The following is a 72089-nucleotide window of genomic DNA, read 5'->3' as shown; positions in this document are numbered from 1 at the left end:
CCAGCCAGCTCTTTTGCGATTCTTCTTCTTCTCCAGGTGCAGAGAGTAGCGTTGAAGAGGATGTGGAGCGCACCCGTGTCCCGCGCATTGCAACATATCACTCTTCTCCCCAACTATGGCCCCAGAGCTACAGGCAAAGCATCTCTCTCTCTCTCTCTCTCTCACACACACACACACACACACACACACACACACACACACACACACACACACACACACACACACACACACACAAGACATGCTGCAAGACAACACACACACACACACACCCCAATACACAAGACATGTAAGAGAGAGAGAGAGAGAGAGAGAGAGAGAGAGAGAGAGAGAGAGAGAGAGAGAGAGAGAGAGAGAGAGAGAGAGAGAGAGAGAGAGAGAGAGAGAGAGAGAGAGAGATGATGCTCGACATCCTACGCATAGACGTTCGCATCAGTGGTTGCAGGACAATGTCCCAAGTATGGATGGGTCGTGGTAGGTCTCCCGAACTTCATGTGAGCGACTGCTCTCCTATCAACCATATACTATAGAGAGCCCTGCTTGTCCATCACACGTGGCCCTCCCTTCTTACAGCCACTTGTTTCCTTGGCCCCCCTGGTTGATACTCCACTGCTCATCAAAGGGCATGTCTACTTAATCTATGAGGTGGATGCAATGCTTTGCTCCCTTGTATGTTTGGCCAAGTGTGTTGTGTGTGCCCCGGAGCTACAGGTAAAGCATCTCTCTCTCTCTCTCTCTCTCTCTCTCTCTCTCTCTCTCACACACACACACACACACACACACACACACACACACACACACACACACACACAAAGACACACTGGGAGACAACACACACACATACACCCCAATACAGCAGACATGTACGAGAGAGAGAGAGAGAGAGAGAGAGAGAGAGAGAGAGAGAGAGAGAGAGAGAGAGAGAGAGAGAGAGAGAGAGAGAGAGAGAGAGAGAGAGAGAGAGAGAGAGAGAGAGAGAGAGAGATGATGCTCGAAATCCTAGGAATAGACGGTTCGCGTCACTGGTTGTTGGACAACGTCCCAAGTATGGATGGGTGATGGCACGTCTCCGAGACTTCACGCAAGCGACTGCTCTGCTATCAACCATATACTGTAGAGAGCCGTGTTAATCCATCACACGTGGCCCTCCCTTCTTACAGCCACTTGTTTCCTTGTCCCCCCCGGGTGATACTCCACTGCTCATCAAAGGGCACGCCTGGGTCTATGTGTTGTTTATACAAGTGTATTTGTGTGTGTTTGCATGCTCGCTTGTGTGTGTTTAACCTAGTTGGCACAAAATCTCAGTGGTGCCAAGGTTCAAATCCACTAACTCTTCTCCTTTAACTAGCTTAGAGAACTTCCTTTTCCTCAAAAAGGATTTCTCTTCATCAAGTATCTCATCCCACTCTAGTATCTTTGCTACTAAGATACTCGAGAGATCTTCTTTTTCCTCTGCTATGACAGGCTCTGGTTTAGCTGCTGTCACCCACTTTCGGTTAGACTAACTTGGACTCAACCCAATTCTTAGGCGTTGAGTTCAACTCCCCTCGTTTGTGGATAGATCTTTAAGTCTCTTGGGATAGTTTCCTACGACGTTAAAATTCTCTTCTTCCTCTCTTCTTCTAGATTCTTCTCAAATTTGACAGCTTTGAATCGGCACTACTGTCATCTTCGGTTATGCCATCTTTGATGACCTCCCTTGGTGCCAACACATGATCCTTGGCACCTTGTGTTCTCTTATCCTTTTCTAATAATTAGGCGACTTCAATTTTAAACAAGGTCATCTACAGTAGACGAGGGCACTGCCTCCAATTAAGAATTGAAATTGTTGGTCTATTAACAGATGTGTACTAATGTAAAAACATCGGAACATACACAAGGAATGCTGGTGCAAAAGGAGCCATTGTCAAGGAGAAGGCATTTCAATGCCCTCAAAAGAAGTAGCTCTTCCATTCTTGGCCTACTATATTCCCTCATGTTATGTCAAATGGCTCTTTTTGATTTAAAAAAATGTGTAGTGTGGTATATTACACACAGATCCTGATATGGCATGCATTCTCATACCATGCTGCAAGTAGTGCACTTTACTCAAAGAGAGGACTAGCTTAGCTTAGCAACGTTGCTTGCTTCAAAGCTTTTCTGCAGTTTATACAATCAAGAGCTCAATAGCTTGTTGCTTATGTTTTCAAACAGTGTGGAATTCTTTCGTAGGAGATAAATCATTGATATTGTGCATTGCGAGTAGGGACCGCTATTGCCTCTTAATTGGAATTGTCCATCAAAGTCAATAGCTCATAATAGTCATAACATGTTCTCAGACTTTGACTAGGCTCTTTGGAGAGCTACGTTAAACCTAATTGTGGCTAGATAAACGGGTTTTGGGTCAAATACAAACAATGCCAAAGATTCAACCTTGAGCCTGCACCTCGTGGCTTAAGCTAATGTCCTTTGTTTGTTATTTGCTCCTTTCAAATGGCTTATACCATGAATTTCACTATCGTGGAACTCAAGACCTAAGAATTGGGCTGAGTCCAAGTTAGTCTAACCGAAAGTGGGTGACAGTAGCTAAATCACAGCCTGTCATAGTAGAGGAAAAAGAAGATCTCTAGAGTATCTTAGTAGCAAAGATACCATAGTGGGTGAGATACTTGATGAAGAGAAAACCTTTTTTAGGAAAAGGAAGTTCTCTAAGCTAGTCAAAGGAGAAGAGTTAGTGGATTTGAACCTTGGCAGCACAGAGATTCTATACCAGCTACTTAAAGGCGCATATGTACTGTCTCTCTCTCTCTCTATATATAAATATGAATATATTTATTTATATATAAAAAGTATATATTTATATAAAAAATAATAAAAATAATAAAATATATAAATATATTTAAATATATAATTTTTATAAATAAATAAAGATATAAATATAAACATTTATATGTATATAGATGCTTTTCTTTAAATTTGTAACTCAAATACGTCGAAGCACTCCGTATTACATGGTTTTTCTATTCCAAATTAAAAACCAGGTAGAGGAGATGGAGCTGCTCTCTTGCGATGCCAGCCAGCTCTTTTGCGATTCTTCTTCTTCTGGAGGTGTAGAGAGTAGCAATGAAGAGGATGTGGAGCGCACCCTTGTCCTGCGCATTGCAAAATATCACTCTTCTCCCCAACTATGGCCCCGGAGCTACAAGCAAAGCATCTCTCTCTCTCTCTCTCTCTCTCTCTCTCTCTCTCTCTCTCTCTCTCTCTCTTCACACACACACACACACACACACACACAAAAGACACGCTGGGAGACAACACACACACACACACACACACACCCCAATACACAAGACATGTACGAGAGAGAGAGAGAGAGAGAGAGAGAGAGAGAGAGAGAGAGAGAGAGAGAGAGAGAGAGAGAGAGAGAGAGAGAGAGAGAGAGAGAGAGAGAGAGAGAGAGAGAGAGAGAGAGAGAGATGATGCTTGACATCCTAGGCATAGACGGTTCGTGTCACTGGTTGCAGGACAACGTCCCACGTATGGATGGGTCGTGGCAAGTCTCCCAGACTTCAGGCGAGCGACTGCTCTGCTATCAACCATATACTGTAGAGAGCCCTCTTAGTCTATCACACGTGGCCCTCCCTTCTTACAGCCACTTGTTTCCTTGTCCCCCCCGGGTGATACTCCATCGCTCATCAAAGGGCATGTCTACTTAATCTATGAGGTGGATGCAATGCTTTGATCCCTTGTATGTTTGGCCAAGTGTGTTGTGTGTGTGGGTAGGCATGCCTGGGTCTATGTGTTGTTTATACAAGTGTATTTGTGTGTGTTTGCATGCTCGCTTGTGTGTGTTTAACCTAGTTGGCACAAAATCTCGGTGGTGCCAAGGTTCAAATCCACTAACTCTTCTCCTTTGACTAGCTTAGAGAACTTCCTTTTCCTGAAAAAGGTTTTCTCTTCATCAAGTATCTCATCCCACTCTGGTATCTTTGCTACTAAGATACTCGAGAGATCTTCTTTTTCCTATGCTATTACAGGCTGTGGTTTAGCTGCTGGCACCCACTTTCGGTTAGACTAAGTTGGACTCAGCCCAATTCTTAGTCTTGAGTTCAACTCCCCTCGTTTGCGGATAGATCTTTAAGTCTCTTGGGATAGTTTCCTACGACGTTAAAATTCTCTTCTTCGTCTCTTCTTCTAGATTCTTCTTAGCTTTGGACTACTTTGAACCGGCACTACTATCATCTTCGGTTATGCCATCTTTGATGACCACCCTTGGTGCCGACACATGATCCTTGGCACCTTGTGTTCTCTTATCCTTTTCTAATAATTAGGTGACTCAAATTTAAACAAGGTCGTCTAATATAGACGAGGGCACTGCCTCCAATTAAGAATTGATATTGCTGGTCAACAACTTGTTGCTCCTGAGTATGGCAATTTAATTTGCCTGTCTCATACACAAATATCAACAATACCCTCACTTTCCTCCCCACCTGCTCTATTAACAGATGTCTACTAATGTAAGAACCTCGGAACATACACAAGGGATGCTGGTGCAAAAGGAGCATACGTTCCCTTCTTGGCCTACTAGGGGATGACAAGGAAACAAGTGGTTTTAACAAGGGAGGGACACGTGTGATGGACTAACAGGGCTCTTACAGTATATGGTTGATACCCCACTGCTCATCAAAGGGCATTCCTACTTAATCTATGAGGTGGATGCAATGCTTTGCTCCCTTGTATGTTTGGCCAAGTGTGTTGTGTGTGTGGGTATGCATGCCTGGGTCTACGTGTTGTTTATACAAGTGTATTTGTGTGTGTTTGCATTCTTGCTTCTGTGTGTTTAACCTAGCTCGTATAGAATCTCGGTGGTGCCAAGGTTCAAATCCACTAACTCTTCTCCTTTGACTAGCTTAGAGAACTTCCTTTTCCTGAAAAAGGTTTTCCCTTCATTAAGTATCTTATCCCACTATGGTATCTTTGGTACTAAGATACTCGAGAGATCTTCTTTTTCCTCTGCTATGAAAGGCTGTGGTTTAGCTGCTGGCAACCACTTTCAGTTAGACTAAGTTGGACTCAGCCCAACTATTAGGTCTTGAGTTCAACTCCCCTCATTTGCCGATAGATCTTTAAGTCTCTTGGGATAGTTTCCTACGACGTTAAAATTCTCTTCTTCGTCTCTTCTTCTAGATTCTTCTTAACTTTGGACAGCTTTGAATCAGCACTACTGTCATCTTCGGTTATGGCATCTTTGATGACCTCCCTTGGTGCCAACACATGATCCTTGGCACCTTGTGTTCTCTTATCCTTTTCTAATAATTAGGCGAATCAATTTTAAACAAGGTCGTCTAAGGTTGATGAGGGCACTGCCTCCACTTAAGAATTGAAATTGCTGGTCAACAACTTGTTGCTCCTGAGTATGGCAATTTAATCTACCTGTCTCATACAAAAATATCAACATAACACTCACTTTCCTCCCCACCTGCTCTATTAACAGATGTCTACTAACGTAAGAACCTCGGAACATACACAAGGGATGCTGGTGCAAAAGGAGCCATTGTCAAGGAGAAGTCATTTCAATGCCCTCCAAAGAGGCAGATCTTCCCTTCTTGGCCTACTAGGGGGTGACAAGGAAACAAGTGGCTGTAAGTAGGGAGGGCCATGTGTGATGGACTAACAGGGCTCTCTACAGTATATGGTTGATACTCCACTGCTCATCAAACAGAATTTCTACTTAATCTATGAGGTGGATGCAATGCTTTGCTCCCTTGTATGTTTGGCCAAGTGGGTTGTGTGTGTGGGTAGGTCTATGTGTTGTTTATACAAGCGTATTTGTGTGTATTTGCATGCTCACTTGTGTTTGTTTAACCTAGATGGTATAGAATCTCGGTGGTGCCAAGGTTCAAATCCACTAACTCTTCTCCTTTGACTAGCTTAGAGAACTTCCTTTTCATGAAAAAGGTTATCTCTTCATCAAGTATCTCATCCCACTCTGGTATCTTTGCTAATAAGATACTCGAGAGATTTTCTTTTTCCTCTGCTATGGCAGGCTGTGGTTTAGCTGCTGTCACCCACTTTCGGTTAGACTAACTTGGACTCAGCCCAATTCTAATAATTAGGCGACTTCATTTTTAAACAAGGTCGTCTACAGTAGACGAGGGCACTGCCTCCAATTAAGAATTGAAATTGTTGGTCAACAACTTGTTGCTCCTGACTGTGGCAGTTTAATCTGCCTCTCTCATACACAAATATCAACATAACCCTCACTTCCCTCCCCACCTGCTCTATTAATAGATGTCTAATAACATAAAAACCTCGGAACATACACAAGGGATGGTGGTGCAAAAGGAGCCATTGTCAAGGAGAAGTCATTTCAATTCCCTGAAAAGAGGCAGATCTTCCCTTCTTGGCCTACTATATTCCCTCATGTTATGTGCAAATGGATCTTTTTTATTTAAAAAAATGTGTAGTGTCGTATATTACACACAGATCCTGATATGGCATACATTCTGATAGCGTGCTGCAAGTACTCTACTTTACTCAAAGAGATGACTAGCTTAGCTTAGCAACGTTGCTTGCTTCGAAGCTTTCCTGCAGTTTATACAATTAAGAGCTCAGTAGCTTGTTGCTTTTGTTTTCAAACAGTGTGGAATTCTTTCATAGCAGATAAATCATTGATATTGTGCATTGCGAGTAGGGACTGCTATTGCCTCTTAATTAGAATTGTCCATCAAAGTCAATAGCTCATAATAGTCATAACATGCTCTCAGACTTTGACTAGGCTCTCTGGAGAGCTACATTCAACCTAATTGTGGCTAGATAAATCGGTTTTGGATCAAATACAAACAATGCCAAAGATTCAACCTTGAGGTTACACCTCGTGGCTTAAGCTATTGTCCTTTGTTTGTTATTTGGTCCTTTCAAATGGCTTATACCATGAATTTCACTATCGTGGAACTCAAGACCTAAGAATTGGGATGAGTCCAAGTTAGTCCAACCGAAAGTGGGTGACAGTAGCTAAACCACAGCGTGTCATAACAGAGGAAAAACAAGATCTCTCGAGTATCTTAGTAGCAAAGATGCCAGAGTGGGATGAGATACTTAATGAAGAGAAAACATTTTTCAGGAAAAGGAAGTTCTCTAAGCTAGTCAAAGGAGAAGAGTTAGTGGATTTGAACCTTGGCACCACCGAGATTCTATACCAGCTAGTCAAAGGCGCATATGTACTCTCTCTCTCTCTCTCTCTCTCTCTCTCTATATATATATATATATATATATAATAATAAATATATCTATATCTATATATATATAAAGATATAATTTTTATAAATAAATATAAAAGTAAAAATATATATGTATAGATGCTTTTCTTTAAATTTGCCACTCAAATACGTCGAAGCACTCTGTATTACGTGGTTTTCCTATTCCAAATAAAAAACCATGTAGAGGAGATTGGGCTACTCTCTTGCGATGCCAGTCGGTTCTTTTGCGATTCTTCTTATTCTGCAGGTGCAGAGAGTAGTGATAAAGAGGATGTGGAGCACACCCCTGTCCAGCGCATTAAAAAATATCACTCTTCTCCCCAACTATGGCCCCGGAGCTACAAGCAAAGCATCTCTCTCTCTGTCTCTCTCTCTCTCTCTCTCTCTCACACACACACACACACACACACACACACACACACACACACACACAAGACATGTTGGGAGACAGCACACACACACACACCCCAATACACAAGACATGTATGAGAGAGACAGAGAGAGAGAGAGAGAGAGAGAGAGAGAGAGAGAGAGAGAGAGAGAGAGAGAGAGAGAGAGAGAGAGAGAGAGAGAGAGAGAGATGATGCTCGACATCCTAGGCATCAACGGTTCGCGTCACTGGTTGCAGGACAACGTCCCAAGTATGGATGGGTCATGGCAAGTCTCCCAGACTTCACGCAAGCGACTCCTCTGCTATCAACCATATATTGTAGAGAGCTCTGTTAGTCCATCACACGTGGCGCTCCCTTCTTACAGCCACTTGTTTCCTTGTCCCCCCCGGGTGATACTCCACTGCTCATCAAAGGGCATGTCTACTTAATCTATGAGGTGGATGCAATGCTTTGCTCCCTTGTATGTTTGGCCAAGTGTGTTGTGTGTGCCCCGGAGCTACAGGCAAAGCATCTCTCTCTCTCTCTCTCTGTCTCTCTCTCTCTCTCTCTCTCTCTCTCTCACACACACACACACACACACACACACCAATACACAAGACATGTACAAGAGAGAGAGAGAGAGAGAGAAAGAGAGAGAGAAAGAGAGAGAGAGAGAGATGATGCTCGACATCCTAGGCATAGACGGCTCGCGTCACTGGTTGCAGGACAACGTCCCAAGTATGGATGGGTCGTGGCAGGTCTCCCAGACTTCACGCGAGAGATTGCTTTGCTATTAACCATATACTATAGAGAGACCTGTTAGTCCATCACACATGGCTCCCTTCTTACAGCCACTTGTTTCCTTGTCCCCCCCGGGTGATACTCCACTGCTCATTAAAGGGCATGTCTACTTAATCTATGAGGTGGATGCAATGCTTTGCTCCCTTGTATGTTTGGCCAAGTGTGTTGTGTGTGTGGGTATGCATGCTTGGGTCTATGTGTTGTTTATACAAGCGTATTTGTGTGTGTTTGCATGCTCGCTTGTGTGTGTTTAACCTAGTTGGTATAGAATCTCGGTGGTGCCAAGGTTCAAATCCACTAAATCTTCTCCTTTCACTAGCTTAGAGAACTTCCTTTCTTGAAAAAGGTTTTCTCTTCATCAAGTATCTCATCTCACTCTGGTATCTTTGCTAGTAAGATACTCGAGAGATCTTCTTTTTCCTCTGCGATGATAGGCTGGGGTTTAGCTACTGTCACCCACTTTTGGTTAGACTAACTTGGACTCAGTCCAGTTCTTAGGTCTTGAGTTCAACTCCCCTCGTTTGCGGATAGATATTTAAGTCTCTTGGGATAGTTTCATAGGACGTTAAAATTCTCTTCTTCGTCTCTTCTTCTAGATTCTTCTTAACTTTGGACATCTTTGAATCGGCACTACTGTCATCTTCGGTTATGCCATCTTTGATGACCTCCCTTGGTGCCGGCACATGATCCTTGGCACCTTGTGTTCTCTTATCCTTTTCTGATAATTAGGTGACTTCAATTTTAAACAAGTTCATCTACAGTAAACGAGGACACTGCCTCCAATTAAGAATTGAAATTGCTGGTCAACAACTTGTTGCTCCTGACTGTGGCAATTTAATCTGCCTCTCTCATACACAAATATCAACATAACCCTCACTTTCCTCCCCACCTTCTCTATTAACAGATGTCTACTAACGTAAAAACCTCGGAACATACACAAGGGATGCTGGTGCAAAAGGAGCCATTGTCAAGGAGAAGTCATTTCAATGCCCTCAAAAGAGGCAGATCTTTCCTTTTGGGCCTACTAGGCGGTGACAAGGAAACAAGTGGCTGTAAGAAGGGAGGGCCACTTGTGATGAACTAAGAGGGCTCTCTACAGTATATGGTTGATACTCCACTGCTCATCAAAGGGCATGTCTACTTAATCTATGAGGTGGTTGGAATGCTTTGCTCCCTTGTATGTTTGGCCAAGTATGTTGTGTGTGTGGGTATGCATGCCTAGGTCTATGTGTTGTTTATACAAGCATATTTGTGTGTGTTTGCATGCTCTCTTGTGTGTGTTAACCTAGCTAGTATAGAATCTCGGTGGTGCCAAGGTTCAAATCCACTAACTCTTCTCCTTTGACTAGCTTAGAGAACCTCCTTTTCCTGAAAAAGGTTTTCTCTTTATCAAGTATCTCATCCCACTCTGGTATCTTTGCTATTAAGATACTCGAGAGATATTCTTTTTCCTTTGTTATGACAGGCTGTGTGTTAACCCTCACGGCTCACGGACACCATATCACCTACGACGGACGTTGTATTATTTACTTGGTAGAGTCAAGTACCGGGCTTGTCGGTCCAATAGGAAAAGGGTAAGAGTGATCGCCGATGAGAGGCACACTCTAACTGGAACATTCAAGGGATTAGTTGGCTAAGCATGTGCGCCCAAGTGTGAATGGGGAGAGCTCATATAAAAGTCAACTAAACCTAAAATTCACTCATTCTCTCATTTGTGCAATTGAAGAGTGCTCTTGCTCCATCTCCATCTTCTTCTTCTTCATCTCCTTGTGTGTGTGTGTGTATGAGAGAGAGAGAGAGAGAGAGAGAGAGAGAGTGCGATCGAGCATTGCAGTGTCACGACGACGGCGAGGCGGTTGAGCACGGCGTCTCCCTCTTCTTCACGGCGAGGAATCCTCCACGACAGGAAGCGTAGAGCGGTGAGTGACACACCAATGCCATCTTTGAGCTTACTAGTTTAGGCTTGTTGTGTGCTTGGAGCCATTTGTGGCTCGCACATGGTGTATTGGCAAGTTCCTTGCATTGACACGTGCGACATACGCGCACATTTTTGGCGCCGTTGTGCCGGGGAATGCCATACACTAAGCTTGAATCGCACTTTGTGCTTCTTTTGTGGTGCAATTTCAATTGTAGGAAAGGTAAGGAAGGAGGGTGTGTATGTTGAGAAGAAGGATTTTGTGTTACTACTGTGTATTTTTTTTGTTAATGGAGTTTTCAAAGGTACTGTGTTTTTTTTCTGTGTAAGGTGTTAGTATTTAAGTTGTTAGTTCTGTGTAATGTAATGTACAGTAAGTAGGAAGTAGATCTGTGAGAGCTAATAGATTGTATTAGTGTGTAATAATAGGTGTATTAGTTGAAAGTAGGTAGGTAGAGTGTGTGTGTGCTCTCGCACATGCCGCGGCGACCTTATCCTTTAAATTTAAAAAAATAAAAAATAAAAAATAAAAAATTTAAAGGTAGGACTAGGATCGGGAATATCTCCCAGACCCAAGTCCAAGCTCACGCTCATGCCTAGGCCTCACTCACCTTTTAAAATTACGAATTTTAGCTTCACACGTAGCTAAAAATCGATTTTTTGAGGACCAACGGAACTTCAGATGCTCGAAAATTGTGTTGTAAAGCACACAACGACTCTCTAAGAGATACACTCGTTTCGAGCTATCACACACTTTAATTAAAAAAATCGATTATTAAAAACTATTAAAAAAATTAAAAAAAACGAGTGAAAACGGACGCCTAAAAAAGGTAAGCGGTTAACCTTCGAGGTTATTCGCCGACGCTTGTAGGTTGTCAAAGGCACATGCATCTGCGCTTTGGTCGTGTGCTAGAGACGGAGCAACTAGAGAGAATTTTGACTTACGTGAGTTCTCAATATCCACCTACCTTAGGTTCCGGGTCCTCGGCGGGGACCCAAGGTAGTACAAACAAAGACCCGAACATAGCGGCTAGTGACTCTTCCTCTGACTACGATGTCATGGAGGGTTTCCCAATGGCTAATCATGATAGATCAATCCAAGACATGCATGCCATGAGCCCGCGGTCCGGGCCGAGCATGCTTAGCCGCCTGAAGGAAATCTTTAGTAGAGCCACTCGCTCCGAACATGGAGCTAATGATGTAAATGAGGGGGGTGGGGAAGTAAATTCTATACATGGACCAACGTAGACCCTATACCCTTAGAGAATGTGCACATGAATACTTCATTCACTGCACCTCCTGACTCTTCAGAGTTATTTCCCTCCGAGGTCATATTACCCGATGGTAGAAGCCTTGCCGAAGTGCAAGAGGTTGAGTGATATATCATTGCGGCTAGGGAAAAGGAAGTCGAGATCTTACGCAAGGCAGAGCAACGAAGAGAGTTAAAAGCAAAAGCCCCTATGTCAATATCCTTGCTAAGAGAGCAATCGAGTGCTCTTGACTTAGCAACTGCTAAGGGCCAACCCCTAGAAAGCAACATTGCATCTAGCTCAAAGGACACCGTTAGCACCTCAATCCTAGATGGAGTGTTCTTAAATGAGAACTGGGAGTACGAACTACAAACGAAAACTCTGACCGACCTATACACAGGTCACACCTATCACGTGGATTGGTTAGGTGTCCTACAATCCACAATGGGTGCTACTAGTGTGGAGGATCAACAACAAAGAGTTTGTGAGGTCATCCATAGGGTCATTGAGTTAGAGAGACAGAACAAGGGGATCAACATGCCTTCAATGGTTCTTATGAGATTCTTAGATACAAGAAATGCTAAACAACCAACCTTATTGCAAATGGAGACTCCCTTGGTAAGTCCGATGGATACTCCATATGTTGTTTCTCCAGGGGTCTCAGTGCAATCTGAGCCCACAAGTGATAACTTCACCTTTCCAAGTCTAGCTCATCTTTCCCTTGATGACACCATGGCTACCATGCCTACCCCAATGATGGGCATGCCGAGAAACACACCATGGACCTCATTTGTTAGTAAAGCACCGCTACATGGTAGCTCAATGCCTGCAACAATACCTACAAGTGTGTACCAAGTATACACCCTTGGTTCCTCGTACTCATGTAGTCCCTACCCCTCTCATTGTTTCAACTACCTATGCTCCACAAACACAACACCCAAGTTCTTATTTCCATGGGACTATATTGGCTAGCATTAGCATGTCACATCCGACGTCTACTATGCCTAGGGCCACACATATGAACTTTGGACCACCACATGGCACAACATCGTACCCAACGTGGAACCCAAGGGCTTCCTATGCGCCAAGCCCGATGCCAATACCTACTCCACATGTAGTCTCTGGAGCACCTCCACCCACGGTGCCTGCTCACTTAGGTGACTTGGCAACATTTGCTTAAGCTATCGGTCGATCTATTGCTGAGAATATGTGTAACGTGCCTGATAGAGAGCCTAGAAGTAAGGCAGTACAAATAGCCAAGCTCACACAAAAATTTAGTGGAGACGGGGATGTGAGAAAGCATATCAAAGTGTTTGAAAAAATATGCGATTCTCTAGGAGAACACAATGACCTACATAAGAGTAATACTTCAAGCCTAACCTTAAGTGGAAAGGCTGGGGATTGGTATACAACCCTAAGGGTGGAAGAAAAAACGATTTACCCTACTCTTAGGAGACTATTCTTGAAAGAATACATGCGAGAGGGAGTACTTTGGGGTGTAGCCTCTCAGCTTCAGAAAGCCCAACAAGAGGAAGGAGAGTCGATGAGAGACTTTATTGGTCGCTTGAAGCATTTGAATTCTCGTTGTAATCCAAATGAGCGCTTCAATAATAATCAATTGCTTGATAGATTCATTAGGGGATTACGACATGAGGATATCTACAATGGCCTAGTCATTAGAGGTATCATCACTTGGGAAGCAGTCACCACCAATGCGATCCAATTGGGAAGTATCTACAATGGCCTAGTCATTAGAGGTATCATCACTTGGGAAGCAGTCACCACCAATGTGATCCAATTGGAGGATAATTTAATGATTCAAGGAGAAAGAGTGTTTGTGGAGACTAAATCTATTAGCTCGCAAGGATCAGGACATCAGCCAATGACCTTAAAGCCTATTGCTAAGGAGCCAAAGATATCTGAGATGACTTTAGCAAATCTCACCAACGCTATTCAAGAGAGTCTTAGAGACAATCGTGCTCCGCAAAACAATCATATGTATCCAAGAAGGGAGCAACAATGGGGCTCAGTATGCTATGGACCGCATAGTACCAATGGATGCCCTACTTTTAGAGTAAAATTCAATGGGAATTGCAATGCCTGTGGGGAGGTATGGTCATCAAGCTAAGGATTGCATAGTATTTAAGCGTGCGATGGCCAATAACCAACCTTAGCATGGACAAACACACCTCGAGTGCCTGCATTGATGCCGGCCCCACCTCTTGAATAAATAGCACAACACATGGTCCCTAGGGCCTAAAATGTTGTTTAAACAACACCCTTACCACCTCTAGTGCTAAGAACGCAACCACCACATCTGAGAATCACTTCTGTGAATCAAGTGGGTTGTGAGTCATTTATTGCTTGTTTGGAAGGCTGAGAGGAAGATATAGACCCTAATATTGCCTATGGGATGGATGTGCTTGAAGAAAATCCACAATACTACATGGAGGACTATTAGGGACAAGTCAAACCTGTCTATGAAGTAGCTGCTCGTGCGGCAAGAGGCCAAAATATCAATTACACTGCTAAGAGACCACCTCTTCAATGCTATGAGTGTGGAGGTCCACATCGTGTAGCCGAGTGTCCTATTAGGCTACAAAAGAACGCCACACTAATGCAAACCAATCAAGTGAGCACGTCTACAATGCCAATACTCATGTGTAATAAATGTGGCATAGATCATTTGATTTCCCAATGTCCAAATAATCCAAATGCACCAAAGATCATGCCATTAAACTTGATTGAAGTTACCGAGGAGCCATCACAAAGTACACATGTGGTACCAGTAAACGTACTCACACGATCGATGCTCCAAAAACAAAACTATATTCTTGAGGAAAGAGACATGGCATCAATTGCCCAATCTCAGAAAAAGAAGAAAACATGAAGGAAGAGATCGCAAAAAGCAGTGAAGTCAGACCCCAGTTCAAAGACCAACATAGGGACTAGTGACGACCCCGTATATATGAACGATGCTGAAGAGGATTCTGATTCAGGTGAAACCATGGAGACCAGAACTTCCATTAAGATAGAAACCAATACGGAAGATCTTCATGAGCCACAATGGCAGGGATCCAAGAAGAAGATAGGAACTTATCCAAACCCTACAGAGAAGATTGAGCGAGTTAAGCAATTAAGGAGTTTGGTAGAAGATGCCCAAAGGGGTCTAGAACCAGCACCTAGGTAGATCCAGATTACAGACACCGTGTTCCCTACGCAACAAGAACCTCACCAATTCCGTAGACGCTTAGCCATACCTAGTGTCATCAAAGAAGAAAGTGACTTAAAGTCATGGGAAAGTGGGCGTACTCACTTATTGATGGAAAGAATGTTTACAGAGGGACTACTTGATCCTATCGAAGAAATGGATATCCCATCTTCCCCACGTCAAGGGACTCAAGGCCAAAAGGTGTCATTAAATATTGCCAAATTGATGGATTTCATGTCTTCAGAAGTTAGAACCACCATCATGTCCAAACTATATAAAGACTCTGAGCTAGTCTCAGCTCTTCGAGCCTTCCTCAATGGAGAACTAAAGTTTGGGCTACCACAATTTGCACAGATGGATGGAGCTGAGGAGATACCAACAGAGGAGGAACACTTATATCCACAACCCAACCTAGATGAGAACCTTGTTATAGAAATACCTGTTAACACTAGAATGGTAACAGGACACTTTTATGTCCTTGGACACTTTTATGTCCTGTTAAGTGACCATTTTTCTTGAATTATTTGAAGAGTATGAAGATGAATTTCTAGGTGCTATATATCCACAAAGTTGCCTTATGAGCTGAAAAAAACTTGACTTTTTTTTCTTAATATCGATCTCTTCATTAACCTTACTCTTACACAACATTTTTGAACCTAAACTGTGTGAAAAAACGAGCACTGTTTTTGGCTTTTTCTCAAATATTTGCAACTATACCACTCTAAACTTCATGTTTGTGAGGTTTAGATTTCTAGAGGACAAGCCTTCATAGTTATCAAAAAGTTTTGATGCTTCCTGGGAGGATTAAGTGTTAACATTGAAAGTTATGACCAACTTACAAGAATTGCAATATCCTGTTTTTTGGCCAAAATTAGCACTCTTATGATTTTTTGGTGGCTTTCTTGATATCCAAATGCAATTTTTATTGTTTAAGTGGCATGCATAACATAAAGACAATCTCCCTTGAGTTTTGGGGGACCTAATATGCTATATAGCATAGTATATGATGATGGTTGAGTTTTTTGACTGTTGAAGAATACAAGACATTTTAGTGTAGCAAGTATAGCTTTCTCAATATTTCTAGTTTCTTAGGCCCATTGCGTGTATTCTTAAGGTAGCAACCATATCTAATCATAGACTACAAATTTGGCTAGATACCTAGTAGTTTCTATGGGATTCTAGAGGTCATAATGCTAAACCCAGTTTTGTCATGTTTGTTGTACTTAACAGTTCATCATTGTCCCCAAGGTTCCACTTAGTAAGAGATCCATTATTCTTTTGAGATGCTCCATGTCTCCTTTTAAATCCAAAGTACCAAAGGGAACTAAGAAAACATGTATATAATATCAGTATTGAGCGTGACTATAGAAACTTTGATGATAGGTTTGCAGAATGGCAAAAAAGCAACTTTTTTTACCTATTTTTTTTGCCCCAAAAAAGATTGGTGAGGCAAAAGCAACCATATATTTTGATCACCAACCGTTTGAAGCTAACGGGGCATTTTATCTCATGTCCTATAAAAATCCCCACTCTTATTTATGTGCAATCAATTGCAAGAGCTGAGTGTTTTAGGCAAGATGCACCGGTCCATCAACTTTGGAGGCTTGTTGTGACCAAGAGATGAGAAATTTTACAAGTTCCTCATTTTTTCCATAGGTAATAGTCCTTGAACTATAAGCTCATGAAAGGATTTTTCAAAATGAGTGGATCTACTATGGTTTTGGAAAATATTTACAAAACCCTGAAAGGACACTTAAATATGTCCTGTTAGGTTACCAGACTAGTGTTAACAAGTTGGGACAATACTTTGAGGGTGATGAATCCCATGCGACCATACCAATCACTACTAAGGGATTAACTGTGAAGGGAATCCTTGATGGTGGCGTTGGGGTTAGCATTGTGACTTAAAATTGTTGGGAAACTATGGGAAGACCTCACCTTGCGACCACAACCATAGTAGTGAAGATGGCCAATGGGTCTATTGTGAAACCTATTGGGATGCTAGAAGATCTCAAGATCAAGGTCTTTGGACATAAAATAAGAGTTACCTTCATTGTTATGGATTTCTCCAAGCACACTATGGCATCGGAGATTATCTTAGGACGTCCTTTCATGAGGGAATAAAAAATGGTGCATAACTGGTCTAAAAACCATGTCTACTTGCAGTTCCAAGATTCTGTCATTAGAGTGGATCTTGTTACTGGTCGAGCACATCCTCTAGGAAACAGGTTTATAATTGATCATAGATCTGACACAACAGTTCACTCGGCCCCATTGCAGTATTGTTACACGTGTAAAGCGGACACTGATGTTGGGGAAGATTCTCCTTATATGGATGTACTACCTGGGATGACTGAGTCGGACAATGTGGATTGGGTCCACCTAGCAGCAACCATAGACACTTGGGGAAATAGGGGGACAACTTGAGTAACACCTGAGGGGGATGAAATGCCACCACTTGTACCCTTAAATATGCTAGAAGCAATGCATATAGCTTCTGATAACCTACAAGATGAAGGTTTGACTGGCATTGGAACCAGTAGCGCCTCACAAGACTATAGCCCACACGATTTGGGGTCAGAATCATCAATTGAAATTGCCTCTGAGGATGAAGAATCTGAGTTAAATCTTAGTGCAAATATGGGGACAAACCATTCAGGGCCCAATGGTAACCTAGATGACAAACTATCCAAGGGAGCAAAAGACACAAGTAGTGATTCATCTATTGACTCTTTACTAGAGATCGGCCGTAATCAAGAATTAAACAAGAAGATTAAGAGATATAAGAGGCGACGATATCGAGCAAATGTGCGTGCTAGAATAAATGAAAAGAAATCTACCGCAGAATGGCTTAATTATATAGGGGCATGTGATGCTCATCGGAAGTTGGTAGATAATTGGGGTGAATTATACAAAGGCTCAAAGAAAACCTATCGATGGGAGCAATGGAGTCTATGACGGTCCAGTGATAGTCCAGGAAATAGAGTTAGCAGACCCAGGAGAAGAGTCTTAACCTGTTTTCATTGCCCAAGATCTGACCGAGACTGAGGAGTGTGTACTTAAAGAACTTCTCAAGGAATTCAGGGATATATTTGCTTGGACATATCATGATATGAAAGGTGTTCCACCTTCCATGGTGCAACACACAATCCCCATGAATAGAATGGCTAAACCAGTTCAGCAACGACCCTACCCAATGAATCCTAAATATGCAAAAATTGTTCAAGAAGAGATTGAAAAGCTTATGGAATGCGGATTCATATACCCTATTGAGCACTCAAAATGGGTGTCTCCAATAGTGATTGTTCCAAAAAAGAATGGGAAACTCAGAGTGTGCGTGGATCTCAAGAAGGTCAATGCTGCCACTAGGAGGGACCATTACCCCTTGCCATATTCAGAACATGTGCTTGAAAGAGTTGCAGGGAAGGAAGCTTATAGCTTTTTAGATGGGTACTCTGGCTACAATCAAATCACAATTGCGCTGGAGGACCAAGCTAAAACAACCTTTATAACTGAATTTGGAGTGTTCACATTTCGTGTTATGGATTTTGACTTAACCAATGCCCCTGCTACCTTTCAAAGATTAATAAACACTGCTTTTAGAGAATATTTGAGGGAGTTTTGTGAAGCTTTCTTAGATGAACTTTGTGTTTATTCCTCTTGGAAAGAACATCTATCATGCTTACGAAAAGTGTAGATTGTATCGCATCTCTTTAAACCCTTTCAAATGCCAATTTTGGGTTAAACATGGAGTCATTTTAGGGCATATAGTGTCCAAAATGGGATTTCCACAGATGGGAGCAAAATTAAAGCCATTGCTGAATTGCCACCACCTACAAACTATAAAGGAGTTCAAAGGTTCATGGGCCATGTTGGTTATTACGGACGGTTTATTTTAAACTTTGCCGAGATAGCTCGTCCTTTATACAAGCTTCTTATTGAGTTCCAATGGACTGCGGAGTGTGACCATGCTTATGAGTCATTGAAAAAGACCTTGACTAGCGCTCCTATTCTACGAGTGCCCGATTGGAATGTAATTTTTCATGTGCATATTGATGCATCAAACTTTGCTATTGGGTGTGTTCTAGCTCAACCAGGAGAACATAAACTAGACTATCCCATTAGCTTTGCAAGTCGTCAATTGAATGATGCCGAGAGAAACTACACCACCACAGAGCGAGAAGGTTTAGGTATGATTTATGCAGTGAAAAAATTTCGCTACTACCTTCTGGCCAACAAGTTTGTGTTCTATGTTGATCATCAAGCCTTGTTGTATCTAGTAGATAAACCTTGTTCCACGGGAAGAATTACACGATGTTTGTTAATTCTCCTTGAGTTTTATTTTACCGTTGTGGTGAGACTTGGTAAAATACATGTCATGGCGGATCATTTGTCTCGCATACCCAACGGTGAAGCCCCTACTGGAGTCGATGATGAGTTGCCCGATACTTCTCTATTCCTAGTCGAAACCATACCTGAATGGAGTGAGAAAATTGTGAACTTTCTAGTTAATGGTTTTCCACCCAAAGAGCTTCGTAAAGACATAGCTCGAAAACTGTTAAAAGAATGTGAACCTTACTCTCTCATTGCACGAACTCTCTACAGGCTAGGGAAGGATGCTATTCTTAGACGTTGTGCCCGTGAGGATGAGTATTTATACATACTGCAAGAAGCCCACATGGGTATAGACGGAGGACATTTCTCAGGGGAACTAACAGCTAGAAAGGTGTTGCAATCAGGTTATTGGTGGCCAACCTTATTTAAGGATGCATCACTTTTTGTAAAAGGACGTGATGAATGCCAACGTTACAAGATCACACAACGAAAGGATAGGATGCCCTTACACCCTGTTAAAGTGACTCAACCATTTGAAAAATGGGGTTTGGACTTTGTAGGCCCAATTAGTCCGGCAGCTCGTACCACTCAATCTCGATATATTATTGTTGCCACTGACTATGTGACAAAGTGGGCGGAAGACAGGGCGACACGTAAAGCCAATGCGAGGTCAACTACCAAGTTTCTTTTTGAGAACATTATTACAAGATTTGGTTGTCCCTTTGAGATTGTGAGTGACAATGGTACTCATTTTATAAATGGAGTAATAAAAGAACTCACTACCAACTTTATGATATCTCACCATAAGTCCACTCCTTATTATCCACAAGCAAATGGCCAAGCTGAGAGCACCAACAGGACCATAATCTCTATCTTAACCAAAACGGTGGAAGATCATCGCACAGATTGGGATTTAAAGCTTACATCAGCTCTATGGGCTTATTGTACCGCGTACAAAGTTGCAATTAACTTCACACCATTCAAGATGGTGTATGGCCAAGAAGCAGTTATGCCATGGGAGTTTGTCGTTCCTAGTCTTCGAGTAGCTTCTCAAGAAGGTTGGGATGGTAACCCCTTAGTTGAGCGATTATATATCCTTGAAAGGCTAGATGAAGAGAGACAATTAGCTGTGCAAAATGCACTTGTGGAGAAAGATAGGAGGAAGAAATGGTTTGACCGTCATCTAAAGAACAAAGATATCAATGTTGGTGATAAAGTCCTTATGTATGGAGTGCCTAACGAAAAGAAAAAGTTGAAATATGCGGGAAAAGGACCATATAGAGTATGTGAGATCACCCCACAAGGAACCATTCGTGTGGAGAATCTTGATGGAGTTGAAACCATTGGATTCCTCAATGGGAGCAAATTTAAAAGATACTATGATCCTTTAAGCCAAGAGGAGCTACGTGCCATCCATACGAAAAGGCAGCCAAGGCACAAACAGAATTGAAGAAGATACAAGCTCAAGCTGAGGCTAAGGAGAGACAACAACGCATAAGACAAAAACGAGAGGCTAACCTTGGAGTCACACATGCATTCCACGTTGAAATCGATGAGGATTGGTTGGACTCTGACACACCTCTACGATACCCTATTGAGCTAAACAACACCTATGGGAAAGTGCTATATAATGCCTTATTGGACACGGGTGCTAAATATAATTTGCTATCATATGGGGTGTGGTGTCAGTTAGGGAAGCCACCTCTATCCAAGAGTATTATCCAAGTTAAGGGTGTCAACAAGAAAAAAACTTAGGGTTTTGGAATCTAACACACTTCTGTCAGTTATGACAATGGGGTTGTAGCTCAAGACTTTTTGGTCATGCCCGTTGGAACTATGGAGGGTAATATAAATCTAGGACGCACGTGGATGATAGCCACCAAATGCACTATTGATTGGGGGACAGGGGGTGTCACAACACAGAAACCAACTCTTGGCCTTGCCACTCAAGACATAGTACCTGAGATATTGCCTTTTAAGGAAATAAAACCCAAAACATTGCATGTCCAAGAAATTGAACCATATCTCCCTATAGGCCAACTCTCTAGAGTTTCAACTGATGTAGTTGAAATAAAGCTTGAGACACACAAGACCCATCCCAATATAACAAAGAAAACATACAAGTGGGTCCCTAAATATTCTTTAGCGACCATAGCCAGTGCTAAAAGACAGGAGCCTGGTAAGAGACGTCCCATTCACCCCAAGAAATGTAAAGAAACGTTGCATTGGATTCCTAAAAAACTATTGGAAGCCCAAGGCTACTATAAAGGAAATGATCAAATCTGGGTGTCAAAACGTAAATTGTGCTCTTACTTGTCACCGAGCCCATGTGAGCTCAATCCTGTGGCTCCGAAACAAATTGAAGCTCACGGAAAGGAAAAAATCATGGAATGCGACACATTTGCTCCAGAGCTAGTTTGGGTACCAAAGAAAGAACGAATTGTTCCACCTAGCTCAAGAACAACGAAATCAAATGAAGCTTCTTGCTCTTCGTGTAGTTCCTATACAGAAATAGGAGCTTCAACACAACCTCCACCTACCATTGTACATATCCATACAAGAAAGAAAGAGTTTGCACCTCCCGTTGTAAGTTCACCACCTACAACAATGTTGCAAATAAAATCATGGGAGAGTACCCTACCACCCTTGCAACTAGATGAAACGCATAGGGCGGTCAAAAAATATTGGTTAAAGAATTCACCCATAACAACTTGGAACAATTGGTTTCAAAAGGTGACGACATCATTCCAAAAGGTATGATCTACCCAAGGAAGGGGGGAGTGTTTCCTGACATCCATCATTCACTTGCTCTTCCCTCTCAACCTTCCTCCCTGGCCTCTTAATCTCCAATCTTAGGGAATGTATATATAAAGCCTTATACTCACAAAAACAAGATAAAAAAGTAAAAGAGCAAGAGCCATATATAACACAAAATCATAAAACCACATTATGCACAAGAACACGACCCTTGTGATATTTTCACTCTAACCATCACCTATTTGCATGTACAGATATGGCTAGTATGCTAGAGTCATCCACTCCTGCCTTGGGTGAGAGGTACCCTCGTTACTTTTCACAAATGTTTCACATGGTCTTTCCGGTGCTTACATGTGAATGGGATTTGGTAGGTACACTAGCATGTGAGAGGAATTTCGAGGAGTTAGAATGGCTGATACGTCTCTTAACCACGACTGACCCATACTTAGTAGAGAGCGTTTCTCCCATTGCACAAGCCTACCCTTTTGACCAAGATGACTATAGGCATCTAGTGACCTTCTTAGTAAACATGGGTTACTTACGATGAAGAAGAAGATTTACATGACTACACGGATGGCACATATGGTCTCATGGATGATGAATTTTTTTATCTCGACAATGAGGATAGGGGTTTATCCTTAGGGTTTCCCCCCCAATCCCTACAATATCCTATTCCCTTGACTCTCTATGGGGAGTGCAAATAATTAGGTTAGGGTTCCTTATGTTTTTTTGTTGTGTTCAATAAGTGTTGATACCTTTTCCCACTGATGTGCCTCCTAGAGGTATTCTTTGTGTTTCCTAGTGTATACAGGAGCGTGTTGCTATTATTAGGATGTGGACCTTCATGAAATTTTTATCTCGATTCACTCTTCAAATCAAGTGCAATTATCAACGCAACCAGGTGTTTCTTGTCCATTAGCATGTCCCCTTATCTTTTTTGCATCTATGTTTTTCTGCTTTAATTGTGATTGGTAGCATAATATTCAGCACATTTACTTAGTATCAAACATTTAATTCAATGTAATTTTTGTCATAATCACTTGTCTAGGCTTAAAAATCAAGCAGTCCGACTAAGCTAGTTTGACCAAGCTAGGCGTTAAAGATCTTCTCTTAATACCATGGGGAATGCCTTCCTAATAATCAATGGTTACTTAGGGCTTTCTAGTGGGCTTGACCCTATTGACCTTTAGCTTAAGTATTATAAAGGGAGTTTACTAGTGTGATGAGCATGGGGAGGTGTAACAGTGTTATATGACCCCCCAAAGTTACAAAATTAAAATGCTGAAAACGAACAAACAAAAAAAATCAAAGTGCCACAATGTAAAATCTTAAGCTGGAAGAGAAATCTCAGCTTGATTTGGTACTTCACTCACATGTATTGCCTATAGTACTAGAGCCCTAGAGGTACCCAGTGTGGGCGCTTTTCCTTGAAAAGCAAAAAACCCAAGGCATACAAAATAAGCACACACATCAAAATGGAATTAGTGTGAAAAGACTTTGGGGGGTCAAAGAAAAGGTAATCGGTCAGGCAATGATTTCATGAGAAATTCCTTTTATTGTAGCTTAACTACAAGGTCTTCTAGGTATAGCCTCTAGTCAGCCCTTGAACATGAAATACTTGGCCCTCGCAATTAAACAACTTAATTGACCAGAGAAAATTAAGAAGCTTACCCATGGTATTAATAGTCGATCTCTAGTGCCTTTCGACCGTTAAATTAGCGACCCTAGACTTGTTTAATTTTTTACCTTTACAGCTGTTTATGCGTTTGATTATATTGCAATTTAATGTTTATTGCTGACAAATGGTCTAAAATTTTTGTTACCAATCAAATTGTCTGTCTACAACTGCATATGCTTTTTAATTGCTTATGAGAATGCAATTATTGTGCCAATGTTGTTTGATTTTGCAGTGACTGAAGGAGGCTAAGGACATTCATCTCAAAAGCTCTTCCACATCAACGAACGCGTTTCAACTCAATAGCTTCCGAGGACGGAATCTACATTAGGAAAAGGGACATGTTAACCCTCATGGCTCACAGACACCATATCACCTACGACGGACATTGTATTATTTACATGGTAGAGTCACGTACCGGGCTTGTCGGTCCAATAGGAAAAGGGTAAGAGTGATCGCCGATGAGAGGCGCACTCTAACTCGAACATTCAAGGGATTAGTTGGCTAAGCATGGGCGCCCAAGTGTGAATGGGGTGAGCTCATATAAACGTCAACTAAACCTAAAATTCACTCATTCTCTCATTTGTGCAATTGAAGAGTGCTCTTGCTCCATCTCCATCTTCTTCTTCTTCATCTCCTTGTGTGTGTGTGTATGCGAGAGAGAGAGAGAGAGAGAGAGAGAGAGAGAGAGAGAGAGAGAGAGAGAGAGAGAGAGAGTGCGATCGAGCATTGCGGCGGCACGACGACGGCGAGGCGGTTGTGCGCGGCGTAGCGGCGTCTTCCTCTTCTTTGCGGCGAGGAATCCTCCACGATAGGAAGCGTAGAGCGGTGAGTGACACACCAACGCCATCTTTGAGCTTACTAGTTTAGGCTTGTTGTGTGCTTGGAGCCATTTGTGGCTTACACACGGTGTATCGGCAAGTTCCTTGCATTGACACGTGCGACATACGCGCACATTGTGGTTTAGCTGATGTCACCCACTTTCCGTAAGACTAACTTGGACTCAGCCCAATTCTTAGGTCTTGAGTTCAACTCCCCTCATTTGCGGATAGATCTTTAAGTCTCTTGGGATAGTTTCCTACGACGTTAAAATTCTCTTCTTCGTCTCTTCTTCTAGCTTCTTCTTAACTTTGGAAAGCTTTGAATCACCACTACTGTCATCTTCGGTTATGCCATCTTTGATGACCTCCCTTGGTGCCGGCACATGATCCTTGGCACCTTGTGTTCTCTTATCCTTTTCTAATAATTAGGCGACTTCAATTTTAAACAAGGTCGTCTACAGTAGACGAGGGTACTGCCTCCAATTAAGAATTGAAATTGCTGGTCAACAACTTGTTGCTCTTGACTGTGGCAATTTAATCTGCCTCTCTCATACACAAATATCAACATAGCCCTCACTTTCCTGCCCACTTTGTCTATTAACAGATGTCTACTAACGTAAAAGCCTCAGAACATACACAAGGGATGCTGGTGCAAAAGGAGCCATTGTCAAGAAGAAGTCATCAATACCCATAAAAGAGGCAGATCTTCCCTTCTTGGCCTACTATATTCCCTCATGTTATGTGAAAATGGATCTTTTCAATTTAAAAAAATGTGTAGTGTGGTATATTACACGCAGATCCTCATATGGCATGCATTCTCATAGCATGCTGCAAGTAGTGCACTTTACTCAAAGAGATGACTAGCTTAGCTTAGCAACGTTGCTTGCTTCGAAGCTTTTCTGCAGCTTATACAATTAAGAGCTCAATAGCTTGTTGCTTATGTTTTCAAACAGTGTGGAATTCTTTCATAGTAGATAAATCATTGATATTGTGCATTGCGAGTAGGGACCGCTATTGCCTCTTAATTAGAATTGTCCATCAAAGTCAACAGCTATTGCCTCTTAATTAGAATTGTCCATCAATAGCTCATAATAGTCATAACATGCTCTCAGACTTTGACTAGGCTCTCTCGAGAGCCTAGTCAACCTAATTGTGGCTAGATAAATCGGTTTTGGGTCAAATACAAACAATGCCAAAGATTCAACCTTGACTCTACACCTCGTGGCCTAAGCTACTTTCCTTTGGTTGTTATTTGCTCCTTTCAAATGGCTTATACCATGAATTTCACTATCGTGGATGGTTGTAAGGGTGGGGGTGGTCTTTGGTAGGTGAAAAGGTAGCTACATTCAACCTAATTGTGGCTAGATAAATCGGTTTTGGGTCAAATACAAACAATGCCAAAGATTCAACCTTGACTCTACACCTTGTGGCCTAAGCTACTTTCCTTTGTTTGTGATTTGCTCCTTTCAAATGGCTTATACCATGAATTTCACTATCATGGATGGTTGTAAGGGTGGGGGTGGTCTTTGGTAGGTGAAAAGATAGACTTAGTATTGCTACATGTGAGGAGGTTTTGGTGATCATTGGGTCAGTACTCAAAAGTACCAAAGCGAGAAAAACTTCTACTTCGATTTGAGTTGTAAATTACTGTTGTAATTATGTGTGTTTCATATCATGTAGTTTTACAACCTACATAATATCCTTTGGATTTCCTAGGCTAGTTTTACATGGGAGAAAAATATTTGAGATCTGTTATGAACTGTGACTATGTCAAATATTATGAGTTTGCGACTATCTTTGACGCAAACTTTCAACCACGGCTAGCCCTTATAGAGGGTACAATCATTCACTTTAAGGTGCCATCTCTTTGATTTCTTTTGGTGCTTATTATGTACTCTATCCAATACACTATGTACAACATTTAAAAAGACACGCATAGACATAGATGGGTACACATACACATATATAAAAGACTGTTATTTTAGTCATAAGTTTGTATGCCATATCTTTGACCATGTTTTGACACTGCTTGGGGTCCCATTTCATTTAATAGCTTATTTTAGGAATTAAGGAATTGTGCTTTTGTCTCTTGTCTTTATTGATGTCAGACTTTAAAGAATCAATTCGTTGCCCTCTCATTTCCTTATTTGAATAAATAAAATTATAGCAAGAAAAAACAAATCCTCTTACTGTTCCAAACATACAAACACAAATTTCGAGGAAATAAGTTGCAGTCGAAAGTTTATAAAACATGATTAAAAAGAAACACACAATGATACAAAGTTCTTGAGAACAAGACCCTAAGACATACCAGAATTTCAAGCCTACAACAATACGCACTACATCATATTCAATTATTTTTCATGGTCACAATTTATTGTTTTTCTATACCAAATTTTATGTGGTTCATTACTGCTTGTTTTTTGAGAAAATCATAAAAAATATTACATACTTATAATTCACAACCGCAAGCATTCTCTAATCCAATCACCTTGACTGGTTAAAGTTTAGTGTTTCTCCAAACTACAACTTACATCCTTTGTTATTGTCTGCTGTCAAGCATAGATTACATCTATATGATTTCTCGTGCCTCAAGTTTAATAACATTTTTAACCACCAATTCCAATTTTTAATTGGAATTGGAATTACATTCTTTGTTATTGTCTGCTGTCAAGCATAGATTACATCTATATGATTTCTCGCGCCTCAAGTTTAATAACATTTTTAACCACCAATTCCAATTTTTAATTGAAATTGGAATTTTAACAACTGCCTCCAATTTTTAATTGGAGGCAGTGCCCTTGTCTACTATAGATGACCTTGTTTTATTGACTCGGCAGTTGGTAGCTTTTGATGGCCTAGTTTTTTAAAGAGATTTTTATCATAGCCACGTGGGTTAATGAGAGCATAGGATTGAGATTTTGGCTCCTACGCTAATGAAGTAACTAGAGTGCATTGTTAGCTGCGTTCGTATCGAATTAAGATTAAGTAAAATATCGAAAACTATATATGCCATTTCAACACTTCTTAAATGAGAAAAAAAATTGTTTATTTGATGCTATTAATTTGTCTAAGATAATTATTAAATGGGAGGAGAGAATTCAAAATGGAGGAGAGAGAGAGAGAGAGAGAGAGAGAGAGAGAGAGAGAGAGAGAGAGAGAGAGAGAGAGAGAGAGAGAGAGAGTTCATCAAAGGTTGTTTGATTTTTTTATCCGAGAGGAAATGAAGCACGGAGAGAGATTTCATCAAAGCATGTTAGATTTTTTTACGTGAGAGTGTTTGGGATACCAATTTTCGTGGTTCAGAGGAGTTCTTTGCAAAAATGGGATACCGATCGTAGTGCTTCAAAGGGGTACCTTGCAAAAAACCACAAGGAGGGTTAGAATTTTGTCAAGCTCAGTGTTTGTGACCATACAAGATGTCAATGTTATTAATTGTTTGTTGTTCCATTTTCATGTTTCAAAAAAAAAAAACATGCAAGTCTCCTTACATGGGGGAGTTTGCACAATCCTCCCCAATTTTTATAATACGAGGGAACGTGCCATTCCCACGGCAGCATGCAATTTTCAGTGCATTCATTAACTGCGTTCTTAGTGTCAAAAATAAAAAATGATAATGCTTACTCGCCGTGGGATTGAATGTCTCTCGTTGATGCACTTCCTTGCATCAATGATGTTGGGCATCCTGCGAAGAGCCACGTGCCTTCAAGATGCATGCATAGGTGATTGCATCTGGAGAGAGGCCCTCGCTTCGCATCGTTGAAAACAAATTAGAGCTTTCTGGACTTACCCCGGTGGGACAAATCTGACAATTATTGCATTCCAAGAGTCCACACTCCAGATCACAGGAAGCATGATAATTTTTTGCAACAGCCCGTGACTAGTAATCTCATCATTAATTCTCTCACCCATGTCAACGTCTTTTATAAGACTACACACCTTGAATGTGCAAGCATAAGTGATTGCATTGGGACAATTGGAAAGAGGCCTTCTCATACTTTTGTGAGTCTGCTTGATGTCTTTCACGAGTATTGCTTCTTCCCTATAGTTGTAAGTGGATTTGTTGCCTTTCTGTGGACATTGTAAGTGCACCACATTTGCCATACATATAAAGAAAAGCCCTGCTAAGAACAACCTGTTTCTGAAAAGCTTGTGACTGACTAGCACTCTCATCATAAATTCTTTACACCCATGTCAACATATTACGAAGTCTTTCAAGGTGCTAGCATAGGTGCTTGCTTCCATAGATGATTGCATTGGAGAAAGGCATTCTGCTTGCATATGCTTAGAACAGCCTTGACGAGCTTCCTTGCCAACATCCTGCATCGTTTTGAAGTGATTACCCATCTTGTAGTTTTTTTGTGACGGTACCAATAAAGAACAAAGGAAGCCGATCTCCTGTTTTCACTGAAAGGTTGTAATTTTGACGATTTCTCAGTTTGCGATGGGAAAGACGTCAGAGGGCCGAAACTATAGTTTAGAGCAGGAATAGCTGAATAGCTGCACGTCTTGACAAGTCGAATGATGAGGGTCATAAAAAAAGCGAGCAAGCACTTGCTGTTGGATGGTCGATGCCACGTGGATGAAGGATTCTTGCTTTGCATCCACTGGAAACAACCTAGGGCTTTCTGGCCCTGCTCTTGTTGCGCACATCTCGAATCAGCGCATTCCAAGAGATGACATTCTAGATAGGAAGCTCCTCAGCCACATTTTATACATATCGACCAAGACAATACTGCCAAGCACGACATCTTTCTTCAATAGCCTCCGACTCACAATATACTTCTGAGTTTTTGTGCCCATATGAGCATCTTGTGTAGAGCCACATGCCTTCAAGGTACGTGCAAAGGTAATTGCATATGGAGAGAGGCCTTCGATTTGCAATTGCTGACTTTCCAAATAGAACATTAGACACCACAACATTGTGGTGAAGAGAGAGGAGAGAGAATGTGGGGATGAGTTGCAGCTCGTAATAAGCACCAAAAATTATCCTAACATAGCAACGAGGTCTCTTTATGACTGCTAATGTAGCTTGATAACAAAACCACGCAAAATTTTTGTACAAAGGAAGCATGCTGCAAGCCGAGCACAATGCAAGGAAGCCAAGAAACTTGCAGCTGGCCATTACCCTGCAGGAATTGACGAGAATAATGAATATGCTGCAAACGACGTGGGCAGGCCATGGACTGCCAAGCGCTACCTGCGATTAAAAAAGCGCGCACTCATTCAGGCTGCCGAGTGTTGCTTGCGATTAAAAAAGCGTGCGTTGGTTTGATCTGTCTGCAATTAATAAACAGAGCATGAGCCGTTAGAAAAGCTCTTCCACGTGGGTTAACGAGATTACCCTGCAGGTATTAACGAGAATAATGAATATGTTGCAAACGACGTGGGCAGGTCATGGACTGCCAAGCACTGCGTGCAATTAAAAAAGCCTGAACAAGTGTTGCTTGCGATTAAAAAAACATGCGCTGGTTTAATTTGTCTGCGATTAATAAAGCCAAAATGAGCCGCTCTTCCACGTGGTTTAACCAGAGGCCACGGATTTGAAATAGGCTCCTACGCTAACGAAGTAACCACGTAGAGGAGATGGAGCTGCTCTCTTGCGATGCCAGCCAGCTCTTTTGCGATTCTTTTTCTTCTGCAGGTGCAAAGAGTAGCAATGAAGAGGATGTGGAGCGCACCCCTGTCCCGCACATTGCAAAATATCACTCTTCTCCCCAACTATGGCCCCAGAGCTACATGCAAAGCATCTCCCTCCCTCTCTCTCTCTCTCTCACACACACAAGACACGTTGGGGGATAGCACACACACACACACCCCAATACACAAGACATGTACGAGAGAGAGAGAGAGAGAGAGAGAGAGAGAGAGAGAGAGAGAGAGAGAGAGAGAGAGAGAGAGAGAGAGAGAGAGAGAGAGAGAGAGAGAGAGAGAGAGAGAGAGAGAGAGAGAGAGAGAGAGAGATGCTTAGCCACGCCACCAACTTGTGACAATGTAGTACACTTGTAGCTGTAGTACAATTGTGGCTCTTGAGAGGTTGCCATCACATATTTGATACGGGTTTTATGCTGCAATCGATGTGTTCAGGTCTTATATCTCTTAACCGAAGGGAGGGGACACCACTTGTTTGAGACAATGGCGACCATCACACCCCTCTCTTCGGTTTATAAGATATTGGCTAAATTGATTAGTACTAAACTGCATCCTTTTTTGCTGTGTCCTTTTCTGTTGGACCTATACACAGTTCTCAGACAGGTTTTGTTCAAGATCAGTGTATTCTAGACAATTTTTTTTGCTTTCATCAAGCAGTCAAGTGGGCTCGCTCATCACATACGATGTTGGCTATCCTCCTTGAATTTGAGAAGTCCTATGACAGAGTTGATTGGAGTTTTCTTGAGGGATCCCTACTTTGGATAGGTTTTCCAGATGTTTGGATCAGAGGAGTCTCAAATCTATATAGATCAGCTTATAGTGCAGTGACCATTGGAGGGTTTGCTAGCTCTCTCAGGCAGGGTTGCCTATTGGCAACTTACTTGTATTTATTTGTGGCAGAGACAATGTCGGATTTCAGCAAAACACAACAGCCAGGTATTAAATGTTTGCTCATGTCCCTTAAGGATGAGCTAGATTTGGTAGATCAAGAGTATTCTGATGTCACTCTACTATTTTTACGCTATGCCCCGGATGTTTTGGATGCGATTTGTCACTCTTTGGATGTATATTGTTTAGCCAGTGGTGCACACATCTACTAGCACAAGTCTTTTGGCAGTCTTGCTGACGTGGGGTATAGTGGATGGTTTTACTTGGTTGAGACGTGGTCAGTCTTGTAGATAGCCAGGGTTTTAGGTAGGTCTAGATGTGACTATGGAACAACAGTTTGCACTTGTTATGTAGTTGATGCGTAGGAAGCTTTGGAGTTGGTCCTCGCAGCATCCTTCTTTGGCTAGTCCATCATTGGTGGCCAATCAGGTGCTGTTGGCCTTTGCTTGGTATATTGCATCATGTTGGATGCTCCATAAGAGTGTTATGGCACAATTGAGGCACTTGATTTGGAACTTCCTTTTTGGGGGATCAGACGGTACTTGAGACACTTGGGCTCGATGGTCCACAGTGATTCTCCCTCGTGCAAAGGGTGGTTTGGGTGTCATTGATACGGAGTTACAAAGGGTGCACTTCTTGCCAAGACCATTGTTAGGTCTTTTTTCCTAGGCAATGAACCTTGAAGATGTCACTTCAGTCCACCTTAGCTACAATCACTCCTACCCATGGTGTTAGAGGCATGCACACATGAGTGCATGGATATGGTTTTACAGATGCGCTTTTACATTGAGAGCATCTCTCCTTTCGTGCGCTCATTGTTATAAATCTAGAGCTCCTTTAGAGAGTGCATGGTCAGATGTACAACCCGATCCAGAGAGGAGATTGCACGACAACCTCTTGTATGGATTTGGTGACTATCCCTCTCCACTTAGATTCTGGAGAGAGACCTTCACAGCTCAGGCAGCGATTGCACATTGATTGAGCTATTTGGGATGTAGGTTTAGCGAGCTCGATGAGCACTTGGTGTCGTGATAGATTGTTTCCAGCAAATATCTTTGTAGAAAGGTATCATATTCACAGAGGGATTCACCCCAGGATTATTGAGATAATCTGCCATTCCAGACTCGTGGGACCAGGTCATAAGAGGAGATACTTCTCTTCCACAGCATTAGGGCTGGTGGGGCTACTTCGATGAGTCTAGCACAACCCTTCTTGTTAATTATCAGGTCCTTTCGTTCATTATTGCTAGAGAGTAATGCTCCTCTGCACACACACACATACATTTTTACTTCAATGAGAAAGGACCTGTTCTTTCTAGCCTTACTTGGCAGCCGATCAGAGTCATGGGTTCTTGTGGGAGAAAGCGATTTGTGGATCCTCATCTCACCGCAAAGGATGCTGCCTCTTGGAGGCTTTGGATTTGGGAGGGTCGTCCTTTATCTCAACTCTATTGGGATCCTGGCAAGTGGCAGTGCCCATTGGATGTATGTGGACATGCTCTATTGCTAAATGGACTATTTTCTTATTTTTTTGATTAATTTCTATTTTATGAAATTAGGATATTTAAATGTGTACACTTGAACTGTTAAAGTTAGGAACTATAGATCTACTAGAACTGATAAAAGCTACCAGGAATGGACAACTGTGATGTGTCATATGATGGGTGACATTAAGCATCGTGAAGGAGTTGTTCCGCAAGTTCGGTGGGAGAGACTGGGGAATGGGTATTCCCGATGTGTCACATGATGGTGATGGGAGCATCGGATAGGGAATATTCCATTGGTCTAGGAGGAAATCCAAACTGGATAAAGGAATACGCGTAAAGACACAAACACAAGAATAAAGAGGGTTACTAGAAGATTTTCTTGAAAAAAGGAGGATATTTTTAAGCGCTTTCTGGGAAAGCAGATGCTTTCCCGCGAGGAAATCTATGTCTGCATTGCATCTGTGCACGAGGTTGCATCCAGGGACGCCTGGGAAGTGTTGTGTAGCATCAATTTTTTGCTCACTGAGTTTTTGAATAGGTTCACCCTATTTAATAAGTGGCTGACTGCCCACTTAATAAGATAAAGTAGGACAATAGGAGGCCAAAATCTGCCAAAATCAACAAATAGGGCAGGTTCTCTCTCTCTCTCTCTCTCTCTCTCTCTCTCTCTCTCTCTCTCTCTCTCTCTCTCTCTCTCTCTCTCTCTCTCTCTCTCTCTCTCTCTCTCTCTCTCTCTCTCTCTCTCTCTCTCTCTCTCTCTCTTTCAACTGCTCGTCAGCTAGATCTTTAAGGTCTCTTGGGATAGTTTCCTACAACGTTAAAACTCTCTTCTTCTTCTTCTTCTCTCTCTTTATCTCTCTAGAAGCTGCCGCCAATCTTCTCTCTCCTCTCCGTGCTATCCCAACACCCCTATCCATTGCTATTGTTACGGGAGAGCTGGCGGCTATTCCTCCTGCCCTTCGGAGCCAGCCCAGCTTTCGAGAGTCGCATTGTGTTGGCACTCATTAGTTTTGTGAGGTTGTTGCCACAGATTTGGTTTTTATGATGACGGTGTCAGGGTATCTCATTGGTACCTTTGAGTATGATACCCAGAGGGGATGTGAAACATGATGCTCCTCGATCCCAAGATAAGGTGTTTTGCATACTAGTTGTCATTACATTAGGAACGTTTGGCGAGCTCGTTGCTGTCACGTCCTCAGTGTTGCACCATCCTCTACTATGGACATCCTTGCAGACATTTGGATGGATATTTATCTACACTCCATTTAGCCGTTGGGATTCGGCAGTGGGTTCCTCAAGGGCAATTGAGGAGTGCAGGTTTCGTTTTTTGAGATGATGAGCTCACTCCCATATGTTTCTTAGGTTTTCAAGGTCCTATGTAGTGGCACAACTCCCCACCACAGTGGTTCATCCTGCACTCCACCATTCGTGTCTCGTGTGGATTTGTCACAAAGTGATGATGTGGCTAAGGGAAGCTGAAACCCTAAAATCCTTGCAAACCAATTGCTAAAAACCCTAAATTCTGGCTGAAACCCTAATTTTTGTCGAGGGTGCCACGTGGCGTAGTAGTACGGATTTTCGTAATTTGCGGCGGAATTTGTGCTGGCAGCTTTCTTGCTTTTTCTACGCCAATAGCAAGAGAAAGAGAGAGAGAAAAAGTCTTTTTGCTTTTATTTGAAATAGACTCTCTAAGAGAGAGAGAAAGCTGATGCTTTTGATTTTGAAGCTTTTGGGGCTCTGCTTTTGGGCATCCCTTGTAACCTTTAAATAAGTGGGGAGGGCTTCACTTCTCAGAGCATCTGGACGCAGAGTCTGAGAGTGAAGCCCTAGCCACTCTCTTGTACTTTGATCTGATTAATATAAAAAGAAATACCGAAAGGGGCGCCAGTGTTTGGGGCCAATATCTCTAGGCATGGAACTCCGCTGGGCCAGTGCAAATCTATTGTGATCTGTGAATTGTTTGAAGTGGTTATTTGGTGCTGTAGCGGTTGATTCTTGACTTGGAGTGTCCAAGTCTATTACAGGATTCTCTTTGTCTCTCTTTGTCCCGGAATGCGTCCCTTGTGACTATGGCCTAAATGGCTCGTAAAGAGCCAAAACTCAAGATTAAAGCTAAGAAAATCCCAACAAGAGAAAACTACCTCACTTCGACACATTGAGGGCAACTGGCCTTGGTTTATTCATCTGTCTCTCTTCTCGATTAGTCTAGCTCCCATGATGAGGTGCATTGTGTTCTCTTAGGGTGCTTGGGGCTTGTTGCTAATCTTGAGGCCGATTCAGTGGTCTCATGTGTAGGAACAAATGGCATCAGTAGTAGAATATGTGTGTACAAGGGATCTATCCATCAAGGGCATGTCATATCTATGCCGGACCACCCTTGGTTACTTGTACATGCAGCTTTCTATGAGCATAGAGTGCCTTTCCCAGATCTCTCTCTCTCTCTTAGAGATTGTCTTGTCTCTTTCTACCTCAGTGATCCATCTTCTCCACAGTTGCTTGTATATGTATGTTGCATTGCACATGTTCTCTAGTGTCAGAGGATCTTTTTAGAGTCGAGTGAGATTGGAGTCGAGGTGTCCATCAGATTGGAGGTCAGTCCGCGTCCTCATTGCATCTTTTGCTACCTATTTCTATAGTTTATCGGAGCCTTGGTGTCTTGAATGTCTTGGATGTGCAATGTAGGTTGATCCGGTGCTTTATTGGACTTGATTGAACGAGAAGAAGCTTGTAACACGATGGGCACCACATGCCAACTGAAAAGAATAGACTAAGATAGACGGTTAGCACTTCAAACAACTGAACAGAAAGACAAAGAGAATCCATATGAGACACGGATGGCGGAGTTCCACTCCCAGATTGCAATGGCCCCATACGATGGCACCCCTTTCGGTATTTCTTTATATTTCTTCAACAAGGTACAACTCTATGGCTCTACTCTGCTTCTCCATGTGGTAGAATCCAAGAGAGAGAGAGGAGAGAGAGAGAGAGAGAGAGAGAGAGAGAGAGAGAGAGAGAGAGAGAGAGAGAGAGAGAGAGAGCCCACAACATGTATTTAAAGGCCCTTGGTCTATACAAAAGCAGTTACACACCCAAACAAGTTCAAAACAATTCATTTGTGTTTCAAACAATATTGTCAAACAAAGTTCAAAGAGTATCTTAATACAATTCAATCTTAAAATCATTTGGGTTTGTTTGTGTCAGCCAAACTTTAAGGACGACTGGCTTGTCGTTTTACTACAACTTCATGTTGTGAGAATCCATGAGTTGATTGTACTCATCATCCATATGTTTTAGGAATTCGGGATGGATGAAATTTTTGGTGACTCCTGGGTCGAAGAAGATAAGTGCCTTGAAGACATTTATCTTTCCATAGGCTTTGCATAGTTGATTGGAACCTTCTAGAGCGATGTCGTAAATGTCGGAGACAAGTCCCACCACAGTTTTGGTTCTCTTTGCAGATGGTTGTTCTGGAGGCGTATCCCCTTTAGTAGGACAATTGTTGTAAGTGTGTCCCGTCTAGAAGCATTCAAAGCATCGGCCTTCTTGGAGTAGGGCGTCTTGTTGACATTGAGTTAAATGAGGCTTGACCACTTGAGTCGAGTTGTCGGAATAACCCCGAGAAGTGGTTCGTTGGGGACGAGAATTCTTAGTGTTGGTTGGTTGCGCTTCCGTAGGAAATTCCAATTTTTCTTTCATAAGTTAGTAACCAACTGCAACATGGTCCATGAGCTCTTGCATAGTAGATACTTGTTTAGAGAGACAATATTCCTATGATGGTGATGGCAGTCCAATTGTAGAGCGCTCGCATTGGTCCTCCAAGGGAATCAGCTCAAGAAGAAAGACATTGGAAGGTAAACATCAAGGAACCTTTGGTTATAGTCTTCCATGGTTTCCGTGGCAGGCATTTTCTAGGGAGGTCATGCAGCTTCGTGCAAAAATATTCTTGAAAGCCTACCAAGTCCTTGGAGCATGCGGCTGTGTAGCAATTGAACTCCACCACTACATAGCATTATCTTTGAGAAATTCTACGGCTTGAGAGATCTTTAAATGTTTTTTGTAGTTCCCCAAGGCATAGATGTTGTCAAATAGTTGCGGAAACTACAAGGCTTTCTTTCTATCTTTCACCATCTCCCCCATCCTTGAAATCTTTTGGTTGAATTGGTACACAACCCGAGGACGTGGATAGTAATAGGGAAAACCATACGCATTGTATCCTGGTGGAGGTGGGGGAGATGGTGGCAATCGCGGTGGAGGAGGCGGTTGCAATGGGTACACTTTAGGAGATTGAGCCATATTTCGGAAAACTCCCCCAATAGGAATCGAAGACTAATTAGATTGTCGATTAGAAGCCCTTGTGTTTTCTAGTGCCGGAGGAGAAGGAACAGCCTAAGGCAATAGAGGCGCAAACATGTAATTCAAGTATTATTAGGCAAAATTTGGACTCACAAAGGGGCCCTTTAAGGAGTTTGACTTTACCTCTCTCTACCAAAACGGGCGCATGGATAAATTTTTGCAAACAAACTCCAAAGTTGGCGGAGGTTTGACAGTTAGAATGTCCTCTTCAAGCTCTATCTACTGATATATAGCACGCCATGAGATTCTTCATATTTTAGAAGATTCTTTTTTTGATTCACTTAGATTCCGATAGAGCGCTCTATCGGAATCTAAGTGAATCAAAAAAAGAATCTTCTAAAATATGAGGAATCTCATGGCGTGCTATATATCAGTAGATAGAGCTTGAAGAGGACATTCTAACTGTCAAACCTCCGCCAACTTTGGAGTTTGTTTGCAAAAATTTATCCATGCGCCCGTTTTGGTAGAGAGAGGTAAAGTCAAAATCCTTAAAGGGACCTTTTGTGAGTCCAAATTTTGCCTAATGTTGTTGAAAGCTCTGCAGAACTGGGAGATTCTACTGAGGATGCTAGTGTAACAAGGGACGGGCAAAACTCAGCCAAACGTTCCAAAACGGCGTTCCGGATGAGTCTCACACTGAAACTGTTGGGAACGGAACACCGTTCCGGATCGGGGTGTAACCAGAAGGGTGGTCCGAAACGGGGTGGAACAGGAGACGGAACGGCAGAACGCGGGGCGGAATGGGCAAAATTAGGCATTTAGGGGTAAAAAAGTAGGCATTTTGGGGCAGATTTGGGGGACATATTTGGGGCAGTTTGAGGGCAAGTTTGGGGGTAGATTTGGGACTAGGCTTAATGGAGGTAATTCAAGCCTTAATTTAGTCAACCGTTCCGGCCCCCCCTCCTCCCCGTTCCCATCTCGTTCTGGACCCTCCTGTTCCCAGTTGTCCCAGGTAACTTTGGAGGGTGCTCTGAGAGAATGTCACGAAGCTCGTCAAGGAGAAACTACAGATACTCTGTGGAATCCAAAAACTTATCTTGCTCTGTCTATTCTTGGGAGGATTGGTATGCTTTTGGAAAAGCACACGATTGAAGCTCTGATATCATTGTGATGGGGATGAGTACCATGTGCCAATTAAAAAGAACAGACTGAGACAGATGTTTAGCACTTCAAACAGCTGAATGAAAAGACTTTACACGGGACACAAAGTGGCAGAGTTCCAGTCCGAGACTGCAATGGCCCCAAATGATGGCGCCCGTTCGGTATTTCTTTATATTGCTTCAATAGGGTACAACTCTGCGGCTATGCTCTGCTTCTCCAAGCGGTAGAATCCTAGAGAGAGAGCCCACAACACGTATTTAAAGGCCCTTGGATTGCACAAAAGTAGTTACATGGAATGCAGTAGTTCTAAAAGCATCTGGTCCAAAAGTAAGCACTCAGAGGGCTGTCCGTATAATGCTACCATGTCATCAGCAGCCAACACAATTCGTGGAATGTCTATATAGCTACCACGTCATCAGCTTTTACGCAAGTTAGGGTAGTGTGTGTGTGTGTGTGTGTGTGCGCGCTTTATTTTTAAGGATTTAGGTCCCTCGGCTAGTTCCATAAGTTGTTGGGGGTTAGGATTTTCAATCCTTACCTAATTTATTATTTGGGCCACTTCGCGATGATCTGCAATTTGGTAAATATGTCTAGGGCTTAGGCCCCTCAGCCGGGATCTACAGGTTGGCTAGGGTTAGGCTCAGGGAGTCCTTACCCTCTGGATCTTCAGTGGCCTGGCATGTCAGCAATTTGTGACAAAGCTTGCTGTTTTTCCCTACGTTTTCTCTTGTTTGGGCTGATTTGGGCATGTGTAGGCTATGCCTTGTCTACGGCTTCCCCGTCTTCTACGCTTGTTTATCCCGACCCCTCTTCATCGAGGCGAACCTCGTAGAGGATTAAGAACATGGAGCATTGTTGGATTGCTTTGGTTTTCCCAGATGGAGTTCTGCAATGGTTTCTCGCAAGGGGAGCAAGCCTGTGGCTTTTGGATTCAAAGGAAGAAACATCTTTTTCGTCCTTCTTTAGAGATAGAATTGTTTGGATAACAGTGGGATCTTCTTCAACACTTGGGGAGCGGTTTCCTATGCCTGTGTTTCTTCAAGGAGAGGGATTGGCTGATTGTTGGATCTTTTGCAAATGCACGTTTTTTCTTGGAGTTGTTGATAGAGTTATCCCTATGTAGGACTTTACGTAGGCTGATATGGAGTTCCAGCCTTCTCTTGCACATGCAAATGTGGATTTTCAGCCCGTCTTGAAAGAGGGGTAGCAAGTTGATGACTCAGTTGCACCTTTGTACCAAGTTGCGGATTTTGGATGACAAAGGTGGATTACTTTCCTCCTAGAGAGAGTAGAACTTGCAAGGCAAGATAGTTGGACTGCTTGTGAGTGGAGCTTGCAAGATCAATTGCCTTGCTTGTACAACTTGTGTGTCCACATGCCATACAAAGAGCGCCTGTGTCTCCACCTGCCGGGCATGTATTGCTACCTCAGGCTAGCAAGTCAGCAATCACCTCTCCACCTCGGCCAACAACTAAAGCTCCTTGCCACATTATTAAGCTGCTTCAGCTCCTCAAGGATAGTTTGCTTAGCCAGAAATTGGTGACAACACGCCTACTTGTATAGGTGCAAATATGTGCCTAGCATTTGTGAAGGTTGACTTTGGCTTCTTTTGGCATATAAGAAATAAGGTGAGTAGAGGCCATCACTAAAATGAAACTTGGTGCATTAGGTGGTTAAAATGGTTTTGTAATAGCTTAAATTATCTCCTTGCTTGGAGTTGGCAATAGTGTACTCACAATTTCAACCTTTTTCAAGTAGTTATTTACACATCCCCCTCACCTAGATATCAGACATGCAGGATATTCAGCTATTGTGGTCAGATGAAGTTAATGTATTCTTCTAGCTTAAATAACCGTGTAGAAAGGCTAAGAATGTGTAATAGTCAATTGAGAGATCTATTTCTTTCAAATTACTTCTTGTGAATGTATATGTTTATATTATATTTATTTAATTTAGTAAGCTGATCTTGTTAAAGAGCATTGGATAGTAGAGTGTCTTACTTTTCTCAGGCAATCGACTGATGCATATAGCCTTGGAGCATCACCAAAGACAAGTCCGGTCTCATGGGGCAGCAAACGATCTCCACAAAGAACCAACAAGAGGAGGCACAAATTTCCATCTACAAAGACTTTATGTGACAAAGAGGGTGGTGATGATGGACAGTACTGGTCGCAAATGAGTACTTCTCCTAAGACTATCTTACCTTCATCAAACCACCATCTCTCCATTGATGGCATCACCGAGGAGACTTATTTAGGCAATGGATCTGAAGACATGCCGTCGCATATCATTCCTCTCCTGCCTTCAAGAGAAGAAGAGAAGACTCAAATCAGTATAGAGACTTCTGGACAGTGTAGCTGGATGCAAGCAACATTCAATGGTACGAATTGTAATCAATTGATCTTTTGAAGAAGTTAAACTCAAGACTTGAAAAAAATTTATATAGAACTTTGGAACTTCAGGTGTCAATGTGATGGCTGGAGTGGGACTGCTATCATGCCCATATGCGGTGAAGGAGGGTGGGTGGGGGGGAATGGCAGTGTTGGTGCTATTTTCTCTTATATGTTGCTACAGGGGTCACCTTTTGCGCAAATGCATGGACAATCATCCCCTCGGCATACTTACCACGTACCCAGACATTGGACAGCTTGCACTTGGCAAGATGGGTCTCACAATTGTGTCGGTACGTTTGATTTTATTTGACTGCGATCTCCATATTTGGTAAAAATAATGACACAAACTACTAATGGTGTTTTGTTGTTTGGAGATGGTTCTCTATGCCGAGCTCTATGTAAGTTCCCAACCCATTTTTAAAGATCAATTCTTGATAATTGAAAAAGTACATAATTATCCCACTTATATTATGATGATTATTGCAAACGATAATGCAGGCGTATGGTGTGGAGTTTCTCATACTAGAGGGAGACAACTTATCCAAGATTTTTCCAAACTATCGGTTTACAATGGCTAGAATGGACATTGGCTCATATGCGATCTTTGCTATTTATGCTACACTGGTGATCCTGCCTACTGTGTGGTTGGAAAACCTCAATTGGCTCTCTGCTCTTTCGTGTGAGTATCCAAGAAATAAATGCATGGATAGTTTTTCGTGCGCATCATCAATGTTGTTGTTGCATGTGTGCAAAGTTGTGTTCGTCTGCGCGCTCAACATGAGTGGTGTAGGTGTGTGTGTGAGTCTATAATTATTTTTAATTTTGTGGTTGGTAGTCATGGGAGTCGTAACGACAAGCCTGGTGATGGTCCTCGTGGTTTGGGAGGGACCTGTTGACGGAGTTGGTTTCACCAAAACAACCAGCATCCTAAATTGGCGAGACCTTCCCTTGGCAGTGGGTGTTTATTGTTTTTGCTACTCGGGACATGCTGTTTTCCCAAACATCTACGACTTCTTGAGGACAAGAGTCGATATACCATGGACCTCTTGATAAGGTGTCTCCCTCTCTCTCTCTCTCTCGCTAACTGTGTGTATATGTAAGTATGTAGGTATCTATATATATAGATATGTATGTGTGTAGGTGTACATTGTATGTGCTTTAATTATAGTCTTCAGTTGAAAACATATCAACAGCCACCAAAAAGATATTAACACCACCATCTGATAGTACTTCTTAGAGAGAAAAAATAATTATTCATGACAAAATGTTAAGCTCAATCAAATAATAGCACGAGACTTTAATCAATGCATGAGTTCTTGATTGTGAATAGCTAGTAAGAGTACACACTCTTACATATACATACATACATAAGCGTGAGTGCGCGCTTACACTATAAGATGGTGGTGTTAATATGTTTTTGCTGCTGTTAATATATTTCCATTTGAAGACTATAACTAAAGCACATACAATGTTAAGGAAAGTTGTTGTTGCGGAAGCGACTCACACACCCATGAAGTGCATGCAAACACTACCTAGATCAACATGATGTCAATCGAGGACACAGATGACACGATAGGCACACGGAGGAAATCTCTTTAGCTTGTCAGACTGAGACCATCCTACACATACAACACTCTGGAAGGCCAACTAAACCACAATCAAGAACCTCACTGCTCTCAAATACACCACCTAGCCACATACACACATACGGAAGGTAACTCACCTAATCACGCCACATTTGTACGAAACTTAAGGAACACGATCCCCTCACTAGGATACACCTGTCCCTACGCTTCTACACTCAAAACCCTCACTCTAAACCCGTCTGCGGAAAATGCGTAGGATGACAGAGCAGAATTTTAAAAGTGCCTGAAACTGAAATTTATGAGTACCTATGCGTAGCTTATGTCGCCACGATTTTATAGACTACTAGCACGCAGAAAACAGACATCGTTTGATACACTTACGGCCACAATATCTCGTAGATGCGTCGACATGTGCGCTTCGTCTCGCGTGGAATGCTTGGCGTTGTCTTGTAGCTCTCCTCGAGCCTACAGCAATGGTGCAGTCGGATCTCCAATGTGTTGAGCGAGCCGGGCATAGCGAGAGGATAAATCTCACGTTCACTCTCTTTCTCTCTCACACACAGTAGACGGCAGCGCTCCAGTTTAGATTATGATTTAATTTTCCCCCCCTTTTACAAAATGACCTAGGTAGCTTATATACTAAGGCTACCTTAGCTTTAACCAAAAATGGGGTTGAAAGGGTCAAATGGCTTTGTATTTACAATCCGGAAGTGCCATTGCACCTCGGCTTTTGAAACTAGAATAACTACTCATTACAAATGACGTTTATAGCCATAATCCGTAGCATTTCATAACTCGCAAAAGATAAGACTTTGGTACGAAACTTGAGTTATGTTGTGTTGTTGACCCAGCGGTCAACACTCCCCTCTTCCGCGTTCATGTCGTCCCCGACATGACCTGATTGTCGATGGCGATGTGGTCTTTACTGTCGTTTTGGCTTCATCTGTTGCACTGCTTGTAACTTTGTTGACCTAGGGGCTCATATATGGATTTTGTCCCCATACTCCTCTGTAACACTACTATGAGGGCATATGCTCTAAATTTTGTCAAAAAATTATCACAATAAAACGCAAAAATTCAATGCATCTCACAAAACATTGCACTCTAATAGTCATAATGTTAGGTCCGCATTCAGAATGCCTCCCCCCTTCTTATTTGGAGTCATCCTTTACGAGAGGGTATTGCAAAGGGTATGTGTTGTGCTTGGGCAATTATAAGTTGTGCCTATGCAAGCCTTGTAATGTAGCCCTATTATGCATACACAGTCAATGCATGGAAAAGATTTATGTTGTGCAAGATGTGGGTATAAGCAATTTGCTTATTGGCATTTGTTGGTGAGGCTTCCTATTCTAAGAAATGTAATGGTCTTTGAAGCTTCTGTATCATTGCTTGATTGAAGCGACTTGCTCTCTTCTAACTGTACTGTAATCGTAGGAAGAATTGTAAGAATTCAAGCGGCGATGCACTGACAGCAGTTTTGTTGTTCTTCTTTGGGTCATTTCTTTGCGATTATTGGCTGTTTTGTTGCTGACGCTCGTTTGGGAACCCATACTTGCCCGTGCTTCGTTTGTGTTTGAAGAGACTTCTTTGGGATCCACCTTTTTGTTGTGTGAGTCGACAGTGGTCTTTGCCTCAGCCCTTGTACGCTTGGTTGGGGACGGGATTTAGGCTTTGAAAGTTGATACTGTGGTTGTTTTGGAATCCAAATGAATTCCTGACTTTTTTGTGCTTGAATCAACTTCTTTGGAGCCCAAACCTGAGTTGTGAAAGCTTGTGACTTTATTATATTCTTACCCGTTCGTGCATGCTTTCCTTGTTTTGTTTTGGTGTTGGATCTTGTGATTTGTCATTAGAGATCTTTGTCTTCTTGATCCATATCTGTTTTTGGCTGATCTGGCTTTTTGGTATCCACATTTGTCGAGCTTTTTGGCTTTGACTTATTGTCCTGTCATGGTTGTTGCTGAAGGGGTTGGTGATAGTGATGGCCTGAGTTGATGAAAGGGGATGTCGTAAGATTCATCACTATCGCTACTATCCTCAGCAAGGTTGACTTCTTGTACTTTCCCTTGATTTTTTGGCTGGTAGTGGAAAGTTACCGTCTGTTTGCTCATGGGTGGTAGTTTCTTGGAGGACTTTTCTAGCCCATTGATTAGAGCATTGTTAGCTCGTTGCTCTGGTCGTATTCCTCCTAGCTGAGTCTTTGCATCCTTATTAGGAGCCATGTATGAGGATGCTTGTGGTGGCTGTGTCTTCACCAAGGACTTTGGAATCCACTTTTGATGCACTTTATTTGTGTAGCGATGACATTGATTCCCGGGTCATTTATCTTCTCGAGGCTCGAAGTGTTCTACAGAGTCATAGAACTCTTCGTCTTCTTCATCTTTTGATTCTCCACATTTCTTTGTTTGCTCCTTATTTCGAGAGCTTGTTGATGTCTGGATCTCTTCGTTTTCCTGGATTACACTCACTGCAAAATAAGAAACGACATCATAGCCATTTTCATCACAAAACTTTGTTGTGGGAGCATCCTCCACGGCGCACACGTCCAGAGTAGCCAAGATGTGTTCCCATCCAAAAGGCTCTAACTCTTCTTCAGAAAATGGTTCTGGGATATAGTCCCTATCCTCTATAACCCGCTCTAGGATACATTCCTCACGTTTCAAGCCACCACATTGTGAAGCTCCACACATCCACAATTCTTTAGGCTTACCTAACCAAGCTAGAAGTTCTGATCCTGCTACTGTGGCGGAATCAAACTCCTCAACCGGTGTTCTCGTCACATCCCTATAGCTATGGTCCCTCAAGTTTATCTTTGTTATGGTTTCCATATGTCTCACGTATATATGGTCATAACCCCAATCTTGGACCATTTTCAATTGTCGCATGAATGGTCTTCCCAGAATGATGTCATAGTTGTTCTTCTTGCCAAAGTCAACAACAGCAAAAGTGTGTTCATAATCAATGCCACAAGAAGTAACAAGTACTTTTTCTAGCAGTCCTAGGGGCTTTTCCTTGTGTCCTCGTCTGCAAGCTGTAGGGTCATTCGTGTGGATATCAAGGCAGGTTTTCCCAATTTTTTCTAAACCTCTTTGGTTGCAATGGCCACACCAGCTCCACTGTCAAGGATTGCCATGGTTTTTACACCATTGAATTCCACAGGAAGGGTGGTGTTTCCATCTTCTCCCTCGTAATACTCGCCTACCTTGTTTAATGGCACTGGCCTAGTATTTAGTTGAGGCATTTCAAGCTCTTTGATGCCTTCTCGATTTGAGTCATTGGGGTTTTTACACCAAATTTCTCTAGACATTTACCCACATTAGCCCACATGTTTGGTCTCATTCTGAGCAACTCGGCTAACATTATTGTACAGGTGACTGGGGTAGATAGAATATGTACTAGCCCCTTTGAATTGATGGCCTTGTTGGGAGACAGTCTCTGTGATGGGACTGCAACCACATCTGACTTGGTCTCGTACTCTCCCATGTAGGACGGTAGTGTTTTTAGCGAATGGGGTTGACTATCCATAGATTGTACAGATCCTTTGTCTCCCCAATACGATTGCACGTCTAGATTCATTTGAGATCCAATCTCAAATTCCTCTATTGGTGGTAGAAACACTCCTCGTTCATCACCAGTTTTGTCTACTAGTCTTCTTAGGTCATCGGCTTCATTGGCCTCTCTGACTTGTTTCCACAATTCGTCAAGACCATCTATCTCTTTACAATCCTCAGGTATAGCTTGGTGAAATCCCTCGGAAGAGTTATCCGTGGTATTCAGTACTATCCTTGGTTCTAATGCTGGGTCTTTGAGGTTTGGTCTGTGCTCATGACTAGGATCTGGCTCTTTTAGTTCCTTGTTTGGTGGGATTACTTGTGTAGGCAGGACACGGATCACATCCTCAGGTTTTGCAACTGGTGGTTCTAGTAAAGCTTGGGTTGTTTGAATCATTTTCTGGCACATTTCAAACCTTTTCTTTTCTAGTTCCGAATAGGGGTATGTCATCCACATGTGTTCTTGAGTTTGGTTGTTTTTGAACCGCACATCATAGGCTTTCAAGAGGGCATCTAATGTCTCATTAACCTTCTCTGCCAACACAGATCCTCCTGAACTAGCACTTCTCGATTTCTCATCCATGGATGGTTCTTCTAGAGGTTTAACCATCTGTGTAAGAGAAGGTGCCTCCTTTTCCTCATGTTGTTTTATCTTCTCCTCAGCTTCGGTAAGCTTCTCAGCTAGGGATTTTTTCTCTCGTTCCCTGCGTGCTTTCATCCTAGTCTTTCTAGCTTTCCAACTATTTCATTTGCTCTTGGTTTTCTGACTAGGTGCGTCTGTCTTTGGTCCATCATCTGTCTTTGGACTCGTGTCACTTTCCGTGTTCTTTGTCTCTGGATTCTCGTCAGCTTTCTTTTGAGCTTGTGCTCTCGTAACCACTTGAACTGGTACGACATTTTCATTTTCTGAGCTACTAGGTAGCTGAACAATCCCTAATACATTTGTCGTGATTTTCCTGATTTGGTTTGGGTTTTTTGGGCAATCGGGGATCAAGTGAGTGATGCCACACTCAAGACAATAGGCATTTACTTCAATGATCTCCGTATGAGGACATTGTTTGACCAAGTGGTTGTCACGACTTTTGTGACAATCTGTCTCTGGTTGAGGAGATTCTTTTAGCATTTCCTCTTGGCTATAAGCAAGCTTTGACCTAGATAAGCCGCTATTTGCAATGAATCGCAATGCCATTTCGTCCATTTCATACCTTCTTTCTTTCGACTGAAACCCAGGAGGTGGAGGTTGTACCGGCCTCACCACTCCATGTGTTTCTCTCACATTTTGTTGCTCCGAAGGGTAGTACTCACTTTGGTTGCTATACCACATTGTGGCTCGTACTGGCGTTGGTTTATTTTTCCATCATTGGCATGTATCTCATGTCTACCGGCATTCTAGCACCTGGTAGCGGAGGTTGTTGTCCTAAGACAAGCTGTGGCCTTAAAACTCCTACTGGTTCTGGCGCATTCCCCGTAATGTATCTAGGTGGAGTAGGTGCTTCTGGAACAGGTTGTACATACCTCTCCCTAGCATTTTTCATGCTATAATAGCACTCTTTCCCCGTATGGTTCGTCCATTTTCTCTCAATTTCACACCACTTCGGCTCTCCCGAATCAATCCTTACAAGAGGAATCAACCTCTTGACGAAGTCGTCGATAAGCTTTTCTTGATCAATAGGTGCCGTAAGCTTGGCAATGGACTCACTTATCTGTGAAACACTGTGCTGAGAGGATGTGTCATCTCCTTGACTCTTTAAGTCCTTTTCTTTGTATGCCTCATAGTTATCCACTAGATAAAGAGCTTCTTTGATCAACTCGTTTAGCGTCAGCCTCCTTATCATATGCAGATCCTTCTGAAGGCCCGCATGTCTCATTCCCTGGATAAAGATCAGCATCAGTCGTGCTTGCGTAGGTAATTCCGCTCTCGGTCAGAGCTTAACATATCTCTTGAGCCGTAATGATGCTTTGCGTACTGATTCATTCTCTTTCTGTTCGAATCTATGGATTTGCGAGACCGTGTTGTGAGCAATGCCTTTTGGCGAGAATTCTTCAATAAACTCCTCAAACAGCTCATCTAGGGTCTCAAAATCCCATTTTTCCACCGAGTCGAACCATGTAGCTGCATCATCTTCTAGAGTCAATCCAAATCCCGCAAACTGTGTCGCAAAATCTGAAACTTCCTCTGCTCTAATCACTCTGTGTCGCAAAATATGAAACTTCCTATACTCTAATCACTCTTCTAAAAGCCGTTACGTGATCTCTCGGATCTTTATCTCCGGAGTATTTTATGTTTACCCATTTATCAACTTGGGATGGTCTAACTCGTCGATTGTCTACAAGTCTAACCAGAGACTCTCCCAATCCTTCTCTCGTTATCGCTCTTGAAGGGAATCCTGGTGGCTCTCTTCTTGGAATTCCTATATGAATTCTCGTGTTTGGTGGATGCATTTGTGGTCCTTCATTGACCAAATATCCACCTCTTTCTAGTACAGTCTGTGGATTTGTGCTTTCTACAACTCTGTATTCTCGTCCATACTTGTCGACAACTATAGATCTCCATTGACAGCCGACTCCGTATGTGTAGACATATAAGAGCTTGTAATCCGTTATCTCTTCTAGGTATGGATCTGAGCACCTATAAAGATTGACCTCATTGTCGTCAATGTATCTATATAGTCCTTCACTCTCATGACCAATCATCCAAACTCTCTCAACAAGATGGATCTTTATCAATTGCAAGTTTGGAAGATCCATTGTGGGAGGATATTCCTCTATCGTCGGGATCTCCAAGCTTGTGTAAGCTGCATTTGAATCTAGGGTAGACATGATTTCTGGGCTTAAGAGCTTTTGCTTGGTTCAAGTAGACTTAGTCCATTGTGTTCAAGTGCTTTGGTTAGGGAAAAGTCAAAACTATGTCCAAAACCGCAACCGTTTCGTCACAATTCTCGCAAACTGTCGCTTTTAGACACCCCTAACTTGCGGATGTATTTTGAGGCCTCAAACGACGTTTTTTTCAAAATTAACCTAATGGTTGGACCCCAAAACTGGCCTAGAGACATCCTACGCGTAGGATGTCTATATGCTCAGAATTTAACAAAATTTGGTCCAGAGACTCCCCTTAAGTCCAACAACACAATGGTATGCTCAGAGGTTGATTTGGACCTAAAAATGGCCTTGAGACATCCTACGCGTAGGATGTCTTTTTGCTCAGAATGACTTGAAATTTTCACCCCAGCTTCTCCTTGATGTGCTGATCACAGTGGTGTGCTCATAGGTTGGTTTGGAGTCCTAAATCAAGCTAGAGACATCCTACGCGTAGGATGTCTAGCTGCTCAGATTTTGTCCAAACTTGATCCCAAGATTCTCCTAGTGCTCAACAACCCAGTGGTATACTCAAAATTGAATTTGGATGCCAATAGGTCAAGATTTAGGCTGCAAGAGCTTCTAGTGCACTCCAAGAGTAGGATGTCTGACAATTCTTGTCTTTGCTTGGTAAATAAGCCAAACAAGGTCCAAATTCACATTTGAAAAAAGTTCTGGAATCCTTGAGACACTTAAAACCTCCCTTTATGGCTACAATAGAATTTTGACCACTTTATGACCCAGGAGACATCCTACGCGTAGGATGTCTTTTTGCTATGTTTCAGCTCAAACTTGCACTGTAGCTTCCCCTTGATGTGCTAAACTCACAACTATTTTTACTTTTTGATTCTGACACCTATAGGTTGGTCAAATGATCAAGAATCTGCTCCAAAAGTCTGATGTCCGTTCTGATGAATTCACCAGTCAAATCAATTGCAAATTGGACCAAAATTGACTAGGAGGCTTGCCTAAGGGTATACAACACCCTGCTATGTCCATAGTTTGAATTTGGCCTCTAAATCATGCCTTAGACATCCTACGCGTAGGATGTCTAACTGCTTAGAATTGCCCCAAATTTGAACCACAGACTCTCCTTAAGGTGCTGATCAATGTGGTACGCTCAGAGGTTGATTTGGAGTGCTAAATCATGGTGAAGACATCCTACGCGTAGGATGTCTAAGTGCTTAGAATTGCCCCAAACTTGAGCCACAGCTTCCCCTTGATGTCAGCAACCCGATGCTATGCTTAGATTTTAATTCAGATGTCAAAAGACCCCAAAACTAACTGTACTAGCCTTTTTTTCTATAAAAAAAAAAGGCTAAAGTTTACTTAAAACCCAATTTTCTCACCCAAATGAGCTGAAAACTCTCACATGCACTCAAAACATCATGTATAACATGCACATGAAGTCACCCTATGGTTTGGTCTCAAAAATTATGCCTTGGGTACAATTTGGGTAGGATGTCTGGCAATTTTTGTCTTTTGGTCTTATCCTGTCAAGATATGGTCAAGTTCCCCTTTCCAGGTGAAAATAGGGTAAAACCTACCTTCTGAACACACTGGTCAACTCAGAATTTCAAAATTTCCACCAGATTACCCTGTAGACATCGTACGCGTAGGATGTCTTTTTTCTCAGAATGGACTTCTGTTTCTACCCAAGGTGCTTCTTGATGCATATAACAAGAATATGTGATCACAGAAAATTTTGGATGTCCAAATTGCTCAAAATCACCCCTTTTGGGAAAATATTTCTCTGAAAGAGTAACATCCCCTTAACTCTCAGTCTATATGTCCAAATGACATGAGCTTTGGTGTGTATGTCCAACACAACATGCAGAATATGGGTATGATGTCAAAACTTGATTTTTTGCTTCCAGAATCACTCTCTAGACATCCTACACGTAGGATGTCTACTGATAAAATTTTTGGCAGAATTCATCCACAGGCATCCCCAAGTCTTGAGCACTACTTTTCAAGCATTCCTACCAGTTTTTATGCAAAATTGTGCTCAGAATCTTAAGTTTTTTATTTTCGCGTTTTTGACACTCCGTCTTTGGTCTTTTGGGTGTCAAGAGTTGGTCAAAACTCTAGTTTCAATGTATACTTAGGGTAAACCCCCCCTTCTGAACACACTGGTGCAGTCAGAATTTTCAAATTTGGTCTCCAGAACCCCCTTGAAGCATCCTACGTGTAGGATGTCTATGTTTACAAAATTGCAGGTTTTCTTCACAGAACCCTTGCAAATGCTCTTTTATATGCACAGCATCAGTCAGTCATACAAAAATATCCACAAAAGCTTGTTTAATGCATTTTTACCCTCAAAAGCACACTTTTTCATGATTTCAAATACAATCAAGCACTTTAGCAAATAATTTAGTGCTGAATAGCTCTATATCAGAATCGGATCACTTACCTAAAGCTACTCCTACAAATCATATGGGGTTTTGCATCTATGAGTAGAAAAACGCTTCACTGCCACACACGGACTAGTAAACACTTTTATCACCTCACAAATCACTCGACCACCAACAACTACTCTAATCCACAGATCCTAACTAAACCTATCTAATCGCAGACCCTCGGCAAGACACACGCTTCCTGGCTATCCACTTGATCGCGGAATATCCTCTTCCAGATCCACTTAAGAAAAATGCTTTCTTTAGCCGAAACTAAATCAAGAAACCATCACACGAGTGTTAGTAGGAGACCTACTTAGGTCCTTGTGTCCCCGGCAACGGTGCCAATGTTGCGGAAGCGACTCACACACCCATGAAGTGCATGCAAACACTACCTAGATCAACATCATGTCAATCGAGGACACGATAGGCACATGAAGGAAATCTCTTTAGCTTGTCAGGCTGAGATCATCCTACACATACAACACTCTGGAAGGCCAACTAAACCACAATCAAGAAACTCACTGCTCTCAAATACACCACCTAGCCACATACACACATACGGAAGGTAACTCACCTAATCATGCCAGATTCGTACGAAACTTAAGGAACACCATCCCCTCACTAGGATACACCTATCCCTACGCTTCTATAGTCAAAACCCTCACTCTAAACCCGTCTGCGGAAAACGTGTAGGATGACAGAGAAGAATTTTGAAAGTGCCTGAAACTGAAATTTATGAGTACCTATGCGTAGCTTATGTCGCCACGATTTTATAGACTACTAGCACGCAGAAAATAGACATCGTTTGATACACTTATGGCCACAAATAGCTCGTAGATGCGTCGGCGTGTGCGCTTCATCTCACGTGGAATGCTTGGCGTTGTCTTGTAGCTCTCCTCGAGCCTACATCAATGGTGCAGTCGGATCTCCAATGTGTTGAGCGAGCCGGGTGTAGCGAGAGGATAAATCTCACGCTCACTCTCTTTCTCTCTCACACACAGTAGACGGCAGCGCTCCAGATTAGATTATGATTAAAGTTTCCCCCCCTTTTACAAAATGACCTAGGTAGCTTATATACTAAGGCTACCTTAGGTTTAACCAAAAATGGGGTTGAAAGGGTCAAATGGCTTTGTATTTACAATCTGGAAGTGCCATTGCACCCTAGCTTCTAAAACTAGAATAACTACTCATTACAAATGACGTTTATAGCCATAATCCGCAACATTTCATAACTCGCAAAAGATAAGAATTTGGTACAAAACTTGAGTTATGTTGTGTTGTTGACCCAGCGGTCAGTGTGCGGAAGCGACTCACACACCCATGAAGTGCATGCAAACACTACCTAGATCAACATAGTGTCAATTGAGGACACAGATGACACGATAGGCACACAGAGGAAATCTCTTTAGCTTGTCCGGCTGAGACCATCCTACACATACAACACTCTGGAAGGCCAACTAAACCACAATCAAGAACCTCACTGCTCTCAACTACACCACCTAGCCAAATACACACATACAGAAGGTAACTCACCTAATCATGCCAGATTCGTACGAAACTTAAGGAACACCATCTCCTCACTAGGATACACCTGTCCCTACGCTTCTACACTCAAAACCCTCACTCTAAACCCGTCTACGGAAAACGCGTAGGATGACAGAGCAGAATCTTGAAAGTGCCCGAAACTGAAATTTATGAGTACTTATGCGTAGCTTATGATGCCAGGATTTTATAGACTACTAGCACGTAGAAAACAGACATCGTTTGATACACTTACGGCCACAAATAGCTCGTAGATGCGTCGGCATGTGCGCTTCGTCTCGCATGGAATGCTTGGCGTTGTTGCGTAGCTCTCCTCGAGCCTACAGCAATGGTACAGTCGGATCTCCAATGTGTTGAGCGAGCCGGACGTAGCGAGAGGATAAAGCTCACGCTCAATCTCTTTCTCTCTCACACACAGTAGACGGCAACGCTTCAGTTTAGATTATGATTAAAATTCCCCCCCCCCCTTTTACAAAAGGACCTAGGTACCTTATATACTAAGGTTACCTTAGGTTTAACCAAAAATGGGGTTGAAAGGGTCAAATGGCTTTTTATTTACAATCTGGAAGTGTCATTGCACCCCAGCTTCTGAAACTAGAATAACTACTCATTACAAATGATGTCTATAGCCATAATCTGCAGCATTTCATAACTCGCAAAAGATAAGACTTTTGTACGAAACTTGAGTTATGTTGTGTTGTTGACCCAACGGTCAACAGTTGTGTTTTTCTTTACCTCGAGTTGATTTTGTCCCTGTTTTTGTAGCTTTACCTTGTGCTTCCTCTCCTATTTTACAATGTCAGTGGTGGGATTTTGCATGTTTGGAGATGAGACACTATCCCAAATAACATTGAACGTGCCGAAGACCAACAAAGCAACCTACTTCGCCCTATTCCTAACAGTAAGTAGCTCCTCATACTGGCAAAGAGCATTAATTGATCTTTATAGTACATCACTTATACACTTATATCCTCACCTTTATCTTTTGGTTTTGTTTTTAAACTTTGGAAATAAGGCAATGATGACTTTAAGTGATTATCTTTCAAAGCACTTCACTCATTCCTTCAACATCTCCCTCTCTCTCTCTCTCTCTCTCTCTCTCTCTCTCTCTCTCCCTCTCCATCCAGCTCGCGCTCAGACACTATGTGACAAACATACTCCTTAGGTAGATACACAATTAAGTGTTTACTTCTCTTCCTTAGCTTATACATTAAAGGCAGGCCATTTAAAATGATTTAACATTTCTTATACTTGTTTGTTTTGTGTATACAGATTTTGAACCCGTTGACAAAATATCCTTTAATTATGAGCATTTTTCTTTGATTCTTACCTTAAGTTTGTACAATTATTGAATTGAATGTAGCCCTTGACCTTAGCACACATTTTCTCTTATGATAACCCCAATTGCAGATGGGATAGAAGAGCTCATACCTACGGAGAGTCTTGGACCTTGCCAAAAAAAAGCATTAAAGATGACACTGCGAACACTCCTTGTCATTTCCAATTTGTGTGTAGCAACTTTGGTGCCTTTTTTTGGTGAGTATATGTTTGTGCAATTTTAGTTACTTTCTTTCTCTACGTTTGAGTAATTTTATTCACTGTTTTTGGCAGGATATGTGATGTCGTTCATTGGTTCAGTCCTCACTAGCCTTGTGGTGAGTTTTTTTGCTATCAAACCTTTAACATGCTTGATTTGGATTAATGTGTATGCCCACGTGCTTGTTTCAATTTTGTTTTTCTACTTTAGATTTACATCAACAACAAATAGTGCTTGATTTAGATTAATGTGTATGAAAGTGTGTGGTTTTAAGGTCCTGTAGAATTGCTCGCTGACCCCCCCCCCCCCCCCCCCCCCCCCCCCTTTCGTGCTACTCCCCGCTCCCCCTACCTAGCGCTACTCCCCCCTCACGTCCCAGCCCTCGGCTTGCTTCGGCCCTGCATCTCTGTCCTCGCCCGTCCGAACCTGTGCCCTACCTCAGCTTGCACCCCATCTTGCCCAGTAACCCTCTCACCATCTGTACCCCAATCCCCCCCCCCCCCCCCCCCCAACTCTCCTCCCTTGCCAGTAGCCGATAGGCTACATTCAACACTTCGGTGGCCCTCATCATCGTTTTCGCCTTCCTCTTTCCAGCAGCAGACACATAATGGTGGCCCCTGCTCCACCTCATAGGGACTCCACAGAATCCCCCTCGTCCGACACTGGGAAGTCGAACCTTTGACTTGGTGTAAGGTTTAGTGGAATGAATGTTGAACTTTGCTCAAGATGAGTGCTCCGAACTGTGCTCAAGGTTCCTTTTACTTAGGCAAGGGAGAGCCTTCCGTGCTTTAATGAGAAAGTGCAATGGACACAAACAAAGTGAATGAACACTGTGAATGAAGGTGCATGAGTCTGAGAGATAGAGAGAGAAGAGAATACGACACCGGGAAGTTGTCAAACCCTCCTCCAAGGGCCCCACTCTCGATGGCGAGAGTGGTCTACTTATGATTGCACAAATCTCTACAATGCTTGGACTTGCCAATGATGTAGACGACTATGAGGACGACGGCTAGACGGGCTGAAATCTAAAAATGCTAAAGCCTGAAATCTGCAAATCTTTATCTACTGAATTCTGGCTCTATGTCGGTGACGATGTCGATGACGACGATGTGACGACGATGCGCTGAAAATGCAGATGCTGAAATCTGCTGCTAGGGGAAATCTACTAACGCTAGGACTGATCTGCTGTCGTGAAGTGGTTCTGCTGTGTCTGCTAATGCCGACGCTGCTCTGCAATGCAAAAATGCCAAGGCTGATTTGTCTTGCAAAAAATGCTAGCTTTGATGTTGCGTTGCAAAAACGCTAGGCCATGCTGGGGGGTCCTGTTGAGAAGGTTCCTGTTGAGCAAGGTGATCCTGCTGCCTCTTCTGCTAGAAAGTGCTAGCTTGCTTTGCTTATATATTATCTTAGCAAAATTGCCCTACCTAGTTCCCAACAAAAGTCACTTAATAAATAAGTGAAAAATGTGAAAAATAGGGAAAATAGGTTTAATGCACTAGAAAATTCCCCTGATGGATTCTCATGGATTTTGATGGGAATGTTGATGGGAATGCTGATGATCATGCTGTGTGCAACCGGAGGATATGCATCTACTCTACACGAGTGGTCATGCACGGTCTGCGAGCAGACTCACAAAAGTGCCAGATCACTTCCTACTCTAGACTGACTTGACTGAACTGAACCCTGGTGATACTGTAGCTTGTCCACGGACACATAGGGTTGGATGTGTCACGTGACATCCCCTCCTTTTCAAAGTGAGGTATTGGTACCGAACTGTATGGCGTCGAGGGAGATTGCCCCAACAACATTCGGAATCCTCGAAAGGACTCTTCGCCGGCCCACTCTGATGTGTGGGTCATGCGATACTTGAACTTCATAAAGGTTTGCAAAGTCTTCTTCTTTGGGACGCACCGAAAGCGACCTAAAGTCATCTTCAATGCTTCCACTTTGTCTAGAATCATGCGTCTACCTTCAAGAATCTCCGAGGATGATAATTCCTGAAACCTCTTCCAACACAAAAACATGAACATATCCATTCCACGTAAAGTGACTAGAAAAATTATATTCTTTCGAAAAAACTATGCATGCAACGGAGATGAACATAGAGACGGAGTGCCAAACCATTCATCAAACACATGCAAACAATGAGATCGAATCTTGTCGTGCTAATCTAAATCAATCAACTGTGGCAATTCACAATGGAAGTGCCCATGCTTGATGCTCAATCTTTCTTGTGCTCTTTCTACGACAGTGTCATGCCAAGGGAGAGACATGGAATGTGACTTCCTTGAATGCATACTTTTCATCTTTTCATGAGTAATCCGTGTACATCCGTGCTCATTCATGAGTGAATCGTGTTTATCGTGCAATATGGCATGCCTATGAAAAGGGATCACATTAAGGACGATGACTAAAATACAGGAAACCATCACGAATGAAACACTCGAACAATGCGTGCTGACTAATCATTTGAACACATAATACTTCCTGTGAGGGTTCTTGAGATCTAGGCTCGAAAGCCAAGATCAGTTCTTCGTGTTTGATCGAATCTTCTTGTGGGGGTTCTGTGGACCTCGACTCAAAAGCCAAGATCAGTTTCTCGTGATTGATCGAATCTGCAATGAGGTTAGCTTCACTAGAGAAAGTGTCGACTAACACATCATCCTTGTGAACAATCACGTCATCTTCATGAAAATCATCATGCTTGTGAGAAATCACATCTTGATCATCATGCAAATCATCATGCTTGTCATTGTCATTCAAATCATCATGCTTATCATTATTAGGCAATTCATCATGCTTATCATCATGCAAATCTTTTGTATCATGCTTTGGAGAAGAAGAGACTAAGAGAGTCTCCTTTTCCCAAATCTCTTGCATCTGTGCCTGCACTTAAGAAAAGAGTCGCAACATCTCTTTCATGTGTCGGGCGTTCATTTCTTTTCTTGCTTTGTTCTCATGATCAAATTTTGCTTGTCTTTCTTTGGTTTCCAATTGTGCTTCAAGCTTTATGGTTTCCACTCTGTCTTCGTATTTACGCTCAATTTCTGCTTTTCTTGCTTCGCGTTCGAACTTCTTGCTTTGCGTTCTAAATTGCTCTCCATAAACATCTGCTCCAACTCCTCCATAGGAGTTAGTGCAATCCATGGCGTAGATAGGGAAGGGGGAGGGTCGGAAAAACCTCCTGGTGGGGAAAATTCTTCTTCGTCACTCCCATGATTATTACCTCCATGTGAATTATCCATTCCGCTTCAAATAATGACCATTCTAAAGTCGTGGGTTCTTGTGGTCTTGGGTTCTGAAGTTAACGAGGAACTTGGGTTCTTGTTGGTCTTGGGTTCTCGGGTTCTTGGGGGTCTTGAGGTTCTTGAGGTTCTTGCGGGTCTTGGGATTCTTGAGGTTCTTCTTTCGCTTGCAATTTGTGTTAGAGAAGGATCTTCTCTTCACCCGAGTTTTGCTCTTTTCCACAGACGCACCCCTTAGCGGCCTAGCGCTCACACCAAGGTTTCTTGTTTTCACCTTCCGTGCTTTAATGAGAAAGTGCAATGGACACAAACAAAGTGAATGAACACTCAGAATGAAGGTGCATGAGTCTGAGAGATAGAGAGAGAAGAGAATACGACACCGGAAAGTTGTCAAACCCTCCTCCAAGGGCCCCACTCTCAATGGCGAGAGAGGTCTACTTATGATTGCACAAATCTCTACAATGCTTGGACTTGCCTACGATGTCGACGACTATGAGGACGACGACGAGACGGGCTGAAATCTGAAAATGCTACAGGCTAAAATTTCCAAATCTTTATCTGATGAATTCTGACTCTATGTCGGTGACGATGTCGATGACGACGATACAACGATGACGTGCTGAAAACGCACATGCTGAAATCTGCGTTTTCTGGGCTGAATTTGCAAACTTCGCAGGATTTAACCGTGTGGCGAGGATCTACTGCGAAAAGGTGAGATCTGCGAGGTTCGAGGATTCTACTGCGGAGTCTGACTGCTGAAAACTGAAAACGTTGATGCTAACTGAGGTTCTGTCGCCATGAATTTGCAAAACGCTGAGTTGCTTTGTTGATGCAAAAACGCTAGGGCTGATTTCTGATGCTAGGGGAAATCTACTAACGCTAGGGCTGATCTACTGTCGTGAAGTGGTTCTGCTGTGTCTGCTAATTCCGAAGCTGCTCTGCAATGCAAAAATGCCAAGGCTGATCTGTCTTGCAAAAAACGCTAGCTTTGATGTTGTGTTGCAAAAACACTAGGCCATGCTGGGGAGTCCTGCTGAGAAGGTGCCTGTTGAGCAAGGTGCTCCTGCTGCCTCTTCTGCCAGAAAGTGCTAGCTCTGGTTTGCTTATATATTATCTTAGCAAAATTGCCCTACCTAGTTCCCAACAAAAGTCACTTATTTGGAAAATTCCCCTGATGGATTCTGATGGGAATGCTGATGATCATGCTGTGTGCAACCAGAGGATATGCATCTACTCTACGTGACTGGTCATGCACGGTCTGCGAACAGACTCACAAAAGTGGCAGATCACTTACTACTCTAGACTGACTTGACTGAATTGAACCCTGGTCATGTTGTAGCTTGTCCACGGACACATAGGGTTGGATGTGTCACGTGACACTTGGTCTTTCGCCAAAAGACCAAGTGAGCTTGATGGCCGAGGTGGAAAGGGTCCAAGCCACCTCTGTCATTTGCAAGATTTTTGGCATGAGACCCAGCAGAGGTGAGGTTCGGGACCTGCTACAAGCCCGACTCCTCACCGAAGTAGGCAAGATCGTCTATGTGTAGATTCTGGGAAGAGGCTACTACCAAGTAGAGTTTTAGTCTCCAGAGATGGCAGCTAAAGTGATCTCGTTGAGTCCACTAGAGGTTCGAACTTACTTCAGATAGTGGCACCACGGCTTCGACCCGGATGTGCTTGAGGAGGAGGCAAATCTTCTCATCTCAGTTTTCTTTCCAGGACTGAGGTGAGAGTATCTTCCCTTACTCTAGAGGATTGGCTCTATGTTTGAAATGGTCTTGGAGACCCCGCGCACCTCCGCTTCAGTTGTGGCCAAGGCCGTAAGGTTACCCACTATGTGGGTTCTTATTAGTCACACGTACACTCCTGAAGGTGGTTCTGCTGCCTTCAGTGGAGTATTCGAGCCTCCCGAACCAGTGCTTCATTTGCAGACAGATGGGCCATCTTGCCAAGACCTGTCCATCAAGGAGGCCCCGATCCGCGCCACATACCCATCCTACTGAGGTTGGCCATGCTCGGCAGGTAGAGACATAGGGAGCACAGTCGGGTACCTCGTCTAAGACAGGTGCTAGGCAGAGGAGGGCTGCGAGCAGGTTCGTGGTCATCGTCGTTGCCAAGGATCAACACGTCAGTTTGGCGCCCCTGTGGTCGGCCTACATTAGCCAGCAGTAGTGGGTTCCCACAGGGAACCGTTTTGACCCTTTACAGCAGGATGAGCCGGCGGATACCCCCTCCACCTCAATTTTGCCATCAACAACCCCTTCCCCCCCTACCCCACGCGCGCTTGATCACCTATTCCCTCCCTTACCCCGCCGCCGGCCCAAGGGATTGATCACTTCGCGGCGGCAGCTCTCTCTTGGCAGTGCATTTTCCACAAGCCGTCTACTGGTGCAGGCGTCTCCCTTTGCGGCAGTCCCTTGTGGCTAACCAGTTTCGATCTATCACCGCTGGGAGTTCTTCAACTACGACTTTAATCATTTTCTTGGCGACTCTTCTCTCGACCTTGAGGTGGCTTGCTTCAGAGTCCATGTACTATTTCTAGCAACTAGAGGGGCAAAGGACATAGACACAGCGGTTGGGTTCTCTTTCCCAGTGTGTGGCAGGGATCAGATTGAGTGGACAGTTATGAAACCTTTTTTGGTCAGTTGATTTTGGGCCTGGTGGCATTCACGGAGGTGTATATATGCATCGTGGGCAGAGGCATCAGTGTGTCATGCAGGGCCCATTGGATGACTATACAGATACATGGCTGCCTTGTTGGTTTTCTAAACATTTATGTGCCCAACCATGCAAGGGCACGGGTTGAATTTTGGTCACATTTGGTGGAGAGCAATGGTGCATTGAAGAGATTTCAACATGCTTGAGGACCCCTCAGATAGGATTAAAGGCAGTCATGCTACTGTACACGGGGCTAAGTTGGCTGTTTGGGAACGGCTATGTATGACCTTGTGGATTTCGGATGTTTGGCAACATGCGGCACAGCCCTTAGACAACCTCTTTCTCTCTAGAGTTGACCACAGAGTAGGTGGAGTGAATCTATCTAGGATAGATCGCTTCTATGCTAGTCAGCATTTTTGTGACTTGGGTGGTTCAGTTTGCATTTTGGCAGGGACTACCTTCTCTGATCGCACGCTAGTGATCCTTACTTTAGCCGACAGACAGAGGAGTGGCAGTTGTCACAGACTTTGGCACCCCAAGTCGAGAATCCAATACGACACACGAGAGAATCCCCAAAAATATTTCACAACTTTAAAAATAGAGTCGACACGGACCGGCATAGTCCCGTGCCCAGAGGTATTGGCCCCAAAATCTGGTGCCCCTTTCGGTATTTCTTTTTATATTAATGCTCGAGCAAATTACAACTCCCGGGGGTCCTTTGCTCTCAGACTCTGCCTGCGTCCGGATGCTTTGCAGAGTGAGGCCCCAAGGGTCTATTTATTCTTACAAGGGATGCCCCAAAAGCTTGTAACTCAAAAGCAAGTAGTCCCAAAAGTACTTGTTCCAAAAACTGCCAGAAAAGCAGCCAACGCACTTTGAGGAAATCCGTACAGTACATACAGCCTGCCACATCATCATCTATCAACGCGAATTGCGGAAATCCGTATTGTCCGCCACGTCAACATGTCAGCGTGAATTCCGGCATGTCTTGCTACCATGTCAACATGCCGTACTGTCTGCCACATCATTTGTTGTTGTTGTTGTGTGTGTGTGTGTGTGTGTGTGTGTGTGTGTGTGTGTATGTCCAAGCAGTACTGCTACATCATCATTGTGTCACATACTCTTCTCTTGAAATAATTGTAATCACCCTCGATTACGCCTACAAAATCAGACATAATCCATAAACCAATTCAGTAGACACTAAATACCTATGCACTTGACGACACAAATCCAGTACTTATACAAAGACGACAGTCCATCACATCACATTCAGACCATATCACATAGAGTCTAGGACCGTGATTCCTGGCAACGTATTTAGCAATCGCATCTAGATCCGCACCGGACCTCACTAATGTTGGATTGACTAATCCCATATTGCGATCACGTCCATAGATTTCATTTTGATTTAGGAAAATGATTTCTAGCAACGTATTTAGTAATCGCATCTAGATCCATCCCAGATCTCACTGATGTCGGGTTAACTAATCCCATATTGCGATCATGTCCATAGATTTCTCTAGACCGAAATGTTGCAATCATTTGGTCAATCATTCCACCTGCACTCAAGCATTGTCGTGTGCAAGTAATCATTTTCGGGGATCCCAATCCATCAATCCTACACTGAGTTCATGCTGAACAAAGTGGTTCAATCATTCAGTCCTAGGTGTGTGGCCATCTCATCCCGCAAGAACTCTGGATGCACTCACGACAGTTCCATTGAATCATTCATGATACAAAATTCATTATCAGGTTCATTCGGGAGCTGTCATTGCTCCAAAATCATCTGATTCTCGTTTCTGTTATCTATTCACAAATAGCAGGATCTTCCATAAAACATTAGTTTCATACTTAAATCAGATTCATCTTTGGAAATTCCTATTTCCAAGTTCTTCATTCACACACTTGGTTCATATTGAACAAAGTGTTTCAATCATCTAGTCATCTCATCCGTTCAGAAGTCTTGATGCATCTAGATTCCTGTGTAGTCATCTCATCCCGTAGGAACTCTTGATGCGCTCACAACAGTATCTAGTCATCTCATTCATATGGGAATCTTGATGCACTAGAATCATCATCATTCATTCAAAGTTCATGATTCTTGTCTTGAATTGTGATCGGGTTCATTCCAGAGGTGTCATAGCTCCCAACTCGTCATCATCTTATTCTTGATTTCACCTGCAAAACAGGAAAAATTTCAAGCAGTGGTATGTAGGGTGATGGTGAGATTTGGGAGTGGAGACCGGAGTAGTATTAGGCATTGAAAATGCCGATCGAAATGATGTCGCCGCCGTCTTCGTCGTTTCCGCATTACTATCACCACCAACCGATGAAAAAGGTGTAGAAGAGGGAAAAACCAAGTCGTTGGGGTTGATTGCGGGACTCTCCGGCCTTGCCGCATCTTTCTCTTATTTGTTGGCTTTGGTGGCGGCATCCTTGGTTTCAAATGCCTTCAACAATTGCTCATTGACTTCCTTGCATATTGCTACTTGTTGTTCCTCTAGCTTAAGGAGTTGAGCATGGACTTTGGTTGTGCTGGATTGCCGTTCAAAGCCACATAGTTTGCACTTCCATGCACGCGCACCGCCGGCCTTTTCCAACACTCGGGAATGCACTTTGTCCCACCATGAAGCTTCATCCTTCTTTTTCTTTGTGCCCAAGGACACACGTTCACTTGATGCAGAAGCTTGGGCCATGAGACTCGTCACTCGAAAGAGGGAGGGAGCTTGTGCGCGCGCGCACGGGCGAGAGAGAGAGAGAGAGAGAGAGAGAGAGAGAGAGAGAGAGAGAGAGAGAGAGAGAGAGAGAGAGAGAGAGAGAGAGAGGTTGTGGTGTGGAGCTTGAAACTTGAGCCTTGAGGCTTAAATCCTTGAGGCCCAAGTGGCAAGAGAGAGGGGGAGAGACCGGCGAGAGAGGGAGAATGAATGGAGAGATCTCCGAGCTTCAAGATTGAGCCTTGAAGGCTTGAGGCCCAAGGGATGCGGAGAGACTCGAGAGAGGCTCGAGGGAGAGGCTAGAGCATGTGAGGCTTGAGACTTGAGTGACGGCGCGGAGAGCCTTGAGGCTTGAGGTTGATTCTTGAGAGCTTGAAGGCTTGAGGGAGGGGTGATCCATTATATAGGAAAGCCATCCCTCCCCCCCCCAAAAAAAAAAACGTTAAAAAATGCTGTCAAAGAACGGCTCTGTTTTTTTTAAAAACGGTCAAAAAATTCAAACTGCTGTTCGAGACAGTCCTCTCTTCTGCCTTTCCGAAGCCCGTCGTTCCGGCTCCGGCCCCGTTCTGGTTACGCATTTGAACGGAACTTCCGTTCCCATTTCGGGTGCGTGCCTTAGGTGGGAACGCGTTTCGGGAAGGGCAAGGGCCTGTTCCGGCCGTTCCCTGTTACTCTGGGAGGAGGGTCTCACAGCTGAGTTCCTGGCAGACTTTTGGGAGCACTTGTGGGGTAGCAGACAGCCGAGGAAAGTCACCATGTTTCAGTAGCTCGTCACCCATCGAGCTACCATACTGGGGAGTTGGTTGGTCTATAGTGGCCATTCGGCGGGCTGTGCCGTGTGTGGCCACCCACTTGAGCAGTTGTCTATGGGACTGCCCCATGGTGCAGTAGGTTTGGCTTTGGATTCTACGGCTTATGCCAACCTTGTCGTAAGCTAGTTAGGGGTGCTGCTGCTTGGTCCACCCTTATGAGCCCATCACTTCGTTGTGAGCTGTCCTTAGCTAGCAGGATGATTGTGATAGAGGAGGGCTGACCCACTCTCCAACCTATCACAAAGCTTACGCCCCAGGAGTGGAGCAGTGATAGAGAGCTTTGCTGGGAGCTTATCTGCAGCCTGACTCTCTGGTTCATGTGGAGAGCCCGATGCTTCCGCATCTTCGAGGCGCGGCCCATCCCACCAATGGAGACTGTACCAGATATATGGGTGGAGCTGATCCACACACTTCGAGGTCAGTTCGAGAGGCTGCAAGGTAGCTTCGACCGTATGCAGAGCGCCGCGAGACATTTCTATGAATTTGGCATCCAGCTCCCTTTCTACACCATGGTCCATGGGGCTCCTAGATGGCTGAGAGTCATTTTTTCATTGGGAGAGTCTCCCCTCATGCTGATGTATCCCCCCCCCCCTTCCCCTTTTGTTGGGTAGTTTTATTAACTAATAGAAGGGATATTTTTCTTGGGAAAAAAAAGTATGTGGTTTTAATTTTGTTTCTTTTTCTCTAGGCTTACATCAACAACGATTGTTTGTGTGCAGACCTTGATTTTCCATGTGTATGCTTCTTAAAGATCTACAAGAATAACACGACTAGACTACACGTAAAATGTGTGTCTCTCAAAACATGCTTCGAAGCGCAATTGTCGAAGCATAGATGCCTAACTTCATAAATGTATTTTGTGCCTAGGTGGTTTTGTGCAGAATAATCATTGTGATTGGCATGATTGCAAGTGCGGTTGGAATGTATGCATCTGCGATCAAAATTGCTAACAAGTATTGAGTGTAGCTAACTTCTTCTAGAATCAAGGAAGCACACTAACCATCAAACTAGCCAATTTTTTGAAGAGGTAATCTTTTTGACGGCTCTAATCAAACAAAATTCTTCAATTTTCACCATAATAATATACTAACAATAGTCATACCCCACCAACAAATAGTGAATGATGACTACATTGTGGTGACTAATGACCAAGTTTTTGATAAACATGGTCAAAAGAGAACGTACATTTCACCAATGATTACAAAACTTTCTCAACCACACCATGTTTCAGTCCATAATGAAGTAGTTATGTCAATACAATGAAAATCTCTCTCTCTCTCTCTCACACACACACACACACACACACACACACACATTTTATGAAATACCAAAAACCACCATGTAACTCCTAAAATATCCAAAAAAGGTAGTCTAATGAAAAAAAAAAGTCCATAAATGGTAATGACCAAGGTTCAACTTAATCAAATTTAAACACATTCCCATTGACCAATGTCACCTATCAATTTAAAGAAGTTGAGAATATCATTAATCTTGCTACATGTAGGCACATACCCTTCCTTCCTCGATTGCGGCTTTCGATTGATGCTCTCTCTCTCTCTCTCTCTCTCTGAGCAGAGTGAATGTAATGGAGTCAATGGTGCAAAAGAGATTGGATTATCAGCTTGCTACTTTTTATTTGTGGAAATTGAAAACAGAAAATTGTATAGTGGTGGTGAAATATGCTTTCATTGAAGATCTTGAGGGCAAACTTGCAACTCAAAAGTAGTACAATGGGTCTGCATTTACAAGAAAAGATAAAAGAGGCGAAGTCATATCGTGAATGGATTGAAGGTTTGGAATGATGTGGTCAAACAACATGAGGAAAACACAATGGATAGAAATTGTGGAAAACAAAAGTTAGCTCCTCACCTACTTCTCCTATTATCTCATCAACAATACATTGGAGGAGGAGAAGCTAAGGGAATGGTGATCATTGAACGTACGAGTTATGGGATGGAAGGACGAAAAAAATCCAAAAGATAATGCATTGGCTTATGTATAAAAAACGGGGCAAAGAAAAGTTTCCCATATATGCATGGAGAGTACCAAAAAAAAAAAAAATTTGTTGAATTTGAGGAGGAGAAAAACATTTCTCGCATTGATGTGCCTTAACGGGTAAAAAACATATTTTTCGAGGAAGATCTCACATGCTCAAGTAGCACATTAGAGAAAATGCACTCCACATATTCTTGATGCGAGAAAGAAAGGAAACTGGACTATTTATAGAGATGGGAGAGTGATCAATGTGGAGAAATGGAGTGCGTGATGGTGCATGACCTATAGGGCCATGTTAAGATTTTGCAGTATGGAATTATCATGGATCTTAGCATGACTTTTGAGAAGACTTTTAGAGGACGGGATATTGTTCTATATTCCATCCTCTTAGGACAAGGAACTTACCCGCAAATTGAGGGTATAGATGGGAATTCGAAAGACACCCAATAAGGGGTCATAAGGAGTTGCCTTACTTTATAGGGAGGAGTTACATCCCATCGTACGAATAGTACGAAGGGACTAGCATGCTTGCTATATGTTTATAAGAGTTCATATAGAGAATTTTCCTCCTCATCTGCTATTTTGCACTTTCTGCCTCTCAATGTGCTAGCACAAATGGGTGATTTCCAAATGAGGTCATGGATGATGATATAGCCAAAAATGATAGATATTCATGTTGGTTGGGGGCTTTAATGCAAGGACAACTGCTTGTCAAGTTGCCTTCTTTGCAACATCAGCAATGATGAAGTGGCATGCTGAATTGATGAGACCCAAAGTCATGAGTTGTTCCAACTTATGGGCACCTTGACAAGGCCCCAAGGGTCATCAAGAGGGCTAACATATTATCCACACTGGCATGGTGCCAAAACCATGCCGTTGGATGATGTATATGCTCAGCTTGCTCTTGTACCATATTACCCACACTGGCATGGCGCCAACACAGTGGGATTATGTATATTCTCAACTTGCTCTTATACCATATTACACACACTAGCATGGTGCCATCACCATTCCATTGGATGATGCATATGCTCATCTTGCTCTTGTACCATATTACTCCCACTAGCATGGTGCCAGCATAGTGGGTTTATGTATATGTTCATCTTTCATGAGTTACATGTTTCAACAAGATGGATTGGAGTTTGAATACCTAACTTTCATACTACATTGCTATACTACACAACCATGGACATACTTATGAGATCTTTAGATTCCTAATAACTGTGGACCGAGTGTGGACCCCTGTGCACCTTTGACAAAGTTTACATACCACCTTAGAGATGTTATTCATGTGGTAGGAGCTACAATCTTTCCCCACTCTAGCAATATAGCTAGACATGGTAGTCACACTATGCCTTGAATAACTGGTATCATGATGAGTGAGGAGAAACTAGAAGCTGATTACAAAGAGAGGTAGTGATAGGGGACACCACACGTCAAAAAACACATTACGAGATAGTGACATGATGTAAAAATTGCCACCCTTTAGTACCCCTTGGATGAATATTACTCACATTTACACATTCAGAGATAAAAAAGATGATCAGACCGGATCTCAGGAAGATTCATTCTTCACATTATCGAGTATTGATTTACTTTGTGTAGGAAATGGTCGTGCAGTGACCATTCCATGAAGTTATGGGCGACAACATGGCGATTGACGGAGGTCGAGAGCCATGGTGGGAGCTTGTTTTTTAGGAAATGGTCACTGCATGACCATTCCCAACTGTCAATGTTTGTGGGGAGGGGGGCCAGGTTACACACTCCTATGCAGTTGACAGTCATCACGGGTAGACTATTTGCACCCCACTGCAACATAAATTTTGAGCGCTGAGGTGGCAACTGTTGGTTGAAATTCCAGGTGTTGATCTGGCTTTTGTTGGTTGGGTAGGCAAGTAAAATTTTCCTGTTGCTGCAAATGTGACCTTAACCTATCGGTTGTCTGCATGGATTTTGTTGTAGAAGGGCGAGCAGATGGACAGCTGAGAGAGCTCGCCCCCCTCCCCACGACCAAGTATATACACTTCAGTGCCCCAGGAGCAGCAAATAGACTTAGATCCGAAGACAAAGGAGCACTATAGATGTCGATGTACAATATATCATGAAATACAAGGAGGATCTCATTATCTCTTGAGAGATGGATTCCAGCCTCTCTTCTAGATGATGGATAATTGTCACCACATAGGCCTTGGGCTATTCTTGTTGGAGCTTCATAGAAACATACATGCTTTATTACACCGTTCTATGGGCCCTAGCAAAGGATCCACTCAAAGGCTAGTGGCAGAGTCTTTCAGAGCACTAGCTCCCAACAAGATTGATGACACTCCCAAATTTTGACTTTTCAAATAGTGCTATAAACACCATATTAGTGAATTTGGGAACTTCCCAATTCCCACTTTCAAAACACTCTTAAGATTTGACCACATGGCCAAATATTAGCCAAAGTTTTGAGAGCATGGCTCGGAAGAGCTTTTCAAGTACTACCTTGTGGATGAATTTGGCCTTGAAAAGTAAATTGAGATTTGTCCATATGGCCAAATCTTCAACACATAGGTGACTCCTAAATTGGCTGTAAAGTCTCAAACTATCTAATATGGTGTTTATAGCGATTTTCTTATCGCTATAAACACCATATTAGACGCCTAGATGTGGCAATGATAAATAGAGATTTCGTTGGCTAGGGCTACGAGAGCGTTAATATTTTCTTATTGCTATAAACACCATATTAGACTCTCTCAAAGGCCGTTGCATCATGGCATTAATTTCCTCCTATGTTAGAACCTTGTACGAGCCACTCTATGTCTCTCAATAATCTCCTAGATGTGGCAATGATAAATAGCGACTTCGTTGGCTAGGGCTACGAGAGCGTTAAGATTTTCTTATTGCTATAAACACCATACGATTTAAGAAAATCTTAACGCTCTCGTAGCCCTAAGATTTTCTTATCGCTATAAACACCATACAATTTAGGAAAATATTAATGCTCTCATAGCCCTAGCCAACGAAGTCGCTATTTATCATTGCCACATCTAGGCAATTATTTAGAAACATAGAGTGGCTCGTACAAGGTTCTAACATAAGAGGACATTGAAGCCATGATGCCGTGGCCGATGAGAGAGTTCATGCAGTGGTACTTACAAGGGCACCTCACTAAGGAGATCAAGCATTGGAAGGTAGGTCAGAGTTACCTTAGTGACCTATTCATTTGTTCACATTTCAACGGTTGTTACTTTAGGCTTTTGTATTTTCTATACTAGACATTTGGGTGCATTTTTTGCTTTAGTATTTTATATTTTCTATGTTGGACATTTGGATGTGTTGGTATTCACTCTTAAGAAGATCCTCGCTTCTTGTATAATTTGTAGTCTCATAGGTTCTAGGCCTTTTGCAAACGTAAATAAACATTTTATGCCATAAAGGATAGGCGAGTTCTCTTTGGCCTCTTCAAGATGTCATTAAAATCTCTCTCTCTCTCTCTCTCTCTCTCTCTCTCTCTCTCTCTTCTTGACTATGAGGTCTCTTGGGATTGTTTTTATGACATAACAACTATCCTCACTGGTGTTGGTGTGTGTGTGTGTGTGTTCAAGTTACCTTATATAGACAATATCACAGATGAACATTACATGTTCAAAGACCAACAAACACGAGTAATACATGGGTCATGTACAAATACCACTTTTGTTTAAATAATATTGTACAACCAAATCTCAGTCAAAGCAGGTTATAGGGACCCGCCCTATGACAACCAATAATGTCCTTGCATCAAACCCTTTGAAAAGCAACAATCCATTTCAACACACATCAAGGAAGGTAGCCCTCACCTGCATCCATAGCCATGTTGTAGGCCTTGGTTGACTGTTTTCACCTGACTTTTGACTCAAATCATTGGAAGACTTAGGAATCCAAATCTCTTCATGAACTTTGTAACTCCTTTGTTGACTTTGCTTAACTGTAGGTCTTTTTGAACTCTTGAGATTTTCATGCATGTCTGTCTCAATTGAAGTTGGTCTTTTGTTGACTAATTTCCAAATCTTCGTATAGTCTTTGTAGAATCATTGTGCAAGTGGAAGATTCGTTGTAATCCATATTTGTTCTATATCCTCTTGAGAGAAGTGGTAGATGTTAGTAGCTTTTGATGTTGTTTTATTTTACACTTGCTTCATACGTATCTTGGGATGATTTTGAGATCGATACCTAGTGTTCCTTCTTTCTTGGTAGGTTCTTGATTGCACTTCATATGCCTTGACCTTCGGTTTTGGTACTTATATTTGTATGTTATGTATATAGTACCCCTATTCTTTTAAGGTCCATTGTGATGCTATCCATCCCATGTGTTTGTCTTACTATTCTGATCTTTTGTCTTCAATCTACACTAGATCATTGACTTTTACTAGACTTCTCGGAACAAACACTTGCTTGACTTTCCTTTTCTTTCTTGAGTACCTGAGCTGAAGTATCTTTGTTTTTCTGGGTGTCTCCCTAGAGGTTTCAGATGGGTCAGCAATTGACTTGAAGTTTTGAAAGCACGACTTGCTTGAAGAAGCTGATCCATGAGGGTTCTTTGATGTAGAGGCATATGATGTCACACCTTTTGTGCTAGTCAGTGGAAGGTCCACTTTAGCTTTACCTTTATCTGCAAGATTTGTCTTTGTTTATTGGGACATTTGCAACTCTAAATATAGCATTAATGGTATCTGTAACTGTTGCTTGCTATCTCTTGGAAAAGAGAGTATTAGCATTGTATCTTCTTTGTAGGCCTTGTGCTGGTCTAACCATTCATGTCCAAGGATGATGTCTACAAGCATGTCCTTTGAATGTTTTACTTGAAACTTTACCTGCTCTTCATTCTTTTGGATGCTAAGAATAGCAACCATTTCTTCTTGACTCACAACCATACCTAGCATTGCTTTACTATTTTGTCTACTTGGAGTGATTTAGAGGATCCTTTGGATGTTAGCAGGAACCATATTGCACTTTGCTTCTTTATCCAATAGAGCATTGCATCTGACAGTCACTCCATTTTTATTGTTGAGAACTATAGCTATCCTCATCGGTTCTCTTGAAGATTTTTGTCCTGATTTTGCTATGGTCTCCTCTTGATATAATTGTGTCTCTATGGAAGGTGACTTGAGACTCTGTTTTCCATTAGCACTTCTATCTGTTGGCAATGATTGAGTGACCTTTGGAATTCCTATTGCTTTCTAGTTGTCTACAACCTCGTTCTTCTTTACTTCTGGCTTTGATAGCTTTTTCTGCTCAATAGCTTTCGTGGTTTCTATTTGCTATGTTTATCTGCACTTATTGATGCATGATCTGCTTTAAGCTCTTTTGAAGTTCTATTGGTGGAGATGATTCATCTTCAATAAGCTATGCTTAGGTATCAGTCTCCATTTTAATTGTGCTTGAGGACTTTGTGCTGTCGTGCACGGGTGACTAGTCTTGGTCTTCATTCCTTGTTGTCTGTGATGAGTGCATCTTGTTTGAACTCCGTATCTCTAAAACCTTTTGGGACATTGGTATTCCCACTATGATGTTATCTGGAACATCTTTTGCTATGATCACATGGAATTGAGAAATGATGATCTGTGAACCTATTTGAATAGCGGTGGAAATGATTCCCCAACATTTTTCTCGTTGTTTCCAGAGATGCTAATGAATCTAGGAGCACCTTCCAGATGTGGTTGGCCACATTTTTTCCAAGTGTGAAAAGACATGAGATACTTATCTAGCTGAAAGTCCAGCTTTACTTTGCTTGAGAGCTTTTCTTCATGTTCACCAGTGATGTTGTACTTGATCTTCTCAAGATTTTTGTGTGAATTTACTAACTTTGTTGTGGTTGTGTCTTTGGGTTGAACTTTGTTGTGCTTGTAACCTTTGATCTTAGAAGATCCACTATACTTTTCGATAGAATCTGTCTCTTCAGAGGAGATTTGGTGGTGACTTTTGTGTAGCCTTTTGAACTTTAACTTCGGTTGATTTTGACCTATCTGTCACCTACTTTGGCAGCTTGAGGCTTTGAATCAGCTTGAAATAATCTTTGACTTCAGGTTTAATATCCACAGGGGTTTGTACAAGGTCGTGAACCTGTTGGTATTCATTGCCATTTGTATCCATGTATACATTTGTGAGCTTAATCACATGCAACTGCTTGAGCACTATTGGGTTGCTTGGATTTTTTGTGGAGATAACAACCATATGATCTTTCGATGGCTTCTTCTTTGAAGGGGTCTAGTGGCTAGAGGCTTTAGGGCTTCTAACTGGTGTTGCATTTCCCAGTACGATAGTTGAGCTTACTGGATTTGCAGCTCCCACCTTTCTAGGGTGATCACTAAAGCTTTCTCCATTATGAGAGTTCAAAACTGTTTGACTATGGTTTGGTCTCACCTTTTGGGACTATGGAGGTACACTGTGGGTAGCACTATTGATGTTTGGCATCTGTAAAGCTTCTGCATATTTTCATATGTACCTTTGTCAAACATAACATATGATTCCCCAAGTCAAGTTGTAGATGGCATTATCTTTGCCCTGATATTGTCTATCCCATGGGTCTCCTATGACATAAGATTTTGTGGTTTCAGGACCCATGACATCGTAGATTTTAGACTCTTGTCTATATCTACGGTTGTTTTAATCAAAGTAGATGCTCGTCTGGTCACAACATCGAAGCTTGATTTTTGATGGAGGAGAGTGTGGCTCTAAACAGATTTAGGGAGGATGGGCTATATTAAATTCTTTCTTTTGAAATGAACCATCCTTCCATATCTATTACTGGGCACAATTCTATGGGTTGGTATGTGGGCCTTTCAAACACTAGTCGATCCTTTTTGTGCAATTGCCCTTTTCAAACATAGTGTGCATATGAATTATGTGTATCATACAATGCTAACATCATTCGCTTTGATGTGTCTCTTAGACTCGTGAATGATTGCACACTTGTGGAACTAGATGCA

General features: G+C 42.6%; 1 pseudogene; it reads left to right on the top strand.

Annotated features, from left to right (window-relative positions):
* Positions 1-40026: 40026 nt before the first annotated feature.
* Positions 40027-53826, top strand: LOC147423990 (uncharacterized; annotated as a pseudogene).
* The last annotated feature ends 18263 nt before the right edge of the window (positions 53827-72089 follow it).

This window comes from Adiantum capillus-veneris, chromosome 26, assembly GCF_014529385.1.
Source record: "Adiantum capillus-veneris isolate H3 chromosome 26, ASM1452938v2, whole genome shotgun sequence".
NCBI classification, from domain to species: domain Eukaryota; kingdom Viridiplantae; phylum Streptophyta; class Polypodiopsida; order Polypodiales; family Pteridaceae; genus Adiantum; species Adiantum capillus-veneris.
The sequence above is the reverse complement of the archived record's forward strand: the minus strand, read 5'-3'. Positions and strand labels throughout refer to the sequence as shown.